We start from the raw sequence: 69,478 nt of genomic DNA, 5'->3' as shown, positions 1-69,478 counted from the left end.
GCAAGGAAATTACTGGTGGGACATCAACAATGAGGGGAATTTCAATGGCAAAACCAGCAGCCAGGGTAGTTGTTACTTTTTACTCATGCCTGGATCATCTTACAGTGGTTTCTATGACAACAGAAAAATTATTTCTTAACATAAATCAAGTTTGTCAGACTTATGCTTGTGCATAGCACTTGCTGAAGGCTAGATAAGCAATTCTGAGACCAAAAGCAGACAAACTGATCCGCTCTATGAAAATGGAGCTACCAAGAACCTGAAATAGAAAAGATCCCTTGTTTTGCTAAGGAAATTTGCTTTGAGTATTGAATTGTGGCTGTGCTTTTATATTTTGAGAAAGAAAAGCATGAGAATAGTGAATATCATGAATTAGTACACTTGTCTTTTAAATGCAGAGACTTTGGGACAAATCGACTGCGTCTCTAAGAAAAGAAGTGTGAATATTCAGCGCATAAACAACACAGGAAGAGGAAGAAAGGAGAAGATTCATAGAAGCTCCTCTTTAGAAAATGTGAAGGGATTTCTGAAAATCACGTTCTGTACCAGTTGATACATGGATAATGATAATAGTTCTTGGTAACCTGGTCCCCAGAGTGCAAAATCTTAAGTTTACCTTTTGCTTGTACATTTTTTCTCATCTTGTCCTCTGGCATCTCTTTATCAGACCCTAAAAATAGAGTTATCATTGGCAGATTGGAAGGACTATTTTGCAGACAGTTCATCCCTATTGCATGTGTTTCTACTGCATAGTGATGAGCTTTTCAAAAAAGTATAAATTTCTTTACAGCCTGAGTGATGAATGGTAGCATCCCATACCTGTTTAATCTAGAATGATCATAATTTTTAGTTATGACAAAACCCTTTCAGAAGTTCAGTGCAATTTGTAACCTTGATATAGCTATTGGTTTTAGGCAGTGGGTTAACCACCTACTCTAAAGTAGGTGGTTAATGGGCTGTTTTAGTTAAGCTGTCTCTGACCAAGGGGGTATCCTGTTCAAGTTGTGGAGGAGAACAAACTCCATGCCCGAGTATGGAGGATGGGCTACAGTATGAATACAGGTGAGCCTATTGCCTTCTGTCCACAGCGCAACTCCTGCTCATCTCAAAGGAAGCTTCATAGAATGAGCAAAGGCAAAGCATCATCTTTTGCTGCAGAAGGTAATGCACTGTTTATTATTCTTTCACTCTGTAGTGCTTGATTCAGCAGAGCTCAGTGGGAGTGATTTCTCTTCCCTTCCTTCCCATCTTCCTTTCTCTGCTTCTGCTCTACTTCCTTCTTGGCGTCTCTCCTTTCTTCATCCTCCTCCTTCCAGCAATTCCAAACCCAGCCTCAACTGCATCTTGGCTTCATTTCCATTCCTCTCCATCTGCTAAAGTGTATTACCATATTATGTATCAAATGTTGACATTTATAATAGTGTCAATAAGGTTTTGAGTCAAAGCCTGAATGGAAACAAGCAGTTTGTGCAGCGTTTAGCTCTCATCAGTATTGTTTCAGACTATTTTCAGACTCAAGAAAGGAAACGCTGCACAGCTGGGTCCTACTAGGAAGATTTCCTGAACAACCATGATGGACAGGAGCATTTTTTGTTCTTTAATAGAAGTTTAAATGCCAAAGAGTAAGGTGGTTCCATGTGGTTAATTCATGAAGCAAGTGGATCCAGTGTTTCAAGAATCCTATATCAAAGTAAACATACGCAACTGCAGTAAAGTGAATGTGTAGGTCTTTTGAAACATCCACATCCACACACATGCATGACTAGGAGTGGAGTTGTGTGCTTAAAGCTGCAATTCCACAGCAGTTTAGTATGATCTAAGGTGGGGTTGCCCTCCACCTTTCCTTAGATGCACTCTCCATTCTTCTCTTCACTGATATTTGTCTGATCATACAGTGAGCCAGTTAAGGGAGAGAAACTAGCAACTCATTTCGGGGGCAGGGGGGGGGGGGGGAGAAGCATTTTCTTCCAATTTAGCTCCAAACCAACTCACTGCAGGATTAGGTATGTTTTTGCCAGTGTGAGGGAGAGCCAGAAAATCCAGCCAGCAGTGTCATAGGGCAGAGGGACAGGTAGTCAAGAGGTAACAGCAACCTAGGTCAGCTTAGACTCTGACAGAACTGCAGCTTCAGTAGGGATTTTGAAAATCTCAGGCATGACTTTGCTGTATCCATAAAAGCACCAGAGGTCTGTCAAACTTGCTTCAGAAGTATTGTGGCATTAGGGATGCTTAAATTTATAGCCCTATTTTCCATTTCTTGTCTTCAGTGTATTGATTGCTACTTTTTTCTCCAAGCTGTTTGCTATGCATCATACTTTCATTTTAGTAGAGGTCTCAGACGTGTTTTGTCAGCTCTGGATATCTGTGTAAGACAAATTTCTCCTGCTGTATAGATTTATTTGCTTTATGTTTATGGGATGCCCATATCTGGCTATTTGGATCTGAACTGCATATACACTAGAATAATTTGATCACCAGTTCCATAGGTCTTCCAATTACAAGACACTATATTCAGATGAAGGCAAAATATGAAGTAGGATCAGGCACAGGACCAGCCAATCCTTATTTCTTCCAAAAGGAGATTTTTTTCTATTTTACCCAATACAAGGTTCAGCACTTGGAAGAAAGGGAACAAAAAATAATAGAAATCCTTAGGCTTGATTTCCTCTTGGTAAAAAACAATTGAAACAAGCTGAAATTCTGCTCCTTGATTAATGTGGTGAAGTAAGTAAGAACTAGACAAGGTAGACTAACGAGTACATGGCTGAGTCTAGAAGGAAACAGAGGTGAAAAGAGGTTAGAGATGAGAAGAGAAAAAAACAATGGTTTTCTAAAGGCTTCAGGTAGTCAAAGCCCTGCATGAATGCCCAGCTAGGTGAACTATGTCCTCTTTACTCTTTGATCTTGGTCTGCAAATGATTCATGACATTTAGTGATCCGCTACACCAGCTTGCCAGTCAGTTATTAAGGAGTGATAGAAATCAGTCACAGCTCCTCTTTTTGCATCCCAACATTGGTTTTACTTCATTCAGTTAATCTCCCAGCAGCATATTTGCAAGTGGGAAAGAAGCACAAGTGAAATGGAGAAGAGCTCGCTCTCTTCCACCCCTGCCTTTGTGTTTAAATGTTTTCTCTTGTGTTTGGTTCTTGCTGCTCCTGATCTTTTGCAATATATCTCATTTTCTCTAATCATTTTACGAACACAGACTGAATCAAAGGACACCCTCCAGGGGAGAAACAACTTGTCTCAAGATCAAAAGTTCTGCTTTGTTTGCTGTTGGAGGTCACCTACCCTGCACATTACCTTCACAATTTGGTTTTGAGTTGCTGTTTATTCACTCTAAGTGGTTCAGCCCATACATAATATCCTAAAAAAAGCCCTGGTCTTGAAACACACTGAGGACCATGCAAGAGCTGCTGAACATTTCCCTCTCCCATGAGAACTGAAGGTTCAAAGTAACTCCCTGTGCTGTGCCTTAACTCTTCTTGTCAGAGCAGCACTGAAAAGCTTCACCCTGATGCACCTGCTTTCCACCTTTCCTGTTTGCTAACCATCAACTGATAGGTACTAACCAGAGCAATGCATTTCTTCAGCTATATCTCAAAGAGAGAAGAGCTCAGCAGCACTTTTTGATACGTAGAACTTTTTAATGTATTTTCTATCCACTCAGCGGTGTCTATAGGAAAAAGTAAATCTGTTACTGCAGTTGTAAGTGATGTGGGAGCCATTAAGAATTCCTATTCATTCACTGCTCCGTACCACGACACTCTGGGCCTGGAGAGACAGCTGTGGTTGTTGCCATCCTCTTCCCAGAGGTCAAGAGTTAGCCAAAAAGCAGGCAAGATCACACAGGGAGCAGCAAACAGTACTGACTGAAATTACTAGTAAATGACCTCTTTCAGAAGAGCTGAGGTGGAAATGGTGTAGCCACACCAAAAAATTGTCTTCTTTCAGGTAAGATAATTACCTTGTTCACAAGTCCTTCATGATGGCAGGAAATAATGTCTGATCCAGGAAGGATAAGTGGTCTTTGGCAGAAGAGATTGGTTTTCAGGGATCTGTCTTAGATCACTTTTCTCTCACTCTTGAAATCATTAGCTGACACGTTCTTCCTAAGCAAATATTTTATCTCTGATGAAAGCAAAGCTCCCTCTAACCTCAGTGCTTGAAGGCTTCAGAACCAAGTCCTGGCTGCATCTTTCCTTCCAGCCTAACTGTCCTTCCAGACTTGTGTGCAGAATCCTGGGGGCCATGACACAAAGCCATGAAGGCCAACTGGTGCAGTCCTGTTAAAAGTCCTGTTGTGGTTTCAGTGGGATGAGTACTCTACGCTTAACTGGTTGAGATGGTGTTTATATGTAGTTAGAAAAGCTTTTCCTTTTTCTTTAGTCCACAGAGCTCCAATGAGAACAAGGGAGCTAGTTATGACCCTTCAAAATGGAAAAAGTTAAATCTGATGTAATTTTTCATCGGAATCTGGTGCCCTTGATCACTGCAAAGGGGCTATTAGTTCTTAGGTACTCCTGCTGACATCAGTGGGGCCACTTGTGGAGCAGGTTACCATTCACTCCAACGGAGGAAGGCTATAATCTAGCATATTTATCAGCCTGAAAGCCCAAAGTCCAAAGCCACTGACTCTTGAGAGAGGTGGACAACCATAAGTGTCCCTGAAGTCAGAGAGAACTGAGGGTGGAAAGCAAGCCCAGGAGATTTCCTGGAGTTCCTCATCTAGATCTTCAGGAACAACTGCCTGTAGCTATCCAGTCAAAGGAAATTAAATGTTGGAATCTTTGCAGGAGAATTCCTAACCCCATCCCCCAGTAGATGAGCACAGGCCTCTGTGGGAGACTGTGTTTTGTATCAATCACAAGAGTTTTCAGTTTAAATGTCTCATTCTGGTACATGTGACATTCATGACTTTTCATTGGCTACAGTCTGACCCTGCGGTGCCATCACGGGATGATACGTGTCTGTCTTATAATGGAGGCAAAGCTTCTTCTCTCAGGAGGTGAATTCAGAAATGTAGCCAACCTACATGTGACTCACAGGAAGGAGTGTATTATTTAGTTTCCCTTTGTTATTTATAGTCACCAGGATCCATTAAAGCTATGAAGCTGCACAAACATTTGCAAAACTGGAGCTGTATTCTTTTAACCCATACTGCACCTGGAAACAGAACACAACATTGCATGATAGACACCTGAGAGTGTTGTCAGGGGGAAAAGGTAAAATGAAGTGATTTCAAAAGGAATCAGAAGTATTCAGTCATAAAGCTAATATTTGGCAAGGGAAAAGTGACATGTCTATAGACAACACAAAAGATGTTTTCAGAGGGTGGTGAATGGAGAAGGATATAAGAAGGCTGTGCCAGATGGCAGAACCAACAAATGAGAAAATAAACCGTACCACTCACAGGAATTTTACATGGCAATGCATAGTCTAGTGGGCTGTATTCTCAGCTAGTGTAGGCTGAAATAACTCCATTGAAGTCAATGAAGCCAGCAAGTACAGCTGAGGACATGGAGAAAGATGTTTCTTTACTAAGCCTTTTTGTGTAAGCTGCACTTTGGTCCTTTCCATGCTGTTTGTTTTCCCCTTGTAACACAGTAAGGACTGAATTTGGCTTACAAGGTTGTCAGGCAGCATGTAAGACCCAACCCTATCAGCATCATCGCTGCCACTGTCAGAACCAACACATGGAGAAGCGCTGCAATGCATAGCAAACGGCACTCTGCAGACCGAAGCAAGATGCCCATGCTGGGCAATTGTAACAAATGGTATACAGACAGGAATAGACTACAGCCTCGACAACAGCCGTCCGAGCTTGCCTGCTCTCACCAGCATACAGCCCAGGACTGGCAGGACCAGAGGTGCTTGGCCAGTCAGCACTCCTAGAGAGATGTTACGCCTCATCTCCTCTGCATACCAGCTGCTTCTGCTCCTCCATTGTTTCCAGAGCAGGCAGGAACGAGCAATTGCAAATCTGCGCACATACTGGCCAATCTGTTGTCATATTACATCCCTAGGTCTGCCCTGACTATGTCTAATGCAGTAGTGAAGTCAGACACAGGGCATTCTGCATTCAAAACCTGTGAGCAATTTTAAAGGAAAAGCAAAGCCTTTGAGAAAAGGGAATTTTGAGGCAACTAAAAATTGTATTCTATAGCATGTAGAATACATGCTTGTCATGAAATGACCAAGTCATATACAACAGATGACTTGCAGAACAACACCAGTGCTAAGCACAAAGCCATTTGTAGGGAACAAGAGGGCTTCTGTGAGGTTTTGCGTGTTTCACTCATATTTTCCTTTGGCATCATGAATGCAAGAGAATAATACACCACCTGATTTGGTTTTTCCTCCAACTCATTTTCCTGGACCTCTGCAAGTCAGAGTCCTCTGCAAAGTTTTGTAGCAATGGCCAGCTACATCAGACCTCCAGGTAAATGGATAGAGAGAGTCTTGTATTGGCTCGGAAGGTTCACTGTTCTCAAAGTGAGTCACTCTGATATTTCCTGCCTCAAATTGCAAATGGCATTTCTTGAGTTTTTCTCTCTATTTTTTATCCATCATCAAATGCCCTTTAGCCTTGTGGACAACACCAAATAAATATGACCCTGTCATATTATAGGTTAAGAGGAAGAGCCTAGAAGAAAAGTAGGGGTTGACATAAGTACGGCACCAATGAGCTCATGTATTCATCAACTAATCTCAGGCAAGCCTCCTGAGATGTTTATCAAGTTAAATGCTGTTCTTTTCTGTTTGTTTTTTTTTTTTTTTTTCATTTTTTCCTGTTGTCTTTGAGTTTGTTACCTATTCAGAATAATTCTTGTCATTAATTCTTGTCTCGGTAAATAGGAGTTCTTTGGAACCATATACTGACTCTTCTGGGTGACTTTTCCTGAACAGTTCCGTTCCTGGGCACTACTGTTCAGTAGCAAAGCATTATGAATTGAAGCTTCATAAGTCCATTATGCAACTCCTCTCTAGATACAAGATGTCCTAATTTCTGAACAATGTGGACAGCTGCTGAATTTTTTGGCATGGTGAGGATCTCTCTCAGGTCCTCCTCACTGTGGTTATAACCATAAGAGCACAAATATTAAGGACCTGTTAGTTTTCCGTTGTTTTCCTGCAAACCCCTCAGAGCTCACCAGAGCATCTATTTTCCAATCAAAAGTCACTTGCTGCTGTCAGTAGGGCACTAATAAGTTATTTTTCTGACTTGGCAGTGAAAAGAGACACAGGGATAACCTATAAAGCCAATTTAGGTATTTTTTCCAGTGTTCTTTAGTGCAGCATAGATGGATATCCTCTCTGTCCTCTCCAGGTTGGTTAAACTAGTTTGTCTTCATGCTGGAATGGCTAAAGCAGTACAGCTTATGTGTACAAGCCATTTTTTAACCGCTGAGAGAATACAGAAGAAGAGCCTCTGCTGGCAAGTTGTAGCCTGAGCCTCCAGCCTCCTGCTTGTGAATGTGGCATCAGCAGTAACCTCAGGAGCAGGATGGAAGGCAAGTGGGTTTCAAGAAACCACTTCCCTCTCAGTGTGGAAGTCCATTTTCAGAGCCTATGGAGAAGAATAGGGTTGAGAAGGCTGCTCAGCTCTCCTTCTTCATTCCAGAGATACCTGGGGACCTCATCAATACTTGAAAGTTTGAGTAGAAACTGAAGTTCTTGTGGTTCAGGTGATTTTGAAAGGCTTTGGGCAAGGAGGCCTCTTTTGCAATGTATTCTCTCTTTTCTACATGTGCACTCATCCATGTGGTGCTGGCTGGAATTATAAATCCTAGTCAGAAGAGTAGTCTTGTGAATGAGGATCAGTCCTGGGACTAAGGAGGAAAGGTTGGCATCCTCCACCTAACCTTATCTGATGTAGTTAGTTATGCTCTATTTATAGTCAGTGGTCAACGATGGGTATTTTCCAAAAGCTGTTCAGCCCACCAAGCTTACACTCTTTTTTTAGGATGTGATAATTGCCCCCAGTGGTGGCCAGTCTCCACTGACTATAGAGATAGGCTCTGTACCAAGGTTAGCTTAGATTCTTGATATCTAGAAGACTAAATTTGGGCAAAATGAATGCCCTTCTACATGACAAGATTTTGTTAGTACTTTAGTCGTGATCACCACAGACTGCACCCAGCTTGGCCACTGTAACCCCTCATTTAGTATTGCAATCTCCGTTTCTAGGGCACTGCCATTCTCCACTGACACTGTAAGAAGCCAAAGGCTGGCCATTCTGCAGTGACAGCAGTAAAGACCCGTCTTTCCTTTCTTCCCTTCAAATACCAGGGCTGTCAAACTTTATGTCTGAGATAGCATTTAAACTGCAAAATAGCTTTCCATTCTTATTTATCCATATATTTCCTTGCCTCTGCTCAAGCTGCCTGAATGTCAGGTTTTGGCAACCAAGGCGCAAAAGAACCGGGTGGGACTTGGACTGGGAGAGGCTGCTGTCTCACAAAAGAAGTCAGGAGTGTCTTGGGGACAAGTCAGACTCCTTGGAGGTAATGAGGAGATTTGATGAACCAGGGTCACTAATTCTGCTGGAACATGGTAAGGCAGCGATGGGTGCTAGCAGCACTCAGAGCCAGATTTGCAACGTATATTTAGTTGCAAGACACCCAGGCTTCACTTGCCATTGAAAGGGACCATGCATAGTGGGGAGGACTCTCAACAGGTGATTTTTCATCCATCTTAAAGACTATATCAGCCTATATTATTTGTGGGTTTGCTCTTTATGGCCTAATTTTCAGAGACAGCTCTCACTTCCAGCCCCAGTGACTCTAGCTATACTTCGGGGGATTTATTTCCTGTGAATTCTTAACTGACATGAATTGCCCTATTGATTACACAAGGGGAAAATAGTACTGCTGTATATATGAGCTGTGGGATTGGACTCTTGAGGGTTAAGATTCTCCTGGCTATGATCAGCTTCCCCGTTTGGTCAACCTCCAACAAATTGAAGAGAAGCAGAGTATCAGCATACAATATACAATTACATTTCTGACACATCGCATCTTTCTGTGTCATCTCTTCTTAAATCAGAACCTGTTTTCACTCTTATAATTTAATAGAGCATGATATGAAGCCTTGAATAGAAAGCATTTCTTTTAAATTTGACTAAAAATAGCTTTCCTTCCACAGTGAGCTCATCGCTTTTTACTTTATCTTCTGGTCAGTTGGCTTCCCACATACACATATTTTATGAAGTAGATTCATACAAATGAGATCTCTAAATTATTCATTTACTTTCTGTTTTATTTTAATAGTTTCCTGTTATAAGAGTTCTCAGAAAAGGAGTTGGCTGTTATGCAAATAGACATTTTGCAGACATAGCACCTATTCTTGTACATACTCAAACATAGTCAAGTATATACTCTTATGCTTTTCATTTGAAAAGCAGTAGCTTTAATGGCTGCTGAGGAAGAATTTAATTTGCATACTTTTGTCACCTCTGGGTTTTGTTAATCTCTGTGACTGTAAATTTGCAAAATAAGTTGTATAAATTTGTTGATCAGACATAACATAAGGCCCTGTTCCAAGTAAAAACTGGGCCCTGTTCCTACTGAGTCAGGTACCTGGAACAAGGTTGTGGGAAAAGCTCTATTTTTTATTTTTTCCAGCCCTCTAAGGCAAGACAGAGTAGCTTCAAGGTGGTGCTAGGTTATCTTCTGCTTTCCAAGGTTTTCTGTTAACTCTGGGAAATGGACATCTGGGAACACCCTGTACAAATCCTGGTCAGCTGGCTGACCACTTCAGGCTCCACTTACGTCTTAAATCCCTTTACCCCCATTGCCGGTGTGATTGCTGGGTATGATAATAGTGTTTTCAGCCACTCATTGCATTAATGAAAAAAAGGAAAGAAAAACTGGATTCTGCATTTTGGTGCTGCGGAGATGTAGTTAATTAGCCCTGTGCAAGTTTTAAGAAGTTGAGTGAAATTGTTTTCTTTGACCCACAATTAACAAAAAAGTTCTGCACAATACAGTCCTAATTATTCAGCCTAGCAGCATCATTCATACGGGTGGAGTTTACTATTTCTCTTCATTTTCTTTTGAGCATTTCTAGCAACAACAACACTAGGCATAAATAATCCATCAATCACATCTCATGGTAGCTTGGTAACTTTTATTTAGACTGTATGGGTTGGGTCAGAATGAAGTAGCCAGAGGTATTTATTATTTATTGTAACTTTCGTTCGTTTTCCAAAGGGTGCAGGAAATAAAGTTGTCCTTTATAAAATACGTGTTAACAGGAAGAGCACACTAAGCAGCAGATAGTTTACATCATGAGTTAGGATGGTCTGACGTCTTGGCAACTTCACCCATACTTAAAAGTGTGCTTGAGCGCCTTTCTGTATACAGTACAATAAGGTTTCTTGTCCCAGCATGGATTGTCCATTTTTATGCTTACACATTACAGTAGAAATCCTGGGCATCCTAGTAGGCAAATGTTCATGATAAAGTACAGGTAGTATTTTAAAAAGAGCTGTATCTCTGGGCCAGAGGTTCTTTGCCATATCTGCCAAAAACCAAATTGCTTAAGGATGGTGAGAAGGGAATTCACATTCCCAAAGTTCAATCAAATAAGAAAGCCCTGCTCATACTGCCTCATTAGCCTGGCACTGGTTTACAGGACTGTGTGCCACCACAGCCCATGTTCAGGAGAGCTACAACTGATTACCAACAATGATGTGACTTACTCTGAAGGCCTGAAGAGACTTGCAAGGGGATTAACACTGGAGAACAGAAAATGCTCTTGGAACAAATGACCTCATTAGAATAGATTTATTTATGGAAAGAAGACAAATTTGAAGGTGTCATTTATATTTCAAGGAAAACCTCTTTGTGATAGGTTGCTTCAAGAGCACAACACATTTAACATATTTACTCTGTTAAGGATATTCAGGACCAATGCATTAAATGTGGTGGTGAAAATTAATAAGGGGATTTGAAGGAAAAAAAAGAAAAGACAAGTTAGAGCCAAGGTTAGATTTCATGTATGTTAGGAGCTGTGTCTGTTGACTCAAAAAGCTATAACATTGGTTAAGGGGATTCTGAGCTTGTTTGCAGGAAGGTAAAATTTCAATAGACTTTCAGAAGTCTGAAATATTAGACTGACATTAAGACAACTGGATTACACCTCACCGGGTCAATGTGACTTTTCACAAAGCATTTGTTACGATGTCCAGAAGTCTGATGAACAACCAAATTCAAATATTTCCTCCCACTACTAGCCCACTATGACTGGAAAAAAGAGGAAGAAAGTCAAAGTAAAGTGTCCCGCGCAGTTTAGCAGGGTAGCCAAAAAGACATCTGGCAAGTGGCAGAAATTCAGCCATGGATTCTTTTGTCTCTCAGTCAAAGGGAAAATAATGAGAGGAGATGTCCTGTTGTGCTACTGCACTGTAGCTTGTTTTTGTACTTTGCACTTGAAACAAGAGACCTGATCTTGAGCTTCAGGGTAAATCTGATCTCCAAAGAGACCAACACAGAGGGGATAAGCACTGAGCACTTCAAAAATCTAAACCCTGCGAGACAATTAAGATCATGTCTAATTTCATAACATTGTGATAGAGCTAGTCTGTCAGCACCACAATTAGCAATATCTAAGTGCAAAACTGAGAGTCTGTTTCAACTCTGCTAAGCAATCCCTCACCATAGACATAGTCAGAAATATCTCAGGAGGTGAGAGCATTACAGCTGACTTAACAGCCTGAAGCTCCCCTAATGTCAGCAGGGTCTTCAGAAGGTACTGAAGTACTGGGTCCATTGAACTGCTGTTAAGATTAAGAGCATGGGTCTCCTTTTAAGGAAGAACCTGTTGAAACTTAACAGAAGAGCCATGTTTCATAGAAACATCCCACCTAACATTAAAAAAATGGTATAGAGTATCATGACTGAGTACCACAAATGTCAGGGTTGTAACCTTAACTCTGCCCCTTGGTCCATCACAGTACCAGTCTGGCAGGGCGCATTTAAAGATAAGTGGCTGGCTGAAAGGAAATCCTGGAAAGCCTATAGCTTGCATTAACATGTATCTTAAGATATTTCTCTCTGCATCTCTCAAGTCCCTCCCAAGCCAGTGGTCCCCCCTCCACCTAAAGCAGCAGTCTTTCTCTTCTGATACCTCTTTCCTGTGGAGTCCAAGAGATGGGAAATTCTGCTACTGCTCTGTGAATCCCCTGGGTATTTTGAGAAAGACTTTTATCACATTTACTATCAGCTAAGCATTACCTGGTTCAGGTAATTCCTGGATGCTATGGGAGGTGACAGTTTAGAGAACAGCCATGCCTCTACTACCATGAGACTATATTTTTTCCTGCTCCAACAAGCAGCAGGAATGTGGCACAAACGTTCTCCTCTCAGTGTTGTTAAACTATGACCAAGAATGCTACAACTGTAAATTCATCAGCTTAATCAATATTAATAGTAATTGCAAGAATAAAAATTTCTGCAGGTTAAATAAGAAATGCTTTCACCTCAGATGAAGGCCAGCACTTCAACCATAAGGTTGATGTGAGTTGGTTGTTCACCATTTTGTCATATTTTAATTCTCTGTTATAACTGAGTTATATTTTTTTGAAAAGAAAATACCAAACTAGAAAATTCCCCTGTTCTTAGCGGTGAGTATTTTGCTGTGTGGCTCATGATATATGAATGCACGTATAGCCTACCTGAACAATAAGAGCCTTAACAGAAGAACTGTGCCCAGTACCTCATCAACTGTTAATAATGTTAAGGTTAATCAATACCTAAGCACTGTATCATAAACCATGTGCTGATTTTGACTCTTTGTAGATTGCAGATCCCCATTAGTTAGAAAAAAAAGTTTTTATGTAGGTGGCTATCTCCATTAATTAAGCTATTCAAATCCAATTAGCTTTTTCCAGAGGGTACTTTATCTCATTACAGTTCTCTCAACTTAAACAATAAAACAAACAAGCAAAAACTACAAACCCAATCTCATTGTTCCCAGTGTCACGATGAGTTAATGTCCTGCTCGCCAGAAAGTGAGCAGTGATGCTAACGCTTCTAGTCAGGCATGTTCTTTGCCTTCATCTAAGCAGGGGGGAGGAACCCTGATGTTCATTAGAGACACTCATCACTGTCACAAGAGAATGACAAGTTTCACACCTCTCTGCCTACATCACAACAACAATGGCCCACCATGGTCCTCATATTCCAGCAGCAAGAAGCTTTTGCATGTAGCTTGCCTTTGTAGGCAATCACAAGCCCGGCTACTGCGTTTGAAGGCCAAAGCTGTGCTCTTGACTCAAACAGCACTGCCCGTATGCTGATAGTGTAGCACATGCATGAGGATTTCCAGGACTCAGGCCCAGCATAGTTGTTTCTCACGCAGGATTTCACCCAGCGATGTGGAAATGAGATGCTACCACACACCAATTTGTTTTGCCATCTGGACACTGCTGGAACCGTTTTGCTTCTCATAAACAGACTGAGATCATCTTTCCTCATTAGCTAGGTCATTGAATGCTTAGCCAAGTTATCGTGCCGTGTTATAACAGGCTCACTTCAATGCTTAATCACTTCTGACCAATAGCCTTCAAATTACAAAAATAAGGACAGATCCCTAATTTTTAGGTTTCTTTGCTGAAACATGCCTCAAACTCATGTCCAGTGCTACTTGGCAGTGTGAATGAGCACCAGGTCATTTACTCAACACTGATACTGATTGGCAGCTCTAAGAGAAATGCCCAGACATTCCTGTTCATTTCTTGCCACCTTGCAGTACTCTGGCAGATGATTGTAATCCAAGAGAGGACTCGTAAAACCAGAAAGAGGGAGAAATAAAGGCCAGATACTCTGGGGAGCCCATGAGACCAGAAAACAAGCTGTTCTGCCAGTGACTCAGAAGCAACCTCCTCCCTTAGGAGGCATCATATGTTTTTTTTTTTTTGTTAGAGGGCAGGATTTGGATTAATGAGAGACTTGATGGATATAAATAATAATATTGCTATTTGGGAACTTGCATAGACAAGTAAACCGATCCAAACAATCTCTGAGTGCTCATAAAAATTGATAGCCCCTGAACTTAAGCAATGTAGGACTTAGCGAGTTAGATCTCTAACCCTTTTGTCTGTAGCAGGTGCGGGTGCTGGCACACAGGTGGGACTCAGTAGTTGCCAGGGGTGGAGAAAACTGGGAATTGGGTTCAAAACTGAGTATCACCAACAAGCCTGAGAGAGCAAAACCAAATATGCCAAAGTGGTTTTAAATGAGAGGATTTCAAAACACTTGTTAGTGATATCAAAAAAGACAATTTGACACACAACTCCTCTCCTCCTCTGGTCTCTGAGGCAAAGCCTTTGTGTCTGCGGTGTTATATTTTACCATATTGGATTCTGCAGTAGTGCAAAATTGCATGCCATGACACTTCCCATTATCCTGCCCTTCTTCCACAACTGGTGAAATTACAACCTATATGGAGAAACAGTGATTTAGAGATCAGATCTGTGTAATCCCTGTTTCCTTTAATGCATGGACTCAGAAGGAACAGCATCGTAGGCATTGTTACTTTATCAGACGACCTAGATGGAAGCTGGGAGTTCTGTGGAGGGCATAGCTGGAGGCAGGTGAGGGGAAATAGGACACAGATCTGTAGGTATTCAATATCCATTTGTTCTGCTGCTCACAGAGTAATGTGCTTACCTGAGACAACACTTGCAGCGAGCTTCAGCACCAGGTTCTGCTTTGTAATGATGGCGAGACCTAACAGCAGAATTTTCCTGTGATGTTTTAATGGTTAAACGGGTTTTGTTTCAGAAACTAGGGGAAGTATAACAAGTATTATTATGATTAGTGGGTGTTGTTATACTGCCCGTTTCCTAGATGTGTTGTAATTAATTTTAGCCAATGCACCAACTCTTTGTGCAGTCACATGAAAACACACCAGTCTATGAGGAACGTGCACAGCTACAAGCTGGGCACATGAATTTTAGATTCTGCAGATTTAGAGTCTGCAGAAGTGGCTAACTCATTCTCTTTAAGCACCCTCTCCTCTCTTCTGCCCTCCAGGTTGGCCTCAAAAGCTGTGGTCACAGATTTGTCTCTAGATGCCTGTGTCCAAAGTTTTGCCCTTCCAGTTACTAATTTTGACTGGCTCTGTGGGATGATTTCAGGATATCCTGACAGCACTATCTTGGCCACTAGCTGTTCTTTGCCCCAAGCTAAGTAGCTGTGAAAGTACTGCTCAGGAACTCAGAGTCGCCCGTCCTCACTGAATGCATGTCCTAATGCTATTGAGATCTTAATAATCAGGTTTTAATACTGAGGAAACTGTTGCAAGACAGAGTCTCAGTGTTAATGACATCTCCGTGTAGCACATACCCACAATCCAGTACGGGAAGCATTTGTAGAAGCTGGGTTAGGCAGTTCTACAGAGCCCAAGATTACCATTCAGGGAGGAGAGCAGAAATAACAAGCGTCAGACATGCAGTCATTTTGGCTGAGCCCTGAATCCTTCATTCATTCCAAAGACAACTTTGTAGATGACTGAATGACAGGTTTGTTTTTGAAATGCAGCAATTACTGCTGATTGAAGGAATGGCGCCAAGATTGATAAGCTTGCCAACCGCTATTTAGCTGGCCTCTCAGGGAGATTGTAATACTGGCCTGGGGGAAAACCTGCTTTTTCGATACTATGATTAGGCTGAGCTCCTGGGTGATGCTACAAAGGTTGCCTCCTAAGCATGCGATGGTGCTACAGTCACCAACAAACAGGATTTTCTGGACAATTTCTTCAGTGACCCTTGCAGATGGATGTCACCAGCTGTGGATGAACCAGTGGCCACCATCACCGCTTGTCAGTCTGAGAAGGACAAGGTAAGATGACTGAAAACAGGGGGTTTGGAAAAGGAGGATGGCTGCCTGGTTCTGTCTAACACCAAAAACCTGCTGCTTTCCTGACATTCATGTTCCTACACCATGTACTGCTGTGTCTGTTGGCATGGTTCTCACAGCTGCTCAGACTAAAATTGACTGCTACAGCCACCCGGTCTGAACGACTGCGTAACCTGGGCCACAGGGTTTAACCCACAATGTTGCCTCTGCTAAGCTGATCTGGGCTGTCGTTCCTGTGGGGTGAGAGCATACCAGGACAGTCCTGAATGAATGGTGACTTTCTTCTCCAGCTGGTGTACACGGATGTAAGAAAGCAGGCACAAGATTTCTTATCAAGTCACCAATTAGGGTAACATATCATACAGGTGCTAAGTAGTCTGCATGTGTTGTTCTTTGTCTAACTTCCTATTTTGCATCTTAGAGTAGTCTGGCCAGTCAAGGTGGGAGTCATCTCACCTGACATCAGACGTCTCCATCTGAGCTGGCCTTTATCATCAGTGAAGAGAAGTAGGTACTTGTAAGGCGTGAGTCATCTGCCCTCTTTTAGATGTCTGCATTGGGGTGAGATGACTCACACTCTTCCCAATGACTACAAAGGCAGATCAAACCTCACGCTCAGATAAAGACATTTATATTGTAACATCTCAAGTTAGATGAGTCGAGCACTATTCTTAATATCTTGAGATGTGTCAGTGGCCCAGTCTCACTCCTGATCTGTCAATTCCAAATGAAACAATATATTTGCCCTGAGAATGATGTGTCTAATTCCCACCTACTTAAGTGGGCACTCTCAAACTGGAAATAGCCCAGTTTCAAATAAAGTGTTTAAAAAATCTTATGGAAATGCCTCCTGTCCCTGGCTTCTATCTAGCCGGCTTCTATCTAGCCAGCTTCTATCTTTTGCTGCTGTTTTACAGTCATGTCTTCCTATTATTTTTTAAATTATACTTCTCCAGCCTTCTTCTACTCCCAGTGAGCCGCTGGGAGACCAAACAAAGCATGCAAGGAGTGGACACAGCAAAGAGAGAAGCTAAGACACAGCACTAACTCTGCCAGCCGTATGAAATAAAGTGATTACCCAGAGGATTTTTTTTCACTCTAGTCTCTTTTATTTTGCAAAAAAATTAGTAGTTACTTATGACAGCAATACAGACTTCTCCAACAGAGTGATCTTAGTGGGCAGTGTCCCTTTAAATTAGATTTTTCTAATCGAATAACTAACTTCATTAAGCAGCCAAAATCAATGGTTTGTATTAGACATGGACCCAAACCCATTAAGGCCTTATTATTCAAGCATGCACCTCCCTTCATCTTTTATCTCCCCTCAAGGGTTTTCATAGTAAAGCAGGCTTTTTTTTTTTTTTTTTTTTTAATTAGCCTTTCTGCCCTGGAGTCTTCTATTTGATTTTCCAGTATCCAGGGAAGTTGGGTTTTTTTAACTCAATCCTTGAATAGAAAATTTTGCCTCTTAGTTCTTCATTACCGGTGATAATAAAGCTTCGTGGAAGACATTCTGATAATGCAGAGACAGAAGTGCACAAAGGCAAAGCAACACTTCAAAGGGGCATTAGCTCTGATATTGGAATCTTATTCATCTGATTTGCTCCTAAAGGACAAGTTAGTAATTCACAGGGGCACAGTTCACACTTATACATGAAGTGGCATGAAGGGCCCTTCGGTTCAGCAGAGCTGCCTGATCCCAGTGCCCTTGAGTGCGTGGAGCTTTATGAGTGGTGGTGGTGTATATTTATTTTTCCTTGACTTCATTTGGTTTCATATGGAGAAGCGACCACTTTTCTGTGTGTGTCGTGGAGGACGCAGAAATGATTGTACGAGGAGTAGTTATTGTACGAGGAGCAACCTGCATGTTTGCTGCCTTCCCATGTATGCTGAGCAACCTGTGACTGCTCACCAGCCAGTGACGTGCAGTACCATGACTACCCAGGTGTATGCCTCCGTATCACAGATGCTGTGCCTATGCTACTTATGGTGTATCTCATCAATAGTATAACCAATGTACACATAATCAACGCATAGTTAATCCACGTACATATATTGAATGGGCGTAAGTATATGTGTCGTGCATTGTCTTATCCACTGGAAATATTACACGCACCTATTCAGGAACTGTAATTTTATTAATGAGATGAGGGCATTGGAGCGTATTGTCCAAGGGACTCCTGACAGTTAAGTCCACATGCTGGACCCAACTGCTATCAGCTACTGGTGAATCTGTATCATGAGCACCACCGTGTAAGAGCACTAGTGAACTCAGAGCTGCTCAGAGGGGCTCATCTCAGCGTGCTGTCATAAAGGCAGAGGGACTCATCTCAGCATGCCGTGATCAAGGCAGAGGAGCTCATCCCATGCTGCAGCAGGCAGGGCTCCCAGCAGCAGAAGGGGATGTAAGATTGCTATCGCCTTTGCTATTATTTGCATCCTTTACACAATAAACCAGTGAGCCAGCTTGGAGTGCCGGTGCAGACATTGCACCTCCGTGGTGCAAAACAGTGTGGTGCTGACACACCCTTGGTAATTTTCCGTTCTGGCAGGTAACCAATGCATCTGTCTCCTTTCCTTTACCAAAGGCTTTCCTTATTTCTGCGCTTGGCTGGCAACTGCCAAAGTTTCCGTACCTTGCTGAAAAACTGGGATGTGGAAACCGAGACCAAGAAGCTAAAACTTTCAGCAAGAACGAAGCTCAGGAGCCAGTGTAAGTGATTGGGAACAGGGCATTTTGTGAAGTTTTACCTCTGTTGTTTTCAAACTAGACATCACCATGTGAAGAAAACTCAATGTGAATTGCCAGCAAGTTGTTTTCTGGAACATGAGGCAGTTTCACACAGTAACTTCAAAAGGAAACTGTTCTCCTTTTACTGAAAGAAGAGCTCTGCAACCTAAAAGTAGCTATTTAAATGTCTATGCAAATTATTTCATTCAGTGATCATTTTGCTCCTGCTAATGAGTTCATCCATACCCTCCCAAAATCCCCAAAGCCTGGGATCTTTAAGGTTGCGTGCTGTTTGGGGGAAAACCACAGTAATAGCAGATGAAAAATGGAATATGTTGAAATAGTGTTAAAGAACTGAAATTGCCATCAGACAGAAAATTTTGCCTTGCTTTCTTGGTCCAATAGGGTCATTTTCAAAGTTAATTGCTTCTTAGTGTAAGCTTGTCAGAAGCAAGCCCCAGAGCAGTACAGAGGGCTCTGAATTATGTATTAATTTTCATACTTACTCTGTACATTTTCATATTTAAATTGGGTTGCCACAGAATCCCTGATCCGTCCCGCCAGGGCGCTCCCAACAAAAGGAGACTTAGTGCAGAGCTTAGCACCATCCTACTTGCTGCTTGGGTTTGGAGATATGGTTTTCTTCAGTCTGCATCACCAGCATGGGAGATAATTTCCTGTCGCGGTTTAACCCCAGCCAGCAACTAAGCACCACGCAGCTGCTCACTCACCTCCCTCACAGTGGGGTGGGGGAGAGAATCGGAAGGGTAGAAGTGAGAAAACTCAAGCGCATTTGACTGCATATTCAAGAGGTCCCCAGTTCCCCCAGCTTTATATGCTGAGCACGACGTCATACGGTCTGGCATATCCCTGTGGTCAGTCGGGGTCAGCTGTCCTGGCTGTGTCCCCTCCCAACTTCTTGTGCCCCCCCAGCCTCCTCGCTGGTGGGGTGGGGTGAGGAGCAGAAAAGGCCTTGGCTCCCTGTAACCACTGCTCATAACACGTCCCTGTGTTATCAATGCTGTTTCAGCAGATAGACCAGCTGTGCTGTGCTTCAGCCTGCTAGAGGGATGTTCATGACTGCTGCTCAGGAGAAGGCCTGGCCATCTCTTCCTTGGATCTCAGTAGCCCGCCTGGCTTAGGTACACTGAGCCTACAGGTCCACCCTTGAAATCCTTATACAAGTAGTAATCTGCAGCAAACCACCTGCTTTTTGGCCTTCTCCTATGCTTTTCTGCGTAGAAGTGACTTTGATAAGCACCTTAGCCTTCAGCTGGCAGCAGGCAGAGCAGGCAGAGTAGCATACAAGGAATATGGACTGACGCACTGGTCTTTGTGGCCAGGTCCACCTTTCCTCACGGCCACCCTCCAGACCTGACTCCCCTGCAAGGGCATGGACTTAACTGTCCGCAGCTGGTGGGATCCCTGGCATACCTGATACGCTGAGGCACCTGGAGAGCATGGGCTGTTCACAAACGGTCAGGAGCGAGGCAGGACTGTGCTTAGAGCTGGTTTTTAGAAGAGCAGACAAAACGATGGACAAAATGGGAGTTTTACCCGTGACCGATGCACAGCCTGCTGGCCCTGCCCCTTGGCCTGCACTGTGACCCTGGGCAGCATTGCCCCAGCTTCCTACCTTCCTCTCCACATCTTGTAGATGGTGCTGGAGATGAAACAGTCTGGGGAAGTGATGTGAAGTGGGCATTATTAAGACCTGTGAAGGATGTGTGTTACAGGAGAGTGTGGCGGAAGAACCTATGTAGTGACAAGGTTTTCTTAGCAGGTTTTCCTCTGCAGAGACCCCAAGTCCAGCACTACGGGTGTTAATAGAAACCTGGGTTTTTTTGCAGATTGCATCACGAATTATTTGACAGCTGCTGCAAAACCACTCTGTATGGAGACTTGCCTGTCACCCACAGGTGGGCACGCCATCTCAGCTTGTGGTATGTTCCATCCTTAGAAAGCAGGTATCTTGTTGTTCTCCATTTTTCCATGGATGTCAGGTTAACAGTGGGTTTTAGCATGTTGCCTCATCTGGACCTGTGTGTTTCTGGTGATTACAGTAGGCCAAGCCAGGCTAGCTCATGCTGTACTGGAAAGTAACTGGAAATCACCAAAGCGGAGTGTCCCTTGTGCTTGTTCCAGCCTGTGCTGGCAGTTCCCGACCCCTCTGACCTGACTCCTTACCTGCTCATGTGAGCGCTCCCAACCCTGGTCAAGTCCAATCAAGGCTGTTTATTGTCATAAAAGACAGATCTTTGCTAACTTAAGGAGGACACAGGGACACATGTTTCATAAATGTGTGAGCAAGGGATTTCATGTGCTCCATGTCCTGAAGCTGGCTGGCTGGCAACCTGATGAACATGCTGCTCTTAAAAATATGTGCCATGAATGGCATTTTTAATACAGATAATTTGCTTGGGACATTGCTAGCTAACTGAAAGAGAAGTTTCCCTTTGTAGCCAGACCATGGTTAAGAGCATGTCAAACATGCCAGGTATGCTAGGTATTAAAAACAAATACCTAGCTCTTATGAACTGTTTAGATCATTAGCACATCTAAAAGCACCTCAGGAAATAGGACTGCCTCAGGCCTTTAGTAACCATCTAGTCTATCCTTCTGCTCCAAGGCAGAATCAGTTAGATGTAAACAATTTTTGACAGGCGTTTTCCTAGTCTGCTCTTAGAAACCTGCAGTGACAGATTCAATAAGCACCCCATGCAACCTCCTCCAGTGTCTCACAATGCCACAAGTTAGGAAATTTAACTTTCTGGTCTAAGTCTCCCTTGCTGCAGTTTAAGTTCACTTCTCCTTGTCCTGCCGGTGGTGGAAAGACTATTCCCTGCACATCAGCAGCAGCATATTTGAGGGCTGCAGTCCTTGTTTTTCTCAATCTTCTGTTTTTCTTTCTCATCTCACTGAGCACTGTCCATTTGTACAGTCTTTGCTCGCCAGTAGTGTTATCTAGACACCCCTCCTCTCCTGGGTCATTGCTTTCCCCCAAACTACTGAAATATATCAACTGCTTTTTTTGGGTGTGCTGTTAGATGCCAAATACAGAACTCCAGCAACTCTGTGGTGTTCAGTGTCTAATGTATGACACCCACTTATCTGTGTGAATCAAGTGTTTCCCTTTTTTCATCGCAGCATGGTATTGTCCATGCAGGTTAAATCGGGAACCATGACCCTTAGTCTTTTGGCAGAGCTTCTAGTGGGTGGGAAGACCAAGAGCCACAGAAGTAAAATGGCTTGTGCAGTCCCCCTCCGGATCAGAGTCAGGGCTGGGAACAGGTAAGAGGAGGTTGCTTTTAGAGAACTGTGTGAAAAGCAGGGAAAGGACATGGGAATGCAAGTGGCAGGGGTTCAGAGGAAAGCCCGCAAGCTGTCTGTAGGAGTTCTTGTTATCAGAGTTGCAGGCAGTTCCCAAACCACCTTCCTGCATCCCAGCCCAACCTGGAGCTTTCACTGTTTGCTCCAGACAAAACCAAAGCAGCTATTCCAGCATTTGCAGCCTTAAGAAGTCCACGAGGTGATGAAGGCTGTACGTCACACTAAATCGGGACCTTGGCTCACTCAGATACACACCTGGAGTCCTCCATTGGTGGTTTTCTGCCATGCTGGAGTGGGGTTCAGAAGTGAAACCAGCTGGCAAAGCAAATACTGCCATGCCATAGGGTCATGGCAGCTCTGACTCGCATGTCTCCTCTGCTCTATCGCAAGATGCGTGGCTGAGCACAGCCCCCTCCATCTCTCACTGACACCGCGCTAGGTCAGGAGACGCAGCACTGAACTCAAAGAGGTCACAGCAATGTGATGACAGCGCCAGCGCAGGTTCAGCACGCAGGAAGGATGCTGACACACGCAAGGGTGGCAGGATGGGGATGAGAAAGCAGGACCCTGAAAGCTCTGAGTCTATTGCTCCCTTGTTATCAATTTCCATTTGCGTTGAGAAGGCAGATTTTTTCCTAATCATTGCCAACACAGGGCATATTTCCTGACTATTTCCTTCTCCCTTCAACCAGCAAGGAGCAGTCCAGTCAGGTAAGCTGCTCTCATTGAAAGCTGGATCACTTGGGAGTGAGAAAGTCTGGGCTTGAAGAAAGCCACCTTTTATTTTCCCTTAATGCCCTATTGTTTGGCAGGCGCTGACAATGCTCGATCCCATGTGCACAGCATCCACATCTGGAAGGGAGGTGTACACTGGTGAAAAGATGCACAAGGCTGTCATCTTGGCTGCAGAGAAACAAAAGCTCCAGGAGGCACTGCTGTCAGGAGCAGAGGGGACATGGAGCCTTGCAGCTGTCATGCTCTGAGTGAAGCTCCCTATTCACTCACCTCCTGCCATCCACGCTCATCAGGGCTCCAGATTATTTCCTCCTCCCTTTCCTTGTCACTGATGAGGCCCAAGGGATGCTAATGCCATACCCTCTCCTCTGCAGCATGAACAAGCAGCTCTGTTCTGAGCTTGGTTTAGTAGGAAGCTTCACACCACTAATCAGAAAATATTCAGGGTCTGGTTGGGGTTTTGTTGTCTGTTTTGTTGTGGGTCTGCAGCGATGAGCCAGCTCCTGCACCCCCAGCAGGGTTAATTATTTATGAATGTTCCACAGAGACCTGGTCCTGTCGAAAAATGATTAAGCCCAACACTTGCCGACTGCACCGCTTGGCTGTTGTGGCAGTCGTTCTCACCAATCACTGGCAGAGCAGGATACAGCCCTTATTAAAACACCTAATTGCCTCCTCTGGGAAAAAAAGGCCCTTTCCAAATCCTCATCTTGGAAAATAGCAGACCCAAAATAGCTATTTATATCTATATAAAAATACATACATGGGTATTTACATCACTGTAGTTAATGCATACGCACTAGCATATGCACACAGGCATTAGAGAAAGCTGATAATGATATCTGGAGTATCTTCTGTGTGGTGCGAGACAGTGGGCAGGCCAGTGCTGTGGTGGTAGGTGGATCTCACCAGGCATCACAGAAAATACAGCTCAGTACAGATGCACAAGGAGAGGGAGCCAAGTAGCTGGTTCTCTTCACACCGGGCCCTGATGAATAGTCCCTGCCTTGCTGCCCCCTTTGCTACACCACCGTGCCATAGACCTTCTCCCAGTCCGTGGTCCCACAGGCCAGCACCTTTGGGCAGGGGCAGGACAGAGGCTGATCACTCTGTATTTGCAATATTTTGCACTATTTGCGCTCTAAAAAAGCAGGACCCAGTTTACCATGTGTCTTGGAGCACTGTTACCAGTACTCTGCCCACTGATCCATATATCTGGGGAGGACTGAGACTGGTAAGTGGTGTGCCCAACTCAAACCTTTATCTCCTATCAAACACTCATGTAACCTAGACACGTGATGTGGTGCAATCAGTGCCCTGCTGGAGATATGGGACAGGGTGAGGATGGATGAGGTAGGGACATTGACCCAGTAACTATCTTGTGTTGTGCAGTTAAGTGCTGACAGCAGAGGCTTCACTATGTGATGGACTTGTATGTTGTGAGTCCATCACCGTTTTGTTATATGAACAGCGAATTTTGCGTCCCTGGATGACAGGTCTCTCCAGTTCAGGACTCAATGCAGCTCCTGTTCTCATGGCTTCTCCTCTGCCACTAAAAACTCAACGGGCTAAAAAGAGAATGGGGAGGGCACTGCAGCCATTTCTGGTCCCCCCATAATCTGTTCTTCTACAAATTTACCTAGCTGAGCTAAACTTTGGGCGCCCACATACTCCTGTGTTAAGTAACATATTCCACTGCTTGAGTATATCTTGGGTGAAGAAACACCTTTCACTTATTTGAACCTGCCTCCTGCTAGTTTCATTTAATAGCCCTTACCTCCTGTATCAGAGGAGAAAGTGAAAACCTTTTTCCCGTTCTCCACCTTCACATCACTCTTGACTTCACAGCCCTTTAGTATTCCCCCTCTGCACTTTCTCTTTTGCAGGAAAAAGAGTCCCAGAAACATTTATCAACGTTAAGTTTTATCCACCATTTTATTGCCCATTCCCCTTGCAACTCTCTGCATTTGGCTTTCATTTTACCACACCTATTAACTTGAACTTTCAGAGCTGAAGAATCAGTATATCCTGGAGCCCTAGCTCATGTACACCACAAGTGAAAGTCCTTCTGCCATGTTGGAAAGCCGCTTCAAAGCAGGCGGCCTTGGATCTGATTTACGATGTCCCCAGGGAGAGCTTAATTTATAACTCTCCTGAACAGAAATTCCTAAAGATTTCAGAAGCAGGTAGCCCCTGTCTGCTGGCTGAGCCTCGCACCTTAAAACCTAGAGGACCCACTCCTGGTAGCTGATGCCTTTGGGAGACGTGCAGGGCATTGATCGACATAAGTGGATGCATGTTCTGCTCTGCCGGGATAGAGCTACGAGGCATGCAGGGTCTTGCCTTACTCCAGTTTTCAGAGGAAAGAGGCTGCTTTGTGTGCTGCCACCAGTCAGTGATATTTAAAAGCCTTAAAATGCTGGTAGCAAAGGGCAGCTGCCCATGGGTTAGGTACGAAAATAATTTGTTTTGATCTGGAATGCAGTTCCTCTGTTCCTAGGTTTACAGCGTCATGTATCACCAAAGCAAAAGGAAGATGCATTTGTGAAAGCCTGTAAATAAAACATTTACCAAAAAAATGGGGCAGCTACACTTAGACGAGCCTTTGCTTCTCTCTGCCGTAGACATATCCCTTACATGCCCAAAAGATGGGTGAGGTGAATGAGGTAAATGCTGAGCTGTGAATTCCTGAGCCACCCAGCCTGCTGCTAATTACCATGATTACATATTGACACAGTGACTGCACACAGAGCTCCCAGGCAGAGATCAGTACCTCTCTGTAGCGGCAGCAGAGAAATCCAGATAGACAAATAGTTCCCTGAGCACTTATGCTGCAAGACCCCAATTCATCCTACAATTAATGTCCCCTGGGTACTGCCAGCATATGTGAGAGTTTGCACAGCTCTAGCAAGAGGGTGGTGGGGGTCAGGAGGTTTCTGATCCAAAATCATTGCCTTTGAGCTTCCCCTTGCTGCAGTCTCCAGCAGCTGGTAGGGCGAGCTGGATGAGGCAGCACAGTGGGATCTGCTTCCCTGCAGCAAAGAAAGGTTGTTCCTCAGAAGAGTAGGGTCCTGCTGCTCTGGCTGCCAACCCAGGGCATCCTGGGGAAGCCCCCAGACTGACCTCACAGCCCCGCTGGCAAGCCTGGTAACTCCATCCCCCCCACGCTCCCTTGAGCATCTTATACCCTGCTCTTTCGTGGGTCCCAGGTAAGAGATCAGGACAAAGGCCTATAAATATACACTTGAGATTGCCCCATATTCAGGAAACCGTTTAATCGTATGTCTTGAGTTAAGAGTGTGCTGCACAGAGATGCACAAACTTATCCGACATGGGAAGATTTTGCCCAAGAAAGACTCGCCGCCAGAGCAAGGAAGCCTCTGGAAGCTGTAGCTCTTTCTCCCCTCCCCTCCCCTTCTCTTCCCCAACACTGCTGGTTAACGTGCTGGGCTGTGTGCCAGGGGAGCAGATGTACTACTGCATGGTTTCTCCTCCCTATATTGTGGCCGTGCCCAGCACTGATTTTGCCCATGGTCATTCCTGAAAACAGCAACTGACTTGGCCACAAGCAAAAAAAAAAATATGATCCCTTGCAATCGCAAACTGCCCAAAGCTATCTGCAGCCCTGAGCTCCTTCTGTGGGAACAAGCAGCAGTATCTGCGAAGCTCTCCTGTATCCAGTGCGCCCCCCCAGCCATTGGATCTTCCCTCTTCATCTCTTCAAATCATACTGGGCAGCCGCAGATGCCAGGATGAGTCTGCCAGACTAGTACTCTTTAAGCAGCAGAATATTCAGTTCTCAGCTCGGCCCTGCTCCCATGCTAAGGTTTTTTATGAATGCTGCCTGTTACTTGTGTTAAGAACAGCCATTGCTCATAATTTGAAGCTCTAAAGAGCCTTTGCTTTGTGGGTGAGCTTTCTTGTCCTGACGCTGGGCAGAAAAGTGCTTTCCAGGAGAAATATTTGATTTCAAAAGTGATGATAGAAGCGGTAGTGTTTGAGATTACATTTTCAGGAAAACATCGAAGAAACCAGGTTGCATATTAATACGAACTGTTGCAAGGCACCAATTTCTCTCTTTCTCTGGCTTCCCCCTGCAGCGTCCAGCAGCTTTGCCCCTGCAGGGTGAAGGGCTGCAGCGGCGGCCGCAGAGTGGGGGGCCGGGTGGGACCACCCTGGCTCTGGCTTCCCTTCTCACTCCCCCAGGAGCAACCAGGATGGGGGAAAGACGGAAGAAGTTATGCTGCAGCTCCTTTCCCCATGGGAGGTCAGAAGCTGCAAAGACAGAGGGGGGCAAGGGGCCAGAGAGAGGACTAAGGTACTCGCTCATGGTGGCTTTTTATCCCCCTTCAGTGTAACCTGTGCTGGGAATAGCCCACGGTAGGAGCTAGTGGCAGCCCTGAAAGACACTCACAGTACCTCCTTATTTGGCATGGGTAGAGGAGAAGACACGACACAATGTATTTATTATCCACCCCAAACATAATGAACAAGCTGTTAATTATTGGGCTGTAGCATATACAGCTGTAGCATACATGGCTTATAGGGGAAACAGTTGTTTAAACAAAATATCAAGGAAGATATTCCTTTGGCTTGTGGTTTGCCTGCACTTTAGCATGAACCTGGTACGTTTCCAGTTAACCAGAGCCGAGCAGCCTGAGCCCCCCCAGGTTTGTGGGTGGGTTAGGAGGGGGGGTCAGGGAAGGTGGGTCTTGTTCCCCTCCAACTCAGACTTGTCCCCTGATGGGGCTGAGGGGGTTAGTCTAACCCAGACATAGGTCACACACATCTGGCCTAATTTTTTTTTTTTTTTTTTAAGCAGCTGAGAGCTGCTTGGTGGCCAGCAGTGGGAGAAGAGCTTATCCAGTGGGAATGGCAGGGATGGCAATGTGGGAATTTGTAGGGAAGGAAACACACTTTGTCCTGATTTCTCCAGGTCCTTTTGTGACCTTGAGACAACTGAAAGGAGCTTCAATTCAGTTCTTGCACTTTTAAGGATACCTTAATATTCCTTAATTAACACAGTTGTGAATTCAAGTACTTAAACATTCATTATTGTTCATGTGTAACCTCCACCTGCAGTTCAGGGTTAGCCACAACTCAGGACAAACATCCTTGTCCATAAACAAACAGCAGTGAAGCACATACAGGAGGACTGACAGACCATCGTCTTAGGCAGTCGTTTGACTCACATTTCTTTCAGCAGTGGCTTCTTCCCTTGCTATTCATTGCCCCTTAGAAACATCCCCTTGTTCCAACAGCTCCTGATTTGGGGCCAAAAGGTGAACCAGCCTGGGTTAGAAATAACCTTGTCTGTATTGGAGGTTGTTTTTAACACAAATCAAGTCTCCAGTCCTGTTCGTTGTGGGTCCTGACAAATAGTCTCACTGGCACAACTGAGAGAGCAGGGCTGGAGAGAAATGAATGGCCAAATGCAGAATGAAGTCCTGCTTGAGCTGGACTGTGTCCAAAAATGTGCATGCCATCCAGGTGCTATTGTCTGCTAATGCTGCTGCTGTGCATGCTGGGTTGCCTATTGCACACACTCTTCAAAATCTGTTTTGGCAGTGCAGTGGTATATGCACTCTAAATACTGAAAAAAAGCAACTGCTATACATCTACTGAAGAGCTGAATGTGTAACAGAGAAGGCAGCAGTTCAAATGATAGTCCCAAGCCTCACTGCTGTCGGATCCCCAGTGACTCTTTTCCCTAGGTCCCATTTTCTCTAGCTGTATTTCCATTTCATTTATTAAAATCCATAACAAAGAACTTTTATGCTTATTTATGCAAATTTGTAGCCAGAACTTTAATTATTGAAAGAATAGCATGGGCTTAAGTACAACTGATCTGAATTTTCTGATGAAATGCAGCCAGATTTTACTCTCTTCTTGAGAATAGCTAAATTCTTGCTGGTAATTTATACCTCTACAAATCAAGTACCTATCATCCACCTGATTTTTTTCAGCATTCTTTCAAATCACCTTCCTCTCCTGCTTTCCAGCGGAGAAACTTCAAATGCTTAAGTTCAGCCTGTAAAAGCTGCTCATGGATTGGCACAGGGTGTGAGCTGAGACAAACATCCCAGGCTATCTGTCACTTCATCAGTCCAACAAAGCCAGAAGCTGGTGTTACATTAAGGCATCAATGGCATGTCCTCTCCTATAACTACATCACTTACAGCGGAGACCTCTATGGGTTGTCAAGGGTTGGGTTTGTATTTGTGGCACCCATTGAATAAAAAGAGGGAAAAATTAATTTCCTGTTTTGAAATAAGTCTCAATTTTATCAAAGGGAAAACTACATCACAAAGCTGACTAGCGGCCTGAAATTTAATGTACATAGCTTTCCTATTTAGCCATTAAACAGAATATTCTCTGCTGGATGGATGTGTCATTCCTGTTAATGTTAATGATAGTCCCACATATGCCGTGACAGAATAAATGCCAAACTACGTGAACCATTTACTCCCTAAAGGGAAATACAACTCCTTCAAGCAGTGTAGGAATCTGCCAGAAAAGTGATAGAAGCCCAGGAAGAGTAGAGAGAGCTTCTAGCGAGGCTGAGGTGTAGGGATGTTGCTTTGCCAGCTTTGGCAGCAAAGCCAACTGAAGACGTTCCCACCCATCCTGTCCCCATCCCTGTCCGCTTGTCCCCTGATCCCCAAGTTGAAGCAACTGTAAATGAGCTGCTAACATGACTGAGGTTTAAAACAGCCCTTCAGAACAAACCAGAAACCTGGTTGCCATCGCTGGTTTTTAACCCAGCTTATGTCACGGTGCAGTTCTACCAGAAGCACTAGGAGCAGCAAACCATGGCCAGAGGCCAGGAATGAGCGATTAGGGCAGGGCTGGGGAGAAAACTTCCTACGCTGGCATAGGAGAAAGCAGGCGAGCCGGTGGATGCGGAGTCATGCCGGGGTGCCTGCCTTGGCACACAGCGCACGTCTGTGCCACCTCCGCACTGACAACGGCTCACAGAGCTGTGGCTGAGCTCTGCCTCCGCAGCGGCATGCCCAGGTGCTGGCTCCAGCAGGCTTTGGTCAGTACGTGGCTTCTCGCCCAAGCCTTTGTCCAGGCTCTGAGGCAGGCTGTCCAGTCCTCCTGGATCAGAGCCAGGTCATTCAGGGTGCACCCCTGCCACCTGCCCTCCGAGGCACCTCTGGCCGTCATGTACACATGCCAGGGGACTCCACGACCCAGCAAACCCTGAAGACAGAAGGAAAAGGCTTCGCCAGAACATCTTTAAGAGTTCTCTATGCAGCTATAAAGCAGTTGGTTAGATGGACAAAAAGAGCAGGAGCTGGATGAAAATCAGCTCTCAGATTCACTGATTAAGCTGAAGAGGAGACTGGGATTTTGCTCTTTTCTGAGGCTCTTGTAACCACTGAGCTATGTCAGTAAAATCAGCTTTAACCATGTGCTGTCTTTTCACGCAGATTTTGCATCTTAGCAAGTTTATCAGTAAACAAACCCAGCGGTACTACTTAATACCCTGAGTGCTAACTTGCCAGGGGGTCAGAGCCACTGCAAAGGAATTAAGCTTGTCCTGCCCAGCATACTCCCAGGGGATGCAGACCCAGTGGGTGTCCCCAGCAACAGCCCACCTTCAGACCTGGGATACTTCCACTCCCTGTACTTTGCTACCAAACATGTATTTCTTTACTTTCAGAAGTAAAGAAGGTACTTGCACTTCTGAGGTAACCCTCATGGCATGAATGCAAGAATACTTCACACGGTGCTGAAGGAATGTAAACAGTCACAGCAGAGGAGGGAAATTAAACCAGGCTTTTGCTGCTTCCACACAGAACCAGTCACTGGATCAAATTGTTTCCTCCCCAGGTAGGATTTTCTTCCATGGGTGAGTCAGGCCTAATTCACATGGAGACTCTCATATGGTACCAATAGGATATGAAAGAGAAAATAGCCAGGAGGGTCCACATTGCACATCTGGCAAGTCAAACTCCACAAGCCCTGTTTAGCTTCCCATGTTCTCCTGCTTCTCAGGGACTGCGGGGACTTTGCAAACTCCTGATGTATAGCTGTGGCCAAGACAGCTCCATGTGCAACATTGCTACTTGCTGTTAGCAGGCAGTGGCTCCTGCCGATGTGTTTGTCCTGCTCTTCTGTCTGGCCGTGGCTTGGTGAGCCACATGCCTGCTCTGCCAGCCTCTGTTGGCTACATCTTGCTGTAGCAGTAGCAGCTGAGACAAGGGGAGAGGACAGAGGACCTTTCAAAGGAGGCTTCATGGAGAAATGCCCACCTTGGCTAGGAGGGGCTGTGCTGTCCATCAGGGAGGCTGTGAACTGTGACCAGTTCTTGGGGTTGACAGTGGAGGTGACAGCAGAGCACGTAACTCTGAGAGCGTGGTTGTCCATTCAGAAGCATGTGGCCACCGCCGTCATGAAAGCCCCAGGTCCGGCTACGAATGGCCAGCGCCAGCCAACTTCATCTTTGCAGGCTGGCTGCTGGACAGGTGAGTAATGGTTGTGTACTCTGCTGCTACTACATGTTGTAAGACTCACTGGTCATCAGCAATAGTGGTTACTGATGGTTAGGACTTCATGGGTGCACCACAGGGCATCCCCATTCCTCTTAGCTGCACTCCACACTGTCCCTCCGTGGTCACCTATAGAGACAGCAATTTCTTCATTGTGCTCTAGTGCAAGTTTAACAAGGCAAAATGAGCTTGACTGGAGACATTCAGGCTGCTTGAAATTTTTCAGGAATTCTCATCTGTTTTCTTTAATGCAAAAAGCTCATTTGTCAGCATAGCTAATACAGACTTTGGTGATATCAACAGTCTTCCCCTTCTTGGAAGCTCTTCTCTGTTATCATGGTTAACAAATCATTTTATGGGATATTGGGATTACAGATTGACACTATTTAAGTACTGCTGCTGGATAAGAGTGGTGCGTGCATTTTGGGAAAAGAAGGGTAGGAGACAGGCACTGACTGGAAGCTTTACTCTGCCAAGCAGCAGCTGCAAAGGCAAAGGAGGGCAGAGATTCAGGGACCTGCAAGACTGCGTGAGCTGCCCATTGGACATGCTGGCTTCAGTGGTAGCAGTCAGAAACAGGTTACTCATGTCTTCGGTGTAATTTACCTGTGTGCCTAAATGTCTGTTACAACAGCATGTGTCAGGCCACTGCAGGTGACTGAATGGCAGCATTTGGTCACTTCGCTTTGGTTGTATTAACTCTCAGCATCATCGTCCCATTAATTCTCAGGCCTCAGCCTGGGAGAGCACAGGGACCTGCAGGCCTGGGCAGGTCCCTTGTCTATGGGCAAGGCTTGCCATGTACAAACAACCCTGCCAGAGGGCCAGTGGGAGGAAAGAAACTTTGTTAGGAAGGAAAACATCATTTTTATTGTTCTGAAAGAACAGTTGGTGGTGAAAGCGCTAATGGTGTGATAACACGTACAAGTTTGTGAACTGTGCAAATGGACATGGTGACAAGCTGTGCCAAGGGTACGGGGGACTTGAGCCACAGAGCTGCACAAGTGCCTCACACAGCAGCAAACAGCCCTTTCTGTTCGGTGTGCTGGCTGGCTGGGTGTGGAGCACCGTGGCAGCAGGCTGGTGCTTAGTCACAAGGATTTGGGGTCCTGCCAATGCTCTTTTTTGCAAAGGCAGAAGCTGAGTGACAGGGGAGGGAGCCAGGGGTGGGCTGCAGCTCCCGGAGCCCATGATGGCTGATGCAGGACCAGGTGCAGAGCATCTCGCTGGGGGATGGTGAAGAGGAAGAAGAGGTGCAGTGATTGCCACTCAGAGGCACTTGCTACAGCCATGTTTGCCTGCATGTTTTCCATCAGATGCTGCTGTGTCCCCACGTTCATTTCTGTTGCCTGGTCTGGCCAAGCCAGGCTGCGCTCAGCTGTGACAAGACCTTCTCCAGTCCCATCGCAGATCAGACCGATCCCCTTCTCCACCAGTCCCCTTGCTATGATGCCCTCTTCCCGGTCTCAGTCTTCTTGTATCTCCTCTTTACCATTCCCTTTCCTTGCCTCAGGTAGGTCGCCAGCTCCTGAACCACAGTCCACTTTGAGGTGGGGTCTGTGACCTCCCAGACATCTCCTCCTTGGCTCTTTCCCTTTGCCTTGAGCTGCAATCTGCTGGCCCGAGGTCCATGCCACTGTTCCTCCAGGGCTGACTGTGCCAGCATCCCCCCTGTGAAGCAAGAGAGGTAACAAGCTGCTGTTCATTGCTTGGTTTCCACAGAAACAAAGATGGCTTTTTTTTTCCTCCAAAAACACCCCCCACACCAGTTTTGAGATGCTATCTCCATCACTTCTTACATGTTTCTGAAGACCCCAGAGATGGTAAGCCTATCCCTAGTTTCCCTCTTGAGCTCTTTTGTGTGCTGATGCATGAAAGCAGGTTCCCAGCACTGGTGGTACGTGCCTTTGCTGATCTGCTGCTGAGCTGCAACCCATCTTTTACAAGGGATGCTGCATGGGGCCAGTTATCTAATTAACTGCTCATGTGTGCTTGGGAGGGTTCAGGGAGCACTGATGAAGCCCAGTTAGTGATTGCATTACCGGCTCTCGAGATAGTCCCCTCCCTCCCTTTTTTGGATGATGCAACAAAGAAACTGCACATTGACAAAGCCTAAAGGAATTTAGCAAGAGCCTTGCTGTTGTAGTTCCCAGAAAGGTGCCTCTTGCTATCCCGCAGAGCTGGAAAAACATGCACCCATGCGCTGGGACTAGGGGGAAGGAAGTCCTGCTGCACAGTTTGAGAGGCCTCAGCAAGCATTCCATTATCCCAGTTTACATCTTCAGCTCACGGCTTGTTGCATCCATAAAACTGTCTTGCCTTCAAGCTCAGACATTTTGTGGAGGTGAGAAAGGGTCCACAGGTCTGTGCTTTGTAATTTAGGCTTTGCATAAATAATTTCATTGCAGTCTGCTACAGTGATTTCAGAAGGCTCAAGAAGGCTCAAAACCAGAGCTGGTTTCATCAATGTTAAGGTATACACTTTCTGTAGCCAGTGGCACATGGAGGAGAGACATGACCGACATCGTGGTTGACCACCCTGGCACTGCAGCCAGGATGTCCACTGACAGCTGGGTGACCCAGCCTTTGTCATGAGATGTAAGTGGGGCACAATATCACATGCTCGGCTCCCACAGCTCCGGGCTGCCACTCCCCATTGCTGCTACATGACTCACAGGCAGTTCAAAACTTTTGCTGATAAAGGTTTTGCAGAAACAAAAAGAAATACAGCAAACAAGGAGTAATAGAAAATAATAATAAAAAAATCTTCAGGAAGAGCCAATATAAAAATTTCCTAACTTTTATTAACCAAAAGGGACAGCATGATGGGATAAAAACTGGCACTGATTTTCTGTATGAATCGCTGCATTTCCAGTACAACATGTCCTCCTGAACGAAGCCTGCAAATCTCAGTCCTCATCAAATGCTTTGCTGGAGCTGAGCATATGGTCCTTAAGGATGCAGAGGAAAATGGAGAGCCATGCTTGGAGGGTGGCCAGCTAAACAATAGGGAAAAGGGCAGCCACAGTCCTGGGCACGCTGACCAGGAGAAAAAATGGGCAGAAAGAGGCATATTTTGCCAACTGCACTCCCAGTTATTTAGCCTGCAGCTGTAGCTGGGGAGAGGGCAAGCAGTATGTAGGGCAAATGCAGGCTCACATCCACTCAAGCTAACTCATTTTCTCATTACTGAGAAATGTAATGCACACACTGACAGTGCCCTGCAGGCAAATGCAGCACGGGGTTTCAGGTCTCCCTGCCGGGGGCTGCTTGCTGCAAGGCTGAGCGTTTCCAGGGGCTGGCAGCAGGAGTTAGGGTCTTGGTCTGGGGTCTGGCCCCTGGATTGCTAGCACATGCAGGGCAGGACTCACCACTCGCCGTCTCCTCAGCACCCTTTAGCCTATGGCTGTGCCAGTGCCTTGTGCCAAAACTCTGTCCCTCTCCTGGTACTGTGGAAAGCTGACTGGACATGGAGTGGCTGTCTGCGACTGGCTTGTCAGCCTCAAGTCATCTGGATGTGGCACAGCTTGGCTCCCTTACATGGCCACTCCAGCCCCAGAAGCTGAGAAGGTCCAGGGAAAACGCAGCTCCACCTCCAGTCCTGGGCAGGGATGATAGGTGTGATGAGTGCCTGTGGAAGGTAGGTTGGGATTGCAAGGACCTGGGCATGCAGAGAGGTGACGTCTGGTCAGCAGCTGAAGCGTGGCTGAGGCCAGCGCAGCACTGGGGACGCAGCTCAAGGCTGAGAGCAGACCAGTGTGACCAGCAGCCACACCGCTGCAACACTGGAGTGCAGATGCACGCACACAAAGTGCGGCTGCAGTGGAGCTTACTCTGAGGGGCCGTTGCTCCTGATACAGTGCAGTCCAGCCGCGGTCCCAGGAGGGATGAGTACCACTGAGCCAAGAAGTGTAGACACCAGCTCCCACTGCCCTATGCAGCTTTGACAATGCCGGCACCCATCTTCAAGCTGCTTCTTCCCCCTCCTCTCTGTGGTCTTTCTCCATGGCAAGCTCTCAGCCCATGCATCTCCAAAGCAGGACTTTTCATCCCATGCGCTGATTCCTTTTTTCCCGGCCCGAGTCCTTCTCCAGCAACAGCTGAAGTTGCAAGACAGCAAAAGCAGGGTCTTGCAGGCCAGCAGCAAACTTGCTTTTATCATGCCTGTAATACTGCCATCGGCTAGAGTTGCTTTAAAATTTAGGCTCTGCTGACCTCTAGGGGACTGCTACAAACCCAAAAGCATAAGGGCTTCAAAGCTCACGGCATGCTACAGCCCTTCACACACTCCTAAGGAGCCCTGTGGTGGGTATAACATAGCTGACACCCACTTCTGGGCCCTTTAGCACTATTAGAGGCTGTAAATAAAAACCTGGCTCCAACGCTGCCTCTTCCATCGCACCATTACAGCAGCAATACCTTAAGAAAAGTGTACAGGCAAGGTAAGGTTGCTGTGGAAAGATACTACCTGCTATCAGACTGCCCCATATAATCGCTGCTTTTATTTCAGCATGGAGAAGCACTTGGGAGCTTGAGAGCTTGTGGCTTTCACCCTCCTCTGTATCAGTTTGTCTAATAAAAGATATTAAAACCTTGCCTTGGTGTCACAACTACAGCACTACTCGGTGAAAAGCATGGATGCATACACCTAGGCATTGGAAATAAAGTTAAACATGCTTTTTTATGGCATTTCATTACTCACTAAACAAGTGGTGGAAGCAAGAACCTTGTCACAGAGAAGAAGGAACACGAAGACTTGTAGAAAGAAAGCATAAAATCTGATGTGCTCCTTTAAACAGCACATGAAGCTGCTGAAGGGGGGGGGGGGGTATCTGCATGTCCCAGCTGACTCTGCTTGAGGACAGCTGTGGTAGGACACAAAGCATTAGGCAGGAGCCTACAGAGGCAACACAAACTGCACACCTCTAATGGATCTGTTCTCCTTGATACAAAGCCAAAACCTGTCAGAGCCCAGGAATATCCTGATTTCTTGACTTGGGGAAGGCATGATGTATACCTGGAGAGCCGGAGTGTGGACAGACCCGGGCTGGGGCAAAACTACTTGCATGGCAGAGTGCCCCCAGCTGCAGCCACCACCTTGTGCGTGAGCTCCCCATCACAGCAGGGAAGCTTGTTGTCCCTAGGCTGAGGTCCATATTTGCAAAGAGCTGCTATCTAAACTGTTCAAGTTCACTCGACCTTCTGATGCAGGAAGAAGTCCATCCAGCAGACCCAAGCAGGCAGCAGCCTCCAATTAGCTGAACACATGCTGGGACTGTCACCTCTTCCACAAGAGTGGCTGTATATGTAGCCAGAGCTTGTGTCACAGTGGCTTCCACCATATCCAAAGGTCCCTCTCAAGAGTCTGTGGGGCTTGTGCTGCTGGGACCATGCACCAACATGAGGGAGTCAGTCCTGGCAGGCACTCCACCAGCTACAGGAACAGCTTTATAGACAACGCTGAGGGCTCTGGACATACCACAGGGCACGTAATTGGCACGTTTCTACTCAGCGCTCGTGCCCTGGGGAGTGCAAAAAACACAAGACAAGTGCTAAGTACTTGCTCTTCCATGGGCTGGAAGATGTTCTTCAACCCACAGACAGAAGCTCATGACAAAAGGTAATGACTGACAGCATTCCTTCAAATCAGGGTGAGAAGATGTCAAAGTGGCAATTAAAAGTGCAGTGTTTAAAGAAAAGAGACAATGAGTTGAACAGAATCACCAATTTGCATTTCAGCATTGTTACATGTCTCTTAATTAGAATGGATGTCTCCCTAATCTGTGCGAAACAGAAGAGGACCTGGGAGGTCTGAAATACTGGCTCATCCACAAATACAACCAACAATTCCCATCTTCTGACAGCAAATCCACTGCCTCAGACTGCACTGAACCAAACCACCTGGTAGTTCTGGGTCCTGTCCTGCAAGGCAGGGCTTACTCTGCAGTGTCCAAAGCTCAGATGAAATAATTTTCTCCTCCTTACAGCTGCAAACACTGTTTAACTCACCATGCACCGACAGTCCCCAGGAAATGCAAGCCTCTCATTCTCTTTGCCGCATGCTTTGTAGGTACAATTTAGCCCCTCAAAATCCCCATTTAGTTAATTTTGCTCACAGAGAAAAGACTCCATCAGTCATCAGAGTTTGGTAAGCTATTTAATGGCAAGCTTATGGTGTAATGACACTGCTAGATTTGATGTCTCGGTGGTCAGAGAGGAAGGAGGATCAGAAGAAAGGCAGGGCTCCACTGAAGGCTTACACCTTTTAAAGCATTGAACAAAAGGGCAACATCTTTTGGTGACCCATTTCACAGCTTTGGAGTCCCAAAGACAGATCTTCCAGCCAGAAAAATGGTGGAAAGCACAGCAGAGACAGCCTTTGCATGGCATGGCACAACATAATTTCTGCTTGACGTGTTGAGGTCTGACTGGTCCCTGCATTAGTAAAGGAAAACTTGACAACAAAAAAAAATTGCATTGACTGAAATCCAGAGCTGACGTTTCCACCACCACCCCCGAAGATGAAAGCAGACATCCTTTACATGCAGTGTTACCACTGATCTTTGCCTACATGAGCAACAGCATGTCGGTACAGAAAGGGAATTTCAAAGTTCAATGTATTTTACATTAAATCAGTGAGCTTTACTGTAGTCAGCAGTAACTAGTTCAAAGAAGTTTTTTTCTGCAGACAAATGAACGCCCTTTTTGTTAATCTGTATATTTGTTTCTGACCAAGCTCATACTGACAGTGCAGTGCTACGTGGCTGTGTAGAAACTTGGGTTTGCAATAATGCAGATGCGCCTTTAGGGACTATCTGTCAAAAAAAAAAAAAATCAACAATGAGAAAAAAGTCAAACGTAGTGCATATAAATGATAATTTGGCTCACTGAACAGGTGATTGTGGGTAAGTGGTTTCCTTCGTACACCTGCCACAGACATCAGATACCAACAAGGCAACTAAGTAAGTCTCAGAAGAAGTCCGATAAAAACCCGAGGTGACAGGGTCTGCCCTCAAGAGTCTTTCCTGTTAGAGGTAAGGAACAAATTTAAGGAATCTCTTTATTTTAGTATCTGCCTTAGAAGTGACGTCCCTGAGCCTTCAGCTCCGTGGTGACTGCAGGGATCACCTCAAGCTCAGCCTGTTACAGGGTCTAGGAGCCAGTGCCCTGAGCCACTTCTGCCTGGCTGTCACGTGAAGGTTTCCCAGCTGCAGCTGGCTGCAGAGACAGGCTGCCGGGGAGCAGGGGAGATCCTGCCAGAATTAAACAGATAAAACAAAGCATTTCCCTCTGCTCAGCGATTTACGGAAAGGGGCATCCAGCTAGAGCCCCTGAAGGGATCCTTCCCAATTTCCCATGTGCTGTGGCCAGACCGAAACCTGCCAGCGCTGAGAAAGAGATCTGCAGGCTGGGCCAGGCTCCCCAGCGACTGGCAGCCGGAGAGGTCTCATTTTCTGGATGCACAGCTTGGAAAGCCTCAATGGGTCATCATTTTCAGAGACTGGATTATATAGCTAGGCATCACTCCATGTGAAAAGATCTGGGGTTTGGCACCTAAAATGACTGCTCTCTTCTGCATAACCCCTGTCCAGCATAGACCACTCATGGGTCCTCAAGGGATAACACATCTGCCGTGCCACCTCATCCCCCTGTGAGAAGGTGCTGCCTGTGCAGAAAGGACCACACAGCTCGGTAACACGCTGTGCTGAACTGCAGCTCTCATTGATGCACCTGGCTGCAAGCTGTGGGAGGTAAGAGGTGCTTCTCTCCCCCTTCCTCTGCTTCCCCTCTTCTGGGAGTGAGAATTTCTGAGAAGAACGAAGTGGTAAGGATGGACACGAGGGAAGGATGGACACGGGGTAAGGATGGACACAGGGTAAAGTGGACACAAGGTAAGGATGGATGAAGTGGTAACCTCGCCTCCTGCAACAGCTAAAGCTGACTATGAGTAAAATAGTCATGGACTTCAGCCCGGGGTCCCAGTGGAAGGTCAGGAAACATGCTGAAAGAGGCTCGGAATCTGCCCTGTATGGCAGCTTTCCAAAGCAACGTCCATAATATTACTGCAATCACTTTTACTGTCACAGTCTCATGTCCCACCTTGTAGAAGGGGAAAGGGCAGTTACCTACTAAGCAATGCTGTAGCAGAAACTCCCCCCTGTTGCTCCCAGACACCATTTCACACAGCACACCTTACATGGGACACGGTGCCAAGACGCAGCAGTTAGTGTGCAGGTCACTGATGCAGGAAAACTAACTCTGGCTATTCCTATCAAAAGGGGCATTCTTACAAGCATGCAACTTTCAAAGGCACAGCACTATGCACAGAGGGAAACTGCCTGGAAAACAGTCCAGAGCAGGGCAGGAGGTAGAGCTGAAGTCTGGCAGGGTTCAGGTCATCATGCTCAGGGGTGTGCTTTCCCCACGTTTCTGTGAGGGAACATTCTGCCAATTTTTTTCTCTCATGAGCAAGTCCTTTTAAGAGATGTTACTGCGCACCTAATAAAGCAGCTTCCTGCTCCCTGACTGCTGCTCCTACCTACTCACACAATATCATAAATAATAATGTTGGGGAAGAGAGGAGAAGGCAGCTTTTTAGTTTGCCTTTTCTCCATTCCTCCCTCTCTCAACCATCTCAATGCATTCATCAGGCAGGACACTAACAGAAAAACACAACCAAGCTCAAGACCCCAGTAATGTCCAGAGCAGGTTTTTTATAAACTGCATAGGTTCAATAAGCAGATACTTGGCAGGATGGTTTGGGCTGTCTCAGACATCTCAGCATCTCTCTGAAAGGGACCCTTCTCACTCTTGCCCCTGCTACCCAAACAAGTTGTTACATTTCTGAAGTCTGCTCTTCCCTCTGGCATCCCATCTATTTCTCATCCCCCAAGCAGCACTCTGCTCATTGCATTCATGCAACTCATATTCAGAAGTGCCAGTTCTGCAAGAGGCTCTGCTCTGGTTTATTTATATTTAGCTAGAGCATGAAATGCCTATGAGAGAAGGGCGAGGGAAAAGGGAGACTTTTCTGTGTCCTTTCACTAATGGTTTGCTTTGAGGATAGGCAATGATAATGCATACCTCTTTTCACCCACAGATCTAAAAGCACTGTATACACTGGTGGGCAAATAATACTAATGGTCCCTTTTACAAAAGGCTTAAGGTGAGACTTTCAAAGGGGGTACCCGGCTCCCACTGAATTTCATGGAGGCCTGGATGCATTACTGGAGGCCTCCCTCGAATTCCCAGCCACCGAGATGCACCCAAAGCTCAGGGCAAGGCAATGGCAGAGCTCTGAACCCACATCTTCTCACCGAGTCCCCAGGCTTGCCAGCATTTATGCATGTGTTCGTAAATCTTGTGTTTCAGTCTGGCAGCCTAGCCACTGGGTCATGCCACCCCTGGTTAATTATCAAATGGCTACTAACCTCAATATGTGGTGGGAGTGAGGGAAAAATAAAATACTAATAAAATATAAAAACACTTTGTAATACAACTAAACCAGTTCCACATCTCTTGCATCGTTTGGTAAGTATGGAACAAGTAACACGGTAATACAGAAATGTATTTGGTCAAAGTAAGCAATCAATATTTTTTGATAAAATACATTCTATATTAATGCTCATTCACATTTAATACACATGTAAATTAAATTTTCTATGTATAAAATTCCAGTTTATTCTCAGTGCTGCCTGGTCATGCTTCAGTTCGGCAGCAGGGCTCAACACATTCGGCTCCCAGCAAAGTGAGAGGGGACAAGAACGCTCAGCTTTCTGCAGGACCAAGCCTCACACATCCCCTGGAGCACCCAGTCCTGCACGTCCCATTTGAACAAAATCTCGCTGGCTTCAGTGGGAATTTTGCAGGGGTGAGCACTGCAGAAGGGCTCCCCGGCTGTCCAGCACTTGCAGTCTGCTGTGGAAGTCACCCAAATGGCATATGGCATTCCAAAAAAAAGTGAGTTAGTGAATACAGAAAATAATATATCTACATAATTTACAGCGTTATGTTTACTTGCAACCATATTAATGCTCAACCGCTCATTAACAATTCAATCAATATGCAGAGAAAGGTAGCAGAGCACAGTACATATTGCAACCTCCTGTATGCAATTACAAGTATTGGATCTCACAGCCTTTCCTCATTTCATGAATTCCTGCCTATGCCGCTGCCACCCAGAGCCCAATTCTCCACTGAGCCTTGCAGAGTCAATCCTTCACAGCACTTCAGCCAATTCAGATTGCATCCCCACCGTGGCCACAGGCCCCTAAGACTGTGCCAGGCACCTTCAACTGCAGGTCCTCAGCTACCACCCACGTCCACCCCTGCGCCCTCCCCTCTGTTGTGCCGGCACTCATCTTGTGCAGCGACGCGCTGAACCAGACGGTCAGACTGATCCAGCTGGAAAACTGCCTGTCTGTAAAAAGGCAGAGGGTTATTTCCCAGTCAGACCGACCCCGCAGCCCAGCTCACGACGCAGCCGTGCGGGGGCTCGTGTAGGTGTGCGTGTGGGTGCGTGCACGTGCGTGTCGCTGCCGGCCACCTGCACCTAAGCAAAATGGGTGCAAGCAGCTAGCAAACCTGAACGGCAGGACTTTGCCTTCAGCTTGCGCTACTGCAAATTATGTCTTGCATTACATTACAGCAAAGGAAAGTCAGCCCCAAAAGATCTACTTGTATGAGCCGCAACCAAAAGATTGGATGCTATGAAGAGAAAGGTTCTCCCAAAGCAAGGCTCTACTTAAGGTTATGGCATCTGTTTTAGCTGGAGAGGAAAGAAAAACTTAGGGACTTAAAGCAGGGATGGAAACCACTGGTCTTACATTTTATTTTAGTAAGCAAAAAGCCTATTGCTGCTGTACAGTGTTATACAATGAACTGCCACGGTTCTCACGTCACTAGTCCATAGAAAATGTGCTGCGACTACCATGTTTATGCCTGCATGCCGAAAGAATGTACACAGTTGCATTAAGCTCTGTTTCTCTTCCACTTTTTTTCATATTCTTAAACTCCAACTTTTACAGTGTTGCAGACACTTCTGTGCATACTTCAGGTATGACACACCGTCCTGGTTATGGAAGGTCTTTGCCCCAGATTGGAAAAATCAAGTGCTATGCACTTCTCAAGCCATCATCAGAAATGTAAACCACCAAGCAAACTTGCTCTCTTAAGTAACCTTGAAAAAAAAAGCCTTTAAAAAATCTATTGAAAAGGAGACATCGCTAACAATAGGGTTTTCAAAATGGTGCGAGTTGTTTCTAGGAGTTGTCCAAGAGTGAGTTGTCACTCACTTTTTGTTTTTATAAAGCTAATTCTGTATAAAAGGGCTTTTGAAGCATGTGACCTTCATTTCACGATTTTTAAAAAATTGGAAAAAAGGAGTAAATTTAGAAACATTTTGCTCAATTATGGAAAACAGCTGTATTACAACAGAATCCCCTTTGCTTCTTATATTTTCAGTACAAAAGGCAAGTAAATAAAGAGACCCTGCATCTTCACAGTCTGGCACTCATCCGAGTCACTTAAATCCATGCAAAATTGGTATAAAATACGACGGGTCTTCTTCTCCTTTATACCAAGACCCCACCAAATCCCTCCGGGGAGCAAGTCCCCAGCTAAGTAAAACCTCACTAGTTTTTGTATCAGCCAAAGTAGTAGTATTTTAGCTCCCCTCCAGCGAGGTGTAACTGTCCAGACTAGCTCAAAGGCCCAGGGAGAGGAACATATCCAGCATAATTTTAAGAGCCAGGTGCTGGTTTATACCCCTATGGCTTCAAAGTTAAGTTGCACTTCAATTCACAATGCTGTGAGGTTTGAGTAATAATTTAGCAGTGTATTAAAAACAGCAAAGCTTAAAGTTGGTTTTCATGCAGAAGTGAGATAGGCAATGGCTATTTTTTAATTGATTTGTATGAAAGCAGCATTTGGCTTTGGATCAAATGGTGTTGGAGAACCAGGGTTGGTTATAATGTGTACTGCTGATACTAATTACTCTCAGTTATTAATCCAGCACTTGTAAACTTGGGTGTCAGTAAAACAACACTAATACGTCTGACACCAATACTCCCCTGGACTTCCCGCTTCCCATTAATTTTGTTAAGCCTTCACGTGCACTTCTGCAGTACCAACCATATTAAACTAGTGTTTTTCAGGAGAAATCTCTCCAAATTTGGTACTTTGTCAAAAACCATAGCTGTTGAACTAAAAAGAAAAGCGCAAGTCGCGTTTGCTCTTTGCGCTGGTTTCCTCAGAAATGTCACCGACAAGGACTCGGCACTCTCACCACACGCTTCCTACATTCTCAGTACTCTACATTCATGTCAGTGAACACCACTCCCGAACATAAATCAAAGAGACAAGTCAGTGACAAAACTACTTCTAGACTGATAATGGCAGAATGCTACCAAGACAACTCCATAGAAAACCCACTGAAGCAGGAGCAAAATTCAGGTCACTTCTTAGCAAAGCTTATCACAGATTTTTTTTTTTTTTTTTTCTTTTTTAAACCATTTTGTAAAACTTTTATCCTGGGAGCCAGATATCCCCATGTGATGTATGAATTCGAACAGGCTAACGTGGGACCACCTGACCCCACCTGGTACCAAAGGCTTCCAAATTTTTTTAGCTTCTCAGAAAATCACTGCTGACTGACACCCATCTGTTGGTGATCGGCTTCTGGCTCCTCTTCTTCCGCGTCTGCGTTATATTCTTCAAATGCATCATCATCAACATCTGGAAGCCCAAGTAACTACAAAGAAGAGAAAATACTGTGTAACAGCGAATTACCCACTCATGCAGCTTCGCTGCAAATCTTCACACAATACCTAGGTGCCACTTCTTGAAAACCTCAAACCCTGGAATAATAGTATTGCATAACGATCTCGACACTCTTTCTCTCCCTCCTGTGATAAAGATTTGAAAATGCATCGTCACACCAAATTAAGTGCTCAGAGACCAGGACATAAATAAAATCAAAGCAAAGGACTTGCAAAAAGCTTCACCTTCTTCCCTGAGGTCATATCACAAATTGTTGAGTGTTTCCACTTGGCAGTGGTTTAACTTCAGAAAGAACCATGATAGTACTGTAGTAGTAGTTATCTCGGTTTAACACTGTGTTCAGCAACCCTACAAAAGCCAAAGAAGAAAGCATTCTCATGCAGAACTGGCTAGTATGGAGTAGGCAAGGAGTCCCTAAAAACCTAAAGATCCCACCATGTTAAGTGCTTCTCTTGAACCGTTCAATCCATCACACCAGAAGCCTTGCATGCTGGGTGAAGCCCTCGCAGTGAGAAATACTGTGTATTCAACTCAAAATTGTCCGAGTCCCTCTAAATTTCTGCAAATTAGATTTGGGCTTGTGAAGAACTGCCAGTCCATCTTCCTTGGACAATGTTTGGATGCCTCCACCTGATGGCTTCTATCACTGCAATGGCACTTGTTTGCTACAGGAAAAGGAGTAAACAGCGACATTTGAACTTTTCCCCTTTCCTCCAAAAGGTTGCCAAGCCAACAGAAGTCAGGAAGACAGATAAACCAAATAATAGTCAAAATAATGCATCTGTTGTGGAAATCTCATATTAGAATCCTACACGAGCAGCTACTAATAGCCACAAAGCAAAATTGTATGCCAGGCATTATTGGGAATACCATGTATTTAGCTTGCCAGGGCTGGAAGAGCAGCACAGATGCATGCAACATCCTGTTTGGAGAGTGACGCAGCTGTTAGCTCTCGAAAGAGGCAAAGCCCAGAAAAATCGGGAAGAGGGTGACACTCGCTAGGTGGTAGCATGAAAATGAGAAGGCTGTGACGAGGCAGATTTTTAGGGACCTAAATTAATTTAGTCTGTGATCAACATTCAAAATTATTCAGTGGTCACAAATACAATGCACAGAAATAGCTTCTGGGTCCAATGAAGCTTGTATTCCCCACTGTTACTAGAAGAAAACCAGTTTTTTAGTTGCAGGGTTTCTTGGGCAGGGAAATGGAAGGAGAATTTGCTGACTAAACCCCCTCCTTCGCATTTTAAAAATATTTACAGAGAGACCCCAAGCTGAAAATGTTTTCTGAGCAGAACAAAGAGTAAATATTCCTATGCATACACATTTTTCAAATCAAATGCTTAGCTGAACATAAAGCTACTTGGTTCATTTTCAGGATGCGGGGGTTTTGTTTCATATTGAAGCTACAACTAAAATACTCAGGTTTTAAAATGCAAAAGTGAGGCCTCTAGACTTTCTTATCCACGAGTATTATTTTTGCTACACTGATTTGGTGTATTCAAAGTAAATGTGAGTGTTGTACTGCTCCGTTTATATCACCCAGCAGAAAGAGCTTTGATCACATTTTTTTTGCTCAGCTCCGATTACAATTCCTCCTTGATTTGCACGGAAATGAGCCACGTGAGTCTTCATTTTATGGGATACCGTAAGCCTTTCCCATTCGCTTAGCCTTTGCTAAGCAAAATTAGCACAGAAAACACAACATACACCAAGAGAACTGCAAAGACGCGCACAATCCCGAAGGATGGGGAGCACACCCTGCTTTTCACACATCCCCTCTCCCTTTGCCCTTGGGACACCCAGCTCTCCTCTCCCTGGTGCAGCATACATCGAAGTATACAACATACTGCTGACGTTAGCGGTTTTATGGAGTGTAGGAAGGATGGGGATGGGATGGGATGGGATGGGATGGGATGGGATGGGATGGGATGGGATGGGATGGGATGGGATGGGATGTTCCTCCAAAAGAGGCGCAGTTTTGTTCTCTCATGGACACTTTAGGATATTCCAAGGCACCAAGGACCTCAACCATGCAGGTCCTGCTTTTAGGCGCAGGTCCTGCTTTTAGGGGTCACATTTCATTGCTTCCCACAGGACTATGGTCCCTCACCACTGTTAACCCCTTACTGCTCTCTGGACTGCAGTGACAAATCAGCCCACACCCTGACCCCAAGGATGGAGGATCAGGGTCCAAAGTGCAGGGAGCTCTACAAACATTGGGTCAAAACAGAAGGAGGGTGTATAAAAGATGAAGACAAAATAAGATTATGAAGATGGCCTGAGTTGACCCTAGACCAACTCCCACCTTGTCTTTTTTCAAACACACTAGTTTTTGCTTCTAGTCCGTATCTACTTCATATATTAAAGTATCAGCTACGTGGTAGACTTGAAAGGACTTTAATGGAGAGTGAAAACAAGAAGGAAAGAGGTTAAACAGGAAAGGGGTGTAGAAAGAGAGAGCTGATCCATCAGCCAAACAGCCAAGGGGAACAAAACTGCCAGGTGGGGGGATGTGTGGCGAGAAGGAGGACAGGAGGGTGGTGAGGAGGGAGGACGACCAGCAGCAGCACCGCCTGAACTACATCTATTTACTCCTGCTGGCCAAACTACCCATCTGGAGGCAAAGGAGAGGTCACTGGGATGTGTATGAATTCAATGATACGGGATAAGTGGCTTTTACACTGCAGACTCCCCAGTTCAGATGTAGGCTTTTTAGGCTGAAGGTGAGCTCAATCAGGGAGCCCTGGAATTTGCTGCTGAACTGTAGGACTCGTGTTTTGGTTCTCTGCAAACTCTGCCAGTTGGTGCAACATCCCTCAGGCATTTTTTATTTTTTATTTGTCTTTCTTCTCTTGACTATTTTGAAATGCCCTGATTTCATACAAATAACCTAGTACTTTTAAGTTGCAAACTCACGAAAAGCAGAGTGACATTGCCTCCTACCAAAAGCTGACACACAAACACACTGAAAAATAAGCCAAGTACAAGACCAAGCTTTAGTGGTCCACATGATGCTACACTAGAGATAACATGGTTCTGTCAAATCCCAGTGTGAAGGGCTTAGTCTCCAGGCAGATGTGCTTACAGGCACCAGCATGGACACCTCTGGCACCAGAGAGACAAGGGCATCAGAGGAGATGAGACGCTCTGAGGCAAATAGTGGTATTTGAGCCCAGTGCTACTGATATCACTTCATGTACCTGCATGGTGTCTGGCACTTTTGGATGCTCCCTGAGTAAGTGGATAATAAGGCAGATGACAGAGTTTTGTGGAAACCAACCCAGGAAGGCAGTAATGGGCAAAGACAACATACCCCCCACCACCTTCAGCAAAGAAACAGCTTGACCTTGTCTAGAGCAGGATTTAGAGATGCGGTTTAGCTGTCAAGGGTTAACTGACACTTTTTGAAAGCCTTGTCTAAATAAATATCCTGCCCTGTCACTGTGTTTATGCCCATGAAACATAAGGGAGAGATGCCTGAGAGCAGTGGGGGCTGGTGAGCAGCCCCCAGACCACCCTCACTGTCTCCTGCACCCAGGGAAGAGCGGCAAGCAGAGGGAAATCTCTGTCTCTCACTGAGAGGGATGCCAACTGCTGGGCATCCCTGCTCTCACCACCTCCGAAACATGGGGCCCAGCAGTGTGAGCAGCCAGTCCCTTCCCATGCCGCAAGCCCCACAGTAAGCCTGCAGAGACACGGCTGGGCTGTTACCATGAATGTGCAGAGCAGGCTGAGCTGCGTTACCAGGCAAAAATCAGTCTGGGAGCCCTCGGTTAAGGGAGGGCAGGTGCTCACGCCATGCAGGAGGGCAGATGCTCGTGCCATGCAGGAGGCCATGGAAAGCTGCAGGTGCACCGCTGGTGTCTCCTCCTAAACATTTCCCTTTGAAGGACCCCTACAAAGACTCTGAAAACTGTTTAATAATCTTGGATGTCCAGCTGAAAATACTGAAATGGAAAAGACTTTCAGGTGCTTACCAAGCACATGCTAAAAACCTGGCCCCTCCTCAGTGTCTCAGATTGAGTAGCCAGGACCATCAGACACTTTAGAAGAGGCCAGTCTGACCTTCAGCAGCAATTTTTCCTAAACTGCCATTTCTCAAACTGAAATTTGCCAAACTGGTCTCTGACAGCAGACTTGGTTGGGATAGTGGAGAAGAAATGCCCTGCAAATGCACTGTTACCTCCAAGCTGACAGCAAGGTGGTTTTATTAGCAAGACAGGTCCAGCAGAGAAAGGATGGGGGACAGCACAAAGTAATGCCAAGGAAATTATCTTCCAATACTGATGAAAAATGGTTTTGCTCTTGCAAAGGCCTGAGGGTGCAAAATAACTGTTTCCATACATCTATGGTAACACCCTTCACTTTTAGAAATCTATCCTACCATGCATGTGCTATTTTTAATAATTACAGTGAGGGAAAAATGTCAACGCATTCCTTACTAGACTTGTCTACACACAATCATACCTCAAATGATAAACCCAGTTTTGTTACACTGATGCAAATCTCTCAATACTAGGTCAAAGGAGAATCTGAGAAACTTAATCTTTGTGGTACATCCAAGAGAAAATGAAGAAGTACTTGACTACAGTCTGCAAGAGGTCTCTGACAATTGAGGATGCTGGTTTTGAGCAGACAAAAGCACAATGAAATTCAACAGTTAGGAGGCAAAACTAGAAAAATCCAGATTGTAAATAAAAGTTTTTCACAGGAGCGTAACTAATGATGAGAAGAAAAAGTGCCCAGTAGTGCTGTATTCTTTAAGTCACCTGAAGACTTTACATCAAGACTGGATGTCTTTGGAAAAGATACACTCCAGCTCAAGCACAATTTATGTGCTCAGTGGTAGGAATCATGGGGTGAAATGTGATGTATTAATGAAAGGCCCAGACTAAATGAGCATAATGGCTCCCCTTGCTTTGAACCTTTTTATACCGAAGAGTAGCTTAACTTGGTTTGACTGAAGCCAATTTCTCAGCAACTTAAGCTATGCTGAAATAAACGTGGTTTAAATGAAATAAGTGATCTGTACCAATTTAATTAAGTCTTTTTGAAGTCCTCTTTAGTTAACCAATGGAACTCGAAGACACAGCTTTTCTGAGCAGGAGAAAACAGCTATGAAGATCCAACTGCCGAATACTGTTCTGGGAAACATATTTATATTTTTGTATGTTTTCACGATTACAAGCAGCTGTACTGATGGATCAGATTTCCAGTCCTTTCTAAGAAAAGTGTGCATCTGTTCTATTTATTTCCAGTCTCTCAAAGGATTCTTTAAAATGATGCTCTTTTATGTCGACCAGCTGTGGCAGTCTGCAGCAAGGCAATGCAAGGGTGTAACACAGGGAGGCCGGTGTTTTCATATCGGCACTCCAGGCCCTCCCTTTCACTCTAAATACTTGGGATACATTTTCAGCCTTCTCGATTAGTCAGCCAGAAAAAGAGAGGAGGGAAAAAGGTCTATATTTTCAGCTGAGTTTAAAAATGTCCATCGGTCAGCTTTCCCATGGACATCACAGGACTGTGGCTCTGGCAACAAACCTCTGCTCTGCTTTGCACCAGCCCCTTACCCAGCCCAAGGCTCTCAAAAGGAGAGGCTGTGCAACAGGGAGGATTTGGCAAAAATGAAGGACAACAGCCGGCCTAGGTCACCTCACTGATGCAACCCAGGCTTTGGCCAAAATCTTAGTGTTAAACAAGGACAGAGAAAGCTGAGTAGCAGCAAACCAGAAAAATACACACTACCACCACCACCCCGCCAAAACCCAGCTTCTGTTCCAACCTCTTCTCAGTGACCAAACTGGCATTTGCAAATACCAAGTGGCAACCATCCCAAGAGAAAAATCTGGACCACCTGGGGGAAAAAAACCCAACCCTAAAATAAAATAAACTACTCTCAGGAGAAACCGTACTTCCAGCTTCCCAGAGGTTTACTCTCACTACTCAGATCCTTGCAAAACTCCCCAATTCCAGTGCCAGGACATAACTCTGCCACAAAGTCCAGCAGCGCTGACTCGCATCCCGTTCCTCGGAGTCAGCGCTGCATCAGCAGGATGAGAGCCGCTGTGCAGCTGGGGAGCCGGTGCCACCGGCTGCCGCACCAGTTGGGCTCCCACCCTGCCCAGGAATCTCATCCTCTCAAACACAGAAATGGAAATAAAAAGGCAGCTGGCTTCCAAGAAACAATTTCCAATTGCCTGATAGTAGCTTATGTGCTAACATCCCTGTGCCCACGCAGCTGACTGGAGATGTAAGTCCCTGCAGAAGAAAAACTGCCTTGCTCCATCCAGTGCTATCCTATTAAAAGTCACCGGTAAATGTCAATGTTTAGTAGTAAAAAGAGGCACTTACGGGTCTGAAGGATTTGAAGACTTTTTCCAGTATTTCATGGAGTGTCTTCTTCCCACAGGAGGAGATGTAATCCTGTGCAAGCTGCAGAAAAGGTAAGCAGTCCTCACTTTCGCTCCACACGTGCTGAAAGCCAACAGCAACACGAGAAAGAAAAGGCATTAACAGGAATTCACGCTGGCCTTTCCACGTGATTTTATAAGGTGACATGTTGTAAACATCTGCCAAACTACACTGGGCCTCCTGCTGTTCAGACCTACAATGCAGACGGGCACTGCAGGCTGTTTCAGAAGCCATGCTTCTGAGGAGGAACCTTGATTTTATTAATATGATGCATCAGAAAGCAGGGAAATCGATCCAGAAGAGAATGCAGCCTTATGACTGCACCAGCAACGAAGGGTACACATGCCTTGCACATGCACATTTTATGAGTAAAGGTGTTTTCGTTTGACATCAGCCCTGCTCAGACCTGGAAGTCCTATTGGGTTTTTATTTCTTCTGCATCATCTGCTGCAATGAAGCCCTCAGGAAGAGCTAAAGGATCTCTCTGTCTTCCTGGCATTAGTTCAAGTGTGATGTGACCCTGGAGGTGGAACTTGATGTGTAATTCTCTCGACAATGCAGAAGAAAAGATGCAAAATATACCTGCACCTTAGACACAGAGCCAAGGAGAGAAATTTGGGCACTCACAACATCCTGACACTACACGTCTCCCTCCCTGTTTTGAGGTTTACTTCTCCTAGACCTGAATCTTCTGTTCCCAGGCAGGCACATTTAAATCCATTTGGGATATTCCTCTCATCTTGCTCTTGTTTTGCAGATGCTGGTTCCCCAGCCTGGCTCTGTGAAGCCTCTCCCAAAATTGATGCTTATTCTGCTGCAACAAGGTTGTTTGAAACAGAGCTCATGAGCAATGGTGGAAGCACTCGGGCAACAATGCTTCTTGCACACAAGGGCAGCACGCAGCACAAGCTAACGCATACTTTTAAAGACCTTCTTTCTGAAGACTTTGTGCATGGGACTGTCTTAAGATAGTCTGCTACACAGAGAAGTGTAACACTCCAAAATTGGTTTAAGACTCTTATACCTCTGTTTTTGCACAGCAGCTTTTTTCCCTGAAGTGCTGTGCAGCTTTTTACTGTGCTATAAACGGTAGGTTATGCTTAAAAAAGGAAAGAGGAGGGTCTCTCTGAAGCTTAACTAACATACAAGGAAAGAGTAAGAACAACAGATGTTTCAATCCCTAACATAAGGCTTGCATGTCGCCTTCCTGTTCCATGGTGAATACCTGCCAGGGATGCAGTTTTACACTTACTGAAAGAAAACACTACTTAACATCACCTAAGCTGCATCTTTAAGATGAAAACTGTAACTGCCTTGCTATGAGCCTCACTTGACCTACATTTTCTTTGCTGCTTGTTGCATTTTACAAGCATAAACATAGTGAAATGTTTTGTTATGAAAAGAGCCCTGCCTTACTGAGTAGGTTCTGCTTTTTCCATGTAACCAGAGTCATCTCTTAACCAGTCTGGCAATAAAAATAAGTTCTTTACAGTCTTGCCAACTCTCAAAGGCACATACCACAAGTCTCATGATACTTCATGCCATCTTAGAGTCATGGGCCTTGTAGTCCTATAAATATACAACCAAATCCCAGCTTCTATTTACAAAAAAAAATATTAAAAATGCCTGCACTTTGTGATTTCTATGGCCTAAAAAGGCAGAAGGTACATGAAGTGAACTCAAATGAACCCTCTTTAAAATATCAAATGAACACTTTCAAATCACATTTTAAGAACAGCCTTGAGATTTTGGAGGTCTGGCCCATGATTTCTTAATACTTGGCATTAGCAATAACCGTTTAGTTAACTTCCAATCTTTGTGTCAAACTTAAGAGCTGGATGTTGCAGCTTGGCAGTTCATGGCTCATGCTAAACCTGTTGTAATTGTTTATATGTAAAAAACGATTATGACTGCTAACATCCTGATTCTTGTTTAAGTTGTGGCTTCTTTCGACTACCAGAGCTATACACAGGAGCTTCCACATAAATGAAAATCAGGCCCTGCCCTTTTATAAATAATAGCTAGTTGGTTCCCCAGGGAAAGTTAACCCCATGTTGTCCTATCATGTTTTTGCAGTCTCTTTTCAAGCTGCACCACATTTCAGACTCCAGTGTGAATTTGTCAGCAGTAGCGCAGAATAAGATGATCTAGCACGAGGGGAAAACCTAAGCGAGTAACTTGATCATTGAGCCTTTGAAGAGACTTTTCTGCATAGCATCATAAGGCAGTAAGCAAGTAAGGCTTCCAACAATTTCCACATCTGCAGAAGATTTAAAACTTTGGGTGTAGCAACAAATGCACTCACACATGCCATTAGTGCACGCATCTCATTCAGAAATGGCTTGAATTCATCTTCCCCCCCCCAGAAAACTCAGCCGCAATAAAGACCAGGCTTATAACACCTATAAGTTCAGCTGCATCTACAGGTCTCTGTGGATGTTCAGCGCTGCACTGAGGCAGTGCAGGAACTGAGTCTCACCACTGACTCATGCATCTCCAGAGGAACCTGCAAAAGGAATTTTGGCTTCTCAAAATAAAAACAAATGTAATTTGAGGATTCAGCTCCTGCTTAGAAAGTTAGAGCAGTCAGTGAGGCTGCACATACGGAGATGTTTTTCCTGGAACCCCCCCCGATGCCTGAGGATCTCTTTGCAGTCGGAGAAGCGGGCTGTTGGCAAACCAGTGGACCACAGTGCTCGGCCATGGCTGCGCAATTAAAAAAATATTAACCTCATCATCTGAGTATGTGTTTTCCAAGCTTGCCCAGTTTTGCTCACAGTTGCTTTGTGTCACTACAAAAGCAGACAGCCACTAATTTCCACCTCAGCTGACCTAGGATCATGGTTGAATTATTTAGTTCAGCACCTACACACAGTACATAGCTGAGGCAATTCATAGGGTTGCATCTGGAGGGGTTTGCTTTCCCTCATGCTTTTAGATGATTCGGTGTTGCTGGATGAGAGTCACTTGCTGGACCACCTTTTTCTAACCAGCCCACCTGCTGAGCATGGCAGCAAAACTTTTTCTTTGTGGAGGTAATTGGACTTGCAGAAAATATTCAGACTCGCCGACTCTTTTCTAAAATATTTTAGGAATATTTTGCATCAAGGTGGCATCATATTTTTCTTTGCTTTATCGGTTAATTTGAATACCAGCAATAACACAGTGACAAAACAAATGACAGACTATAAGGAATAGCATCGCAACCCCCACCCTCATTGGTTATGGCTACACAAGTCCAGTTAATTTTTTGAGAACACCATGAGCCTCAAGAGCTAAATTATACGCAATTCAGCTATCTAAAATGCTGATTCAGAGAGTTTTAGTGTCCAGGTGGTACTGAAAATGCCAATAGGCATCTAGATGGGTCTTCTGCATCCCTGGCACACTAAAAACCTAGCCTAATGAGATGTTTCCAGGAAATCAAAATGATATGATTGTTGTGATCTGGAATCTCTGATTTTATAGAAAATTCAGAGTTAATCTCCCCCAGTTTGCATCTTGGCAAGCTTTCCATGTTTTTCTCCTCCTCCCTTTTAAGTTCATCATGCTCATCATTTCCTCCTTACAAGCGGGTTATCATGGACTTCTCCGGCACCTCCTACATAGCTTCAGCTTTTTAAGTTGCATTATTATGAAATGAAGATGTAAAGAAAGAGAACAAGAATACCAGGCACCAGATGCTTATTAAATGTGAGGCTCCTTTATAAGAGTCACAGGGTGTAAAAAGGCTGTAAAGTGTGCCACTGTGAATTCTGTTTATATTTACTCACTTTCACACTCCATTGTGTTACTGAAGCCATGCAACAAGGCTGGAGTGCAAATGCGAATCAGTCCCCTGGCTTGTATTAAGTCTCCTTAAAATAAACTTTAGCCTGTAATTGCACGTAGAAAGGAAACGTATCTTCTGGAACACAAAAAAAAGAAAATGACTGCAAAACACAAGATAGCCAAGCTGGGAGCAGAAATGAAGCCTCACAGTGCACTAGGAGCTGAAAACACGATGCTGGTGAATCAGCTTATTAGTGGTTCTTAATTGCATTAAAGAGACACTATCAACAGGAAAAGAATTAAGAATGACACCTATCTGCCTGTCTTAAAAGTATTAATACTACAAAAAGTGCCTCAAGTAATTATGCCAAAAAAAGACAGAAGAAAACACTGCCTCCAGTTTTCCACTGTTTATGTTTTGCATTTGACAGCAGTTGGCCCTTTTGCTCCGTTTTACTACTGGTGGCTTTGGGCGGGGAGTCCTTCCCACAGCAACCCTGGAATGAAAATATTTGCCAAAAAGAAAAGGGAAAATGTGGTTGCAAACCCACAAAAATTGGCCAGTGTTGGACGCATGGGAATAGGGCCTGAAACTGCTTAAGCTTTTTTTAAAGAAGTTGACTAGATCTTGTTTTGAAAGAGTTCGCTCAATTATTGAGCAGCATATAAAGAAACAATACACATCTAAGAAAAATAATGAGCTTTCTTGGCAATTTCCAATATCATTAGCATCCAATCACAGCTTTAGCCTAGTCCTGCATTGGACTCGTACGTATCCCTGCTTAAGGGTCCAGTAGGCATGGCCCCTTCCGAGCACAGGCATCTCTAGAAGGGAACGAGTGCCGAGGTTTGTCGGGCTCCTCGGTGCTGGGAGATGGGTGTGCAGGGCTAGTCCCACTGTGGACCAGGAGAATCCACACCCAGAGATGCTCCACTGCCACGGCCAGGACAGCGGCTGAAGGTCTCACGTATCCCTGGACAGATGCATACCTAAACTCCAGATAACTTCTTTCATAATTCAGCATGACCATCTGCCCAACACAATAAATAAACGTCCTGCTCGCTGGGATTTGTGGTCCTGAAGAAGTCATTTCACTGCTCTTTGTTTCCACGAACTCATCTGTGAAAGGGGTTCATACTGCACTTACCTTTAATTGTCAAACAGCTCTACGGATGAAAGTTGCTCCGGCAAGGGAAGGACCTACAACATTCCTACAATAATGGTCTGCACTAGGAGCTAGCTTTTTTAAAAAATAAAATAAAATCCTTTCATTGCAGTTAACTGGAGTTTTTGCAGGTTACAAACCCCGTGGCGAGGTGCCGCTTTTCGGTTAACTCTTCTCGCACTGCTGCTCAGCACCAGGAGGGCTGGGGGCGGACGGACGGCCGACACCACCCACCCCCCCCCCCCCAATCCCAAAGCCAGGCGTTCTTTTCCCGGTGCCATTTCTGCACAAACTTGCCGCCGAACTCCGCGAGGGACGGGGAGGGGAGCCGGCGGCGGCGCCGGGCCGGCACCTGCCCGGGCCCCCCAGCCCCGGCGCGGCGGCGGGGGTGGCGCGGCCCTCCTGTCATCCTGACTCCATTTTATTCCTGCCCATTCTCCATTTGCCGTGACAGCCCTGCCAGTCCGCTCGTCCCTGCGCCGAGTCCCGGCACCTCGGGAGGACGGAGGGGGGCCGCGGTGGGGAGCAGCAGCTGCGGCCCCCGCGGGACGCGGGAGGAGCGGGGGCCGCTCGCATCCCTCCTCTCCCGCCCCCCCCCCCAGCCTCCCCGGGCCGGGGTGGTAGGGAAGGCGGGGGCGGGGGGGGGGGGATGTCCCTGCCCGCAGCCCTGCCCGCGGGGCCGCCCCCCACCGGCGGCGGACTCCATTTTGCAGATTGTGGTGCGCGCTGGGGAGGATCCCCCCGCCCTGTCCCCGCCACCCCCGGCCCACACGCCGGGCGCACCCGCGGACCCCAGCACCACCGCCCGCCATCCCGGCATCCCTCCGCCCCTCCCGGCACGGCCCCCTCCTCCGCCCCCCCTCACCCCCCCGGCGCTCCCCCTCGGGTGCTCCCCCAAGCACCGGGGACCTGCACCGACGGAGGGGGGAGTGTCCCAAAGCGGCGCAGAGGCCGCCCGCCCGTTCATGCACACGCGCGGGTACCCACGCGCGCCCGTGACCGCCCCCCCCCGGTCCCGGTCCCGGTCCCGGTCCCGGTCCCGGTCCCCTCCCGGGGCACTCACGAAATTGTCGCCGCAGGCGGCCTCCGGGCAGAGCACGTAGAAGGATACGCCGGGCTCGGCGTAGAAGTCCATGCGCCGCTCCGTCTCCTCGGCGGCGATGAGCTGGAAGGGCGTGCGGGCGCACCACCGCTCCGCCGCCTCCGCCAGCGCCTCGAAAGCCATCCCCGCCGCCGCCGCCGCCGCCGCCGCCGCCGCCGCGATCCGCGCCCGCCCGCGCGCCCCGCGCGCGCCGCCCCGCGCGCCGCCCCGCGCGCCGCCCCCCCCCCAGCCGCGCGCACCGCCCCGCGCCTCACCGCCCCGCTCCGGGCTCCCGGCTCCGGGCTCCCCGCTCCCGGCTCCTCGCTCCCGGCTCCCCTTCTCCCCTGCTCCTCGCTCTCGGCTCCCGGCTCCCGGCTCCGGCCCCGCCGGGGAGGGAAAAAGCGGCGTCAGGGCTCGGGCGGCCGCCGCCCGGCGGGGAATTTGCTGTGGACAAGTGACTTGACGCCTTCTGGCAACTTGGGGCCGGGGGGGGGGGGGAAGCCCACCTAGGGACCCGTTGTCAGCAAGACTCTGCTTTCCAGAACCGATCCAGAATTTCGTCTTTTACGAAAGAGAAAGTCCGCCTGGCAATACCCTCTTACGCTAAACCAATCGGTACCCCCTGGCGCTAAGCTTTGCGGAAGCCACCCAAATGCAAGACGTCGGGCTTCCTAGACACAGACAGAGTCACCCCGTGATGGTGGGAAGCTTTATGGTTTGTGTCAACGATGCTGGGGACCGATGCGTTTGCCGTTAGGTACATACTGCTCTTCCTAGCATATCCCAAGTGATTATCTGTATGTCTAGCAAGGCATATGAGATACGAGCGCTGATCTGCATTTATAAAGGGCCTTCGATTTGCATCGGTGTCTACTGTGCCACAAAGGAAAACAAATCCCCACAGACTTGGATGGGTTTTTAGCTGGAAGCCTGGGATCTCATAGAGGTGACCAGGTCGCACAGAGCCCGTACGTGGCAGCAGGTAGAAGAGTCTGCACCGACAAAGGCAACACTGGCCTCTAAATAATGCCCAGCGGCTGTTGCTTGTCTCCAGAGCGGTGTTTAACTGCATTTCCACCACAGGTACCAAACGCCCAACTGACAGGGTCTGTGTCGCACATCGTACACTCCCATCGTACGTATTAGTTGGTGCATAAATCATTTGACCGCTGCCAAAGTGACTGGTGAGGTCGCAAGCTGTGGAGGGGACGAGGCCGACTGGGGCAGCACCAGCAAGGCTGTGGCAAGGAGGCACCCACCCTGCTTCTGGCTGGCCCCGGGGCATGCTCCGAGCACCCACGCTGCTGCGCTCCTCCACACGGTCGTCTCCGGCCCCCCTGGCTTCGCCCCGCTGCGGGTATGGGTGCGGCAGAGCTCGGTACTGATGATACCATGGAGAAAAACTTCCACTGGCGTTGCAGCTGAGCACTGAGGTATCAGGAAATACCAGCGACATGAGTGCTCGTGCAACCATAACTCAGCCCCTTTGTGCACGTGGGATGCGATTGCCTGCTGGCTTTTCCACCAAAGGACATTTCCTTTATTCCATTGCAGATATTCTGGATATTGCCCTCATTCCCGGGCTGCTATTAGAGTGGCAAGTGGTGAGCACCTCCTCACTGCACTTCAAGCTGTGCTCTGACTGTGCAAAGCATGGTAAAAATTACAAATGTTCCGAAACTCCTGGCCCAGGTGCCTCAGATCCCAGTACCTGGCGGTGCTCTTGTAGGTACTTACCCCGGTCCTGCCGCACCTCCCTTTGCCAGGGGAAAATGAGGCAACATCAGTCTCCTACCTACCACACAGGCCTGGGGGGGGTGTGTGCAGTAATACCTGCAAAGCACTTGGTGTGTGGGGCACCTGTGGAAGATCCGTGGCTTTGCAGGCAGCCCGGGGCTGGAGCAGTGAGTCCTGCACAGCTGGAAAGGAAATCCTAAACCACTTGCTATTTCCCGAACGAGGCAGGGGTCCTGCAGAAACCCAAACGTGACCACATGCTGTCAGGGCTCCGGGGGCTGGCGAGGCCGTGAGTCCTGTGCTGAGTTTTGCAACTTCAGCACTCTTTCAGGGTTGGGTGTTTGGTGGGTTTTTTTTTCCAAATGTATTTACATAATTAGCATGAAAATAGGACATGGAAAAATACAGCCCTTTCTTCTAAAACGGGACATTGTCGGCTTGCCTGCAACTAGTGGGCAGGGTGCCACCACCCGGGCAGACATCTCCCCCACCACAGTGCTCAGCCGCCAAGGTTGACCCCAATCCTGCCATCTCTTTGCGCTTCCCTGAGGTCTGGCCTTGTTTTCTGCCCTCCCTGAAGACGGTGTTGGCGTTGGGTAAGGATGCGGCGGTGGGAACGAAGCCTTCGCCTTCCCTCTCGCTGGCGGGGCCATGCGCAGGGGTTGGCACCCGGGTTTGGGGCCACCCGAGGCAGGCAGCCAGGCAGCCGTGTCCTCCTGGCTGGCAGCGTCCTGGCCCGTAGCAGCAAGGGGAGGTCAAGACTGCACTGCAAGCAGCCACCATTTCAAATAAACGAGGTCTTGGTGTTAACACCTATGATTTATGTGCATTTTCAAAGCCCCGCGTGAACATCTTTTTAGTCCTTAAAACGTAGCTTTGAAGTATGTGCTGTTTGTTATCTCCCTTCTGTGGGGTAGGGAAGCTGACAGGTTTCGAATGAGATTTTAAGTATCTTCTTGCAGCATGCACTGCAAAATCCTTTGTCATGTCTGACAGCGTAGCCATTCAAACCGGACAGCCATGCTTATTTGTTTATTTACATGTGATGAGTCTCTTTGCCCTTACACCTGTACCCCAAAAGCAGATTATAAAAACAACTCAGTAAAGGATGGTGATTTTGGCAATGCTACATAGCAACCCGCAGAAGTGCTGCTTGCAGAGCAAGACAGGCTTGGCAGCCCTTGGCCATCACGCCATTGCCAGGGGCTGAGGGATGGCAACGTGGATGCGAGGCGGATGCAGTGCCCATGACACCCTTCTGCCTCTCTGCAAGTCAAAAGCAGAAGCACTCGCTGCTCATTTGAGTAGATGGGTAGATGGCCGGTATAAGTCAAGCGCATGGTTTTGCTTCCAACTTGCTCCAAATACCCATGAGCATCCACGCCCCGAAGGATGGCCACATAAGGGGAACAGCTGTCTCCTTGGCAGAGGAGGAGAGGGGAGGTCAAGAAGCTGTCTGCTGTGGCAAGGACGGCTTGCAGAAGGGAAACCTCACCAGAGGGAAGGTATTTTCCCCTACCCTGCGGGGATGCACTTCCATTTCCATCTTCCTCCAGGACACAGCAGCTCCGGTGCTTTCCATCGCCTCAATCCAGGCCATCACGAGGTAAGGGAAACGTTGCTGGATCATTTCAGAGGGATACCACCAGCCAGTAACTATTGCCTACTGGAAATGGCATTTCACTTGGAAGAGTGTATGGAGAGTATTAGGAAGGGGAGAGCACGTGCACTGCCATAGCCATGCTAGTTAATCAGAAATATAAATATCGGCACTTTACAGGTGACTTCTGGTTTTATGCAAGTCCTCCACCTTCCCAGAAATGAAATTGTTGGGTCAAAGGTGAGTGACAGCATGAAGGTTGAGTGGGTAAACCAATTTTCTGCCGTTTGCAGGGATTGGAGGAGGTGTGGAGGGGAAGGTTTTTAAAGTATCAGGTACCTGGCTCCCAGGAGTTTCCTTTACAAAAGCCATTGCCTCTGAGATGCCTGGTGATGAGTGTGGTCTAGAAAGCTGGAAGCTTGACAGCCCTGTGCTCAAGTGAGGAAGGGAAGAGCACCTTGCCGTGGGTTCACTATTCCCCTACTCCCCCAGGACACAGCGACATTAAATGACATGAGGAAAAGGGACGCAGGGGAGGGGGAGTGAGAAGCTGCGGAAGGTGGAGGAGCAGAAGGGTTTCTGAAATGTGTCAGACAAAGGCAACTCGCCCGCGGCTGTGGTGTCTCTCCAAAACACAGAACCACTGTTCTCCTTTACAGTGGGTTAGAAATCTGACAAATCTAGCCCATGGACTGGCCACCTTCAAGATTTTTTTTTTCTTTTTTTCTTATGAAGAGCCCTCATTGGTCTGCTTTTGGTGAACTGCCAAGCAATTCGCATTAATTCGCCTGACCAGCTGTAAGAACCCGATTGCCCTCTCACGGCCCTCATTACGCACCCTTCCTGCTGATCTAAATACAGAAAGGTCAGGAGAGTGAGCTTCAGTAAATTATTAGAGATACACCGTTAATTGCTGTCCTGTGTCGGCTTGTTCTCTTGCATCTCTACGCTGTCTCTGCAGTTTGGTCTCCTAAGGAAAGACTGGTTCCCTTGCCCCAGAAGAGAAGAGGATTGAGAAATCCTAGGGGGAAAAAATGGGCGAGGGGCTGATTGCCTCATGGTCACCCTCTCACAGACCTTCTTTACACCATGGACCTTGAAAAAGAAAATATTTCTTACTGTTATCCATATCAACTCATTCGCAACATGCATTTCACATGTCCAGAGCCTTGACTATTGCACTTGCTTGGGAGAAGTGCTGCAACAGCTGTCCCTGCAAAAGCCTGGTCTGTGCAGGGCTTTCAATGGTCCTTGCACCATCACAGCTCTACACATGTTTTCACCGAGCCTGTAACAGCATTAAACGTCCTACTGCAGCACAGCAGCAGGGGGTTCTTCCAGGGACTCAAGCCGACTGACTGTTGCCCAGCAGATCAGTTTTTAACTGCTGAGCATCTACATGGAGGTTACTAAAAAGTGAAAAATCCCTGGCCGCTACAATATTTCCAACCCACCCATTGGGTGCTGCATCCTTCCCAAGCACACAATCCCAACCACATCATTCCCCAAAGCTGGAGTCCAGGAGCCAGCACGCTGGTTATCTTGCAAATTGTTCCCCACCTGACTTTCCCTCCAGAGCACCTAGACAGCTATTTGTGTTTTTCTTGTCTTTAATGAGGAATGCAGCTGTGGCTGTCGTCTTTGCTTTGGGTTGCTTTTTTTTTAACCCATTGCCATGGTAAATGGAGTTAAGGAAAGAGCAAGAAAACTGTGAAGAACGACCCAAGCTAAGAAGATGTAGAGGGAAGGTGAATTAGAAATGCATGGTTTCTCAGTTAAGATTTAAACTACCAAAAAATGTTAGTTAAAAATCTACACAGAATGAAGATCCTGCTGCTCCCACGAATCCTGACATCCTCCTTTTGAAGTCAATGGTTTAACATCCTATTGCTTTGGCAGTAAGAAATCAAGCACATAAAGAGCAATGAAGATCTGGGCTATGCAAAATCCACTTGCTAATTAGCAGCTTTCCCTGGTGGCATTACCTGCTCCAAAATACGAACTTAAATTTTAAAAAGTCATCAAACAACCTGCAAATCTGTCCTCCAAATCTCTGCTTTCTAGGAGTAGGAAGATCATGTGCTAAGTGTGAGGGAGAATATACTGATGCCCTGTCTTCCTGGTCCTGCAGGCAGGCAGTTTTGAAGTCTCTATTGCTCTTGACACCCAGACCAGCAGTATTACACCGCATTGCTGGGTGCTGAGCAGTAACAGTGGGGTGTCTTCAGGCTCAATAGTGCTATGCATTTATTAAAGCAATGGCACATTACATTTGTAAGCAATGTACTGAAATACAATGGAAATATTTGATGACTCAGCAAACTGAGTGTGACACAAGAGGCTGCATTCACCATGGATCACTTCACCTGAAGCTCTCTGTAGGTATCTTCATCCATCCCCCCTTTATTCAGACCCTCAAAGCCCAGCACGAAGCCTTCATCCTACTGCATGCAGATAGAAACACCACCAGCTGATTTTGAAAGAAGTTGATTTTCCTTGAAACTTTCAGAAGCACAGGCTGCATACACATTTAATATTCAGTGCCCTTTTGAAAATGGTATGACTCATCTCAAATATAGATGCGATGATAGGAATGAAGAGTTGTGAACTTTGTTTAGGGCCAGCCAGCTGAGGGTCAGCAAGCAGCCATCCAGACATGGCCAGAGATGAGGGTTAGTGAGCCCAGGATGGATACAGGGATGGGAGAAATCGGGAGGAGAGCACTGGACAGCTTCTGCCCTCGCATCTTTTTTGGGCATAGAGGTTGGTACACCACAGTTCCTGCCTTTTTTACCAGGAAGTACCTGCCAACACTCTTGTTTATCATTGGATCTGTGTAGCCATGAGCAGATCGTGTGGCCAGGCAAGCCAAGTGGGGGTTATATTATGAATTGGCTTATTAAGAGCTGAAAGGTGGTTTTGCAAAGACCTGAATGTCATAAGGCACGATAACCTCTTCAGGCAAACAAACAGGATTTTTTGTCAATTTGCAATCCTTTATGATATTGAAAGGGCACGGAGCTGCAGACTGTCCCTGATTTTCAGATGAATTGCTCTACTAGTATAAAAGATATTCTCATAATAGTCCCAAATTTGTTGATTGCTTGAAGTGCCAGAATCCTTAATGTTCTGCTATTTTAAACATACGGAAATTGATTCAACACTTATCATCTCTTTAGAGATGCAAATTTATTGAAAAAGATGCCACTTCTTCCTAAGCTCCAGGCAAGCTCTGATACTTAGCTTTCTGGGCACAAGCAGGTTTTTACGAGGACTTGTGATTTTAACTACAGTGATTTATTTTCCTTCTAAAGGCTGGGAGAAGCAGAGGAAAATTGACTGTATTGTCTACAGAGAAAAAAAAAATACTGGTACAAGCACTGGTGTGAACTGACACAGATACAGCAGTATCTGGCACATCATACCCTGAGGGTCTTTTCCCAAGCACGGACACTGGTCCAGACCTTGCCCTAACTTCTGTTGCAATTGCTCTGTCAGTAGGTCCACAGTGAGTTGGAAGCATCACTTATTTCTGTTACAGTCATTTGCTTTAGGGGAAGAGCGATATAAAAGCGAGTGCAGGCAGTGACAGCAATGACATTGGCCAGGTCAACACCCCATGGCAAAAGAAGCTCCCCTGCTTCCCAAATTTAGCCTACATATCTAAAAGCAAAAAGCATTGATCATTCATCTGCAATTAAAAGCTCTCCTCTGAAAGTCAGACTGGTTCCCAACTTCAGTCTGTTGGGATACCTTCCTGCACAGGCAAGTGCTGCGTTAATGTTGCAGGCATGAGGCTGCTCTTAGGATTGGATGAGAAAATCTGCAGCCTGGTCCTAGCTCTGCTGCTGAGAGCCTTCTTTTTGATTTGGCATAGTCACTTAGCACCTTATAAGATGGAGATTTGTGTGTACTACATAGGAATGCTGTTCATGCCTTAAAGCTTGTGAAAATATGAGTTCCTCCTGCGGAAAAAGGTTTTTTTTTTAAAAAAATGGTTAAGTCTCAGCTATTTGATCATGTGTTATTATTCAGCATGATTCATATATTAATACCATACTGGGAATGTCTCTATAAAGCCTAATATTATGCTTCTGGGATTAAGCAATATTTCTTAAGCTGTTTCTTATCCCAGTATTTTTGCAGAGAAGCTGGAACAGGGCCAGTTCATGCAAGGTGCGTACACATTAGTGGTTAGCTCAGGTCAGGAGAGCACTTACAAAGTGAATGCCCCAATCATCCCCACTTACCCTGCTGTGGTTTGCATCATGGAGAGGTCACATGAAGTGGATTCCTCTCAGATTAAAGGTGGACAGTGTGCACATTGCAATCTCAGCACTCTTCTGCATTATGGATCTGCTCCTGGGCTATACTACTTGGTAGTGTAGACACAGCTACAGTATATTTACTGCACCTTAAAATCTCTTGATGGCATTTGGGAAGCAAGTTCACTGGCTGGATTAACTAACCACCAAACCTAGTATCTTCACTGGCTAATGTTTAATCAGGGGCTTTATTTTCTTGTTTACACCAGTTTGTTTATGATGCTGAGTCCATCCTCAGTAGCATGGAAAAAAAATCTGACTCTTTTCCTGAGGTAAAGTACCTTAGTCTTTTGCATGAGCCTGAAAGAATTAATTTGGAGTAAGACAGGGTTACCACAGAGCTGATTTTTGGAAGTGCCCCTTCACTTCTGGGGATCAGGTTCAATCAGTATCTTTTCTCCCAGGGGGAACTGGTCATCTCCCTTGTCTTAAGACCCACTAACTCCCCTTTGAAAAGAGCAGGGAACCACTTCAGAGCCTGCTGCTGCTGAGTGGTCCCGATCCCTACCCTTCCTTTCCGCCTTCAGTCTCCACTATCTAGACCCAAGCGGCCAGCTCTCTTCCCTAATTACACAGTAACTGCACACCTAAATATATTTCTTGCATCATGAGGGATGTCCTCCTGCTCCAGCTTGGGGTCCTTCCCACAGGAGACAGTCCTCCATGAACTTCTCCAACATGAGTCCTTCCCACAGGCTGCAGTTCTTCATGAACTGCTCCACCATGGGTCCCTCCCATGGGCTGCAGTCCTTTAGTCACAGACTGCTCCAGCGCAGGCTCTCCCATGGAGTCACGGCCATCTTCAGGGGCATCCCCCTGCTCCAGCGTGGGGTCCTCCCCGGGCTGCAGGTGGGCATCTGCTCCCCCGCTCCTCTCCACGGGCTGGGGGGGGGGACAGCCTGCCGTCTCACCACGGGCTGCAGGGGCATCTCCTCCTCCGGCGCACCTCCTCCCCTCCTTCTTCACTGACCTCGGTGTCTGCACAGGGGTTTCTCTCGCATCCCGCTCCCCTCTACACTGCAGGTTTCCCTTCTTAAATATTTTATCGCAGAGGCGCTACCACCATCACTGATGGGCTCGGCCTTGGAGCCGGGGAAGCTTCTAGCAGCTTCTCACAGGACCCACCCCTGCAGCCCCTCCCCCCCTACCAAAACCCCACCACACAAACCCAATATACTATCACAGTCCCAAAACTTATTTGAAGCATTGGAGTAAAACTCATGCTGCTCACTGAACTATTTGATAGCTGTTTTCCCGAGCAGATGCTTGGTTATTTTTGTTAGTGATTACAATATCTGGCAGTAGGAAAACGTTAAGGAGGTGTCAGAGCTACAGAGGAAAAAGCCAACTCCCAAGTTATGAAGGGGTGATGGCAGAATTTACAGGCTGGCTGGGGTTGCAAAGAAGTGGACAATTACATCTTATTTGCAACATGCAGGGAACGTTTTCCTTCAGGCGAGGCCCTGTACAAGTGTGCCTCGAAGATTTTCACACAGGGTCCTACAACAAAGCTAGCTGGTCTGGGAAGAAACGCCGGTCAAAATTTTCACGCAAAACCTTCAATATGATATTTAGTGCATTTTTACACTTTGCCTCCAGAAAGCCCTGTTTTTACAAAAGTTCAGGAGAATTAAAATCACTGGCAGATGTACCAGACCTACGGATTCTGTGGGATTTCAAGTCAAATTCATACAATGCCTTCCAAGATATCCCATCAGTTGTCTTATTTAGCTTGTCAGTGCCATTTTTAAAACATATGGTTCAACTAAATCCAACAGCACATAGGAAAAAAAAAAGTCAGCCTTGCTCTAGCCCCTGCTTCCAACAGCATCTGCCCCAAAAGCCAGGGAGAAGTGGGTACCCCCACTACACACAGCACACAAAAACTCACTGGCAGACCTAAATGAAAGTTAGCAGCAGGGTCAAACATCTCACCAAAACTCTTGTGCAGATCCCTTTAGCAAGATATTTTTAACCCACTTTTTCTCCAAGCTCCACCTCTCTCCTCTCAGCCACAGGGTAATGGTAGCAATGAATTTTGTGTTTTATTTACAACGAAGCTGCAAGATCAAGTCAGGCTAGCTCAGACCATGGCTCCGAGAGAGCGTCCTCAATGTACGCAGCAGCAGCAGCTTGAGGTGTTTCACCCTCTCACATCTAGCCCTTTCTTTCCCTGTTGTCCAAAGGAATATTGCTTAGTCCCAATGAAGGCAAAGCCAAGGAGGGGCAGGAAGATGGGTCCATTTACAAGGTCTTTGTCATTTACAATAAGTTTAGAGCAAGGGTGAATACAGCTAATGCATTCCTAACGTTTCAATACCCACCTCCTTTCCTGTAAATTCCTTCAGGACTTTGCCAGCAGAAAGCATACACGTGCTAGAAATAATGGAATTACAGAAGAAAGAAAGGAAGGGAGTGTAAGCAGTGGGAATAGGAAGAAATAGCTAAACAGATACCTTTCACTTTATATACACACCCTTCTCACGTAAACCAGAGGCTAACTATTAGTTCGTTAATCAGCTTATCTTCTGAGAACAGGGTTTGGGTGTACAATATCCGTAACAATCAACTACTTTAAGTTCACATGTCTGTGCCAACGATTCCCAAACATCGCAGCTTTTGTTTTTAAGGCAAGCATCAGCAATGCTCTTTATTCTTTGATATTACATGCATTTGTGTGTGTATAAAAAAAAAAAACTGTAAATAACCAGGTAGATTCAAGATGTTGTCATTCATCCTTAGGAGCTGAACCCAAGACCCTCAGAGTTACCAGCAGAAGCCTTCATCCCATCAACTTGCCCATTGCTGGGCAGCTGTGTTTTCCATAGGATCCCTCTGACTCAGCAGCTAGCAGGAAATGCATAGCACACTGAACAATGAAGCATGGGCAATTACTGAAAGTAAGTGTTCTCCATTACAAGTAATTCCAGGTTACATTTCTCTTAGTTTCCAAATCTAAAAAAAAAAAAAAAAAAAAAAAAAAAAAAAAGACATGTATGGATTGTTGAACTTTTTTTTAATTCAAATAAATGGACTTTAAAGGAGGGAAAAAAGACTATAAAGCATTGCACAGCAAACTGTTTCTATACATAGCTATAAACAGGCCTATAGCTAGCCTATAATAAAGCAAACTGTGCAAATCAACTTAGGCACAGTATCTTCAAAATAGATGTACTACCCACAGTTAAGCTTTGAGCTATTCCAAGCAATGCTGAAGAAAACATTTTCCTATCAGTCTGCCTTCTCAACAAAATCAATTCAGCCAAGACAGGAGGGGGATGCTTTGGTGGAACAAGAAAGGGTAGTGCTGCATGCTCTCACAAATGCGTGGCTCTCGTCAGGGGACTGGGACACCTTTTGCCTGTAGGTGACCCTGCCTGTGGTTTAGGTGGAGTGACTCAAGCTGCGCCTGCCCACAGGGCTGGTCAGCCCTTGGGGGTGGAACAAGGGCAGAGGTGGGTGGGAGCTTTTCTGCACATGGCTAAAATTTGAAAGAGAAGCTCGGGCATTGCTGCAATCGTATTTTAAGGTGTCCAACACAGACAAGCAGGTGACTGAATTTGTTCCTTTGGAAACCAAGCCTTTTTATTAAAAAAAAAATAAAATTGTAACAATATTTGAAATTATGACAATCTAATTGAATCAATTTAAGTCATTATTGGTTATTACTCCTAAAGCAATTCTAGTTATGGGAAAAGTCATAAGCAGGCCATGTTTGCTGGTGAAGTTTTAATAAAAGTCAAACCACTGAAATGGATGAAGTCACTGAACAGAAACCATCAGAAACCAAAGGTGTCTTGAACTGCTAACCTCATCATAGCCAGCAGGCAGCTCTCCCATGAACGCAAAGAAATATTTACTTAGTTTCAGTTCATTCAGATAATTGCATTCCATATGCACTGTTAAGTCACATTTAACTAACTGGCATATAAAAGCTGTTCCTACTTTATGTGGAAAAATTAGCATAAGGTGGTAAGATCCGCTAGTACTAAAATCCTGCAGGATTAGAACCTACCAGGAATAATCAGGAATACTTTGTTCATTAACAGGTTTCATCAAAACATATTTTAGTCAACTTATTTCTCCAGCATAGAATCACAGAATAGTTTGGATTGGAAGGGACCTTAAAGATCACCTAGTTCCAACGCCCCTGCTGTGGGCAGGGACACCTTCCACCAGACCAGGTTGCTCAAAGCCCCATCCAACCTGGCCTGGAACACTTCCAGGGATGGGGCATCCACAGCCTCTGTGGGCAACCTGGTCCAGCATCTCACCACCCTCACAGTAAAGACTTTCTAATATCTAATCTAAATCTACCCTCTTTCAGTTTAAAGCCATTATCCCTTGTCCTACCACTACCTGCCCTTGGAAAAAGTCCCTCACTGGCTTTCTTGTAGGCCCCATTTAAGTCCTGGAAGGCTGCTATAGGGTGTCCCCCGAGCCTTCTCTTCTCCAGGCTCAATAACCCCAATTCTCTCAGCCTGCCTTCATAGGAGAATCCCTCTGATCATGCTCATGGTCCTCCTCTGGAGTCGCTCCAACAGGTCCATGTCCTTCTTATATTGGGGGCCCCAGAGCTGAATACATGTTAAAGATATTGCCAACTAATTAAAAGAACACTTAACTGCTTTTCTGCAAGTAATCTGAATTCCAATTTCCATCTGAATAAAACTTGGCACAAATCATGATCAAATGAACAACCATCTAATAGGATAGACAATGTTTACTATTTCTGAATATAGGAAACAAATTTGAAGAGCCCAAATCAAAATGTCAAGCTGGCAATGGCTTTAAAACACACTCACAGGTGTATTTAGAAAAAGGATAAAAAGTCGCAGCCACCCTTTCTGATCTTAAAAGTTGCCTACTGAAGCCTCCACATGGTTCACCTTCACAAAACACGTTCCACATACCTAAGAGAGCTGTGGGAAGGACGGAGATCCCAGGAGCTTCTCAGGCAGGAGATGCCAGGAGCTGCTCGGGACACAGTGGCAGGGAGGGGACGGGCTGGTCACACAACGTGTAGGGACTGGCCTGCTTACGCCCACAAGCGGGCTGTGGGCCACCCCGTTACTCACCAGCCCTGTGGGCAGCCAGATGCTGTAGTCTGGGTGTGGAATATGCAGCTAAACAGCTCACAAACAACAGGTTGGCCGCCCTTGATACGATGCATCTCCAGGGGATGCAAAGGATGGCCAAATGTAGTTTAAAAGTGGTGTAGTTCTGTGAAAATATGCTGATTTGGTTACCAATAAAAAGGGAGGGGAAGAAATCTTTTAGGAAGGGATAGCAGGGAAACACGACCTAGAGTACAAATACAAAACAAGGCAGCAATTGATTATCTGAATGAATCCCACTTGCTGATCTACACCATAATTAAACTGGCAATTCAAATCAATGTAGCCTGGTGTTGTCTTACCCTCTTAATTTCATGTATTTTATT

The 69,478-nt window shown here is 46.0% G+C and overlaps 1 protein-coding gene across 2 annotated transcripts; it reads right to left on the bottom strand.

Moving 5' to 3' along the window:
• Window positions 1-27,321: 27,321 nt before the first annotated feature.
• On the bottom strand, window positions 27,322-56,583 carry MTURN (maturin, neural progenitor differentiation regulator homolog). Of its 2 annotated transcripts, XM_041122574.1 has the most exons (4): window positions 56,356-56,583; window positions 50,296-50,418; window positions 43,760-43,912; window positions 27,322-32,832 (listed from the first exon to the last, which is right to left on the bottom strand). In XM_041122574.1, the coding sequence occupies exons 1-3, from the start codon at window positions 56,515-56,517 to the stop codon at window positions 43,802-43,804; spliced, it is 396 nt and encodes a 131-aa protein (XP_040978508.1). In that variant the 5' UTR covers window positions 56,518-56,583; the 3' UTR covers window positions 27,322-32,832; window positions 43,760-43,801. The 2 variants fall into 2 exon arrangements, with proteins under 2 accessions (XP_040978508.1, XP_029864834.1); XM_030008974.2 differs by lacking the exon at window positions 27,322-32,832 and having other exon boundaries at window positions 40,712-43,912.
• Window positions 56,584-69,478: the final 12,895 nt, after the last annotated feature.

This window comes from Aquila chrysaetos, chromosome 3, assembly GCF_900496995.4.
Source record: "Aquila chrysaetos chrysaetos chromosome 3, bAquChr1.4, whole genome shotgun sequence".
NCBI classification, from domain to species: domain Eukaryota; kingdom Metazoa; phylum Chordata; class Aves; order Accipitriformes; family Accipitridae; genus Aquila; species Aquila chrysaetos.
Note: the sequence above shows the minus strand (reverse complement) of the source record. Positions and strands in the feature narration are given on the sequence as shown.

Excerpts from the sequence above, each read along its gene's own strand:
- MTURN (XM_041122574.1), bottom strand. The coding sequence starts at position 56,517 with ATGGCTTTCGAGGCGCTGGCGGAGGCGGCGGAGCGGTGGTGCGCCCGC. Across the intron at positions 50,419-56,355 it reads CCGCCTGCGGCGACAATTTC|CACGTGTGGAGCGAAAGTGA; the intron begins GTGAGTGCCCCG and ends GTTGGCTTTCAG. Across the intron at positions 43,913-50,295 it reads TCTTCAAATCCTTCAGACCC|TTACTTGGGCTTCCAGATGT; the intron begins GTAAGTGCCTCT and ends TCTTCTTTGTAG.